Here is a 54055-nt window from a genome sequence, read left to right on the forward strand (position 1 = left end):
GAGTCTTGAAGCATCAAACATTTCTCCACATCAGCTGCTACTCTTTGCACCTACAAGAAATTATGAAAATTAGCAAGTAATTTTTTTAAATGCATTACATAAATGAGACCAAAATGAACACCCAAAAAGGCATATATTTTAAAATAAACAAACTCTTACATTTGATTAATAAATGAAATTATTATAATACATTGTAGAACTGTACCACAAATCAAATTAAATCATTTATAATGCAAAATTACAACCGTTTTATGACATTAATGTATTACAATATTTTTTGAAATTACAAATGAGAAATGTTGGAAAAATGCTATGATATTTTTAAACGTGAAACTAAACCGCCATTAGGTGTCAGCAAATAACTTAACTAGTCATTCATTGTACCAATCCGTTCAAAATGCTGAAACATTCAGTAAAAACACAGCTGAGTTTTGCTTTGATCTTTGTTTGGAACGATTTTCGTTGGTGAAATAAAACAACAGTCAATATTGTGTCTAAAAAGTAAGTAACTTAATGTTAACTAATTATGTATTGAACTATGTAACATTTGCAATCGTGATAATCAGCAAAACATGATTATGCTCCTTAACAATATCATATGTTATAAATAAACTCAACAGTTTGAACATATACTTCATGTGTGCCGTTAAGGTTATTTGTTTTGATGTTAAATGTAATAAAATCAGAATCAGTCTCGCGCTTCGATGCTTCCCTAGTTTTTGTTTGTTTGTTTTTTTTTCACCCAAGTTTTAATCAGGTTAACTTGTCCAATCGGGCATGTAAAGATATCTTTCACTAAAAAATTGTCCTGGACCAGCTTTATTGTCAGTACAACTACAGTGGCAATAGACACATGTTTACATGTAACGTTAGTTTCTAATTATAGTAAGTTGTCACATCAATATGGGACAGTTGAACACATATGAACAAATGAAATTTCACATATTTTGCTGTTCGTCAGTTATTTCAACAGATAGATAGTAGTTACTATGACAATCGTTTGCACTGGGCATTACGTTAAAAGTTGGGTAAACACTACTTTAAATGCTCTCAATAAGAAAATTAAACTGCCAAAATGAGAAAAATGCAGCATTTAGCCTAACTATGCTATAGCCTATAGCAATTTCCAGTTTACTGCACATACCAAGGCCGCTTGTCTAAATGTCGTGATAGCAGGCTATTGTAACATGATATCGCTTATACATGAACTTAAATAAATATAAAAGGATATATTTCTTAAGTAAAATTATGTGAATTTACCAGGAATTATGAATAAAGCCTCTAATCTTCAATCGTTCTTGAGCTGCTCCAGTCGGCTGGATTTCAGATTTGAATGAAGCGCACGCAATCCCATAATGCCACACTACAGTAAGTTAGTGTAAAAACCAGGAGCTACAGTGACAACACCTGCTTCTTGTAAAAGAATTACAGTTGACATGGAAATATCCTGTTAACAACTGTAAAACTTTATTTGACCCATAATGCATTGCGAATTACAGCTACATCTTGTAAAATGTTTAAACAGTAATATTCTGTAAAATTTTACTGTAGAATCTACAGCAATTTTTTACAGTGAATATCTCTTTGGATTTGAGACTTTAGTCTTTGCAACTTTACAGATCTTCTTTATGCACCAAGAGCTTGTAACACTTCAAAGAGAAAGGAAAACTTGAAATCGCATCATATGACCCCTTTAATGCATAAAGGGGTCATATTGGAATTAATGATTTTCTTAAAAAAGTTCACCCAAAAATTAAAAATCTGTCATCCTTTAACAGTTTTTGGTTCCTATTGACTTCCATAGTATGGGAAATATACTGTAGAAATGAGTGGGGACCAGAAACTGCTTGTTTATCTTATTTTTCATTAATTCATTCATTCATGTATAGGGAATTATCCCTTTGGTGTACAAATAAAAATGATTGGTGATACACAAATTTGTATACTTCTCTTAATGAATATAGGTCAATTTGACCCCCTTGGGGTAGTGATAATGCCCCAATCTGATTTTTATTGAGAATATTTTGTCCTCAGAACGCAGTTTAATCATCTAGTTTAAAACTTAGGCCTAGTTTTAAAAGTTAAGTTTTCATTTTAGTACAGTTAAGAACTAGATGTTTAAAATCACTGCTAGAAAATAGTCATTACATGTGTAATTTCCATTTCCTGTATCTGTAGTGCCGTGTTGTAAGCTTAGTATTAGTATTTTTTGCACGAATCGGCTGTTTTCACGCAGCATTTGCGCAGCTCCATTGGGGTGTGTTATATTGGATATTTCTCACGGAAACATGGCTCAATAACACAGTCCCAAACAGTGCGATTGAGCTAGAAGGGTGCTACATCTACAGAGCTGATAGAACAGCTGTGGACTCCGGTAAAAGCAAAGGTGGGGGCATTTGCATCTGTAAACAGAGCTTGGTGCACTGATGCTGTTATTACTAAATCCCACTGTTCCTGCTGATCAGTTTATGTACCCCCGGATGCTAAGACAGCACAACTAGGACAGCACTCCCCAAATTTCATCAAAATGTATTTTGCCCTACAAGAGGAGACAACACTCTTGATCATGTTTATACAAACATCCCCGATGCATACAAAGTAACTCCACTCCCCATGTTGGACAATTTGATCGCTTATCCCTGTTCTTGCTCCCCAAATATACCCCCATCATCAAATGTGTGAAACCCACTGTGAGGACTGTAAAAGTATGGCTAGAGGAAGCAGACTCTTTACTACAACATGAGTTCCAGTGCTTGTCAGGCCACACTGGTCTCACTCACAGACATTAGTATCTACACCAGCTCTGTTCTATACCACATTAACAGGTGTGGCGATAAAGTATCCACCCATAAAATAATTAAAACATTCTCCAATCAGAAACCTTGGATGAACATGGAAGTCAGACTCCTGCTAAAATCATGTGACACAGCTTTCGACCAAGAAGCCTACAGTTTATCCAGGGCCAATCTGAAGAGGGGAATTAAAGCTGCTAAACATAATTACAAACAATTGATACAAAGATTGAGGATACATTCAACAACAATGATCCTCAGCATATGTGGACAGGCATTCATGCCCTCACAGACTACAAACCATCAAATAGCACTCAACAAATCTGAGTTTAACAATTACAACTCCTCCATCCTCACCTTGAACACTGGCGTACCACAGGGCTGTGTTCTGAGCCCAATTCTCTACTCCCTTTTCACCCACAACTGCATACCTGTACATGGCTCTAACTCCATAATCAAGTTTGTGGCTTGTATGGGAGGGTTGCAAGAAAAAAGCCACTCCTCAAGAAAGGCCACGAAAATATTGCAAAGTCTAGATGTGCAAAGTTAGTAGAGACAAAGACATTTCCCAACAGACTAAAGACTAATTAAAGCAAAAGGTGGTTCAACAGAATACTGACACAAGGGGGTGATCCTTTTTCCAACTCAGTGATTCTGGTTTTTTAATTATTTTTCCCCTGACATGTTGGTGTTATATCTTTCACTTGGATGTTATAAGTTGCACTGAGTAAATACAGCTGGATAAAACAAAAACTGTGTCCATCTTCATTTTAGACTGCAAAGCAACCAAATGTGGGTTTAACCAATTTAAAGGGGTTTGATTCTTTTGTTTACCCACTGTACGTATTTACTCTTATTTATATACACTGGCTATTTGCACTTCTGGTTAGATGCTAACTGCATTTCATTGGCCCTGTACTCTGCACAATGACAATAAAGTTGAATCTAATCTAATCTAATCTAATCTATTATTACGTCCATCTAATTGGATTGGGTGCTGGTGATCGCTGGAGGATTGAAGACTGTAGAGTGAGAGGTTATTGTGCTGTTCTCTACGTTCATTCATACATACACCAGCATGAAGGATCCACAGCTACCAGGTAAAGTTTATTTCTTCATGGAATAGAGTATAGGGAGAGTTTGTAATCAAGCAGAAATTTTATAATTTATTTTTTATTTTTTGAGCAGTGGTTATGGGTCAGGTTGCATAGATTATTAATAATATATCAACCGAGAATAATGATAATGATAAAGATAATTTTCTTACAAGACAAATTAATATGATCCTCTATTAACGGCATATTAATTACACTGGATATGCATAAGATCTCATAATTTGTTCATTGATTTGGAATTTTGTTAGTTAATAAATATTTAATTTCAACTCTTAATATTTGCTCCTAAACACAGTTGGTTTTTAAGATTCAGTTTCACAGTACAAAAGATGTTTTGTAGAATTTAAGTGCTAATTATGACACTTAGATTTTTTTTGGTGTTACAGTGCAATTTTGTTTAATTAAAGGCAGCAAAAGTCATTAATGGAAAATAGTGTGATTAAATTAAGTCTTAAACCCAACCGTTTGTTTTCTTCCTGCAGCATTGGTGTTACTGATATTGAAAATAGTTCAGTGGATATCCTGTGTATTTTTAGAAGTGTGTCGAGTCTGCAACCTGTGATGCATTGTCTTAACGTGGCTCCTAATCCACCCTTCTTAAAGACTTTTCTATTCAGACTTGCAAGCCTGATCTTGCCTCCAGTGCAGACATACTGGGCATTTGAACTAAAATAGAAAGGACATTCAGGCACGGATTAGGATTATACAAGAACATCTAGAGGGATGCAACTATGCAATATTCCAAAACAGTGTTCGAAATGTTATTTCAATATGCTGGTGTCACACAAGTCTTACATTATAGGTTAACGCATCATTATGCATCAAGTTGAATTGGATTTTTACCTTTTCTCAACCATTTTTTTTTTACAGTGACTTGACTTGAAAAAAGGTACACCCTAAAAAAATGCTGGGTTAAATATAACTTTTTTTAAAAATAAATTTTTTTAGAGTGTAGCATCTAAACGAACTAGTTTTGTTCAAGTAAAAAAACATTATTTGACATCACAGAATCAACCTAAATACAATAATTTATAACAAAAACAAATTGACACGGTAAAAATAATAGCTCCTAAAAAGCGTTTAAAGTATGATATTTTCTTTAAAGGGTGATTTTTAAGTATAACAAAGAGTGAAAAATTTAAGGGGGTCTGAATACTTTCCGTACCCACTGTATATACACACACACACACATTCAAAATGTTTAAATTAAAATTGTAGTTTTGTAAAGAAATGTAGTAACTCTTTATATTTGCATACACAAATAATTTCATCAGGTATAAGCCTTTACATTTCAAGGTTTTTAACATCATGAGAAATAAAATCCAATTATGTCCTGACTTTTGTTTGGTAAATGTCTATGAATGTAAACGCAATGACCGTGTCAGTCTCCACAGACTGGGACACTTCCTTTCATTGACCTTCCATCCTGAAGGAAAGGTTTACAGGAGCTTTACCTTTCAAGGATGGGGTGAACAGGGATCGTGACAATGAAGCAGGAAATCTGCTTGTAATAGTCGGAGAATCGAACGTCGAGGCCAGTGCAACAGTATAATTTATTATCATGCAAAACCTCTTATTAGCTGCAGTAATTAATTGTTCCTGTATATTCTTTAGAAACATGTATATACTCAATTTAGTTCAACTATTATGAGATGTACAAAAGGTTAAAGGTTAAAAAGGAACTCAAATGTGCATTAAAACAGTCATCACCACTCTTATGATAGAGGATCCAAAAATTTGTTTTTATGTACAGTTTTTATTAATTTAAGTAATTTGACTTGGTTGGTATTTTCAAACCTAATTTTTTTTGTCCTATCCAAGGTACCAAAACACTAAATGTCTGGGCGAAGCGACATGGGAAAAAAGGAAAGAATGAACCGGCGGCCCAACCTGCCCAGAAAGAAGCAGAAACACGCAAGTGTCCGGCACTTACGCCTGAACAAAGAGCGAAGCAGACGGCCTTCGAGAGGGTCCTCTATGACATGTCCCACAATGAGCAGGTCATCAGTGACATGATACTGGGCCGCAGGATTGCTTTCTATGAACTCAGAGGAGAAATAGGGACTGGAAATTTTTCTCAGGTCAAACTGGGTGTTCACGCTTTGACTAAAGGTGAGACAATCAGTTGTCACTTAAGAAGGCTTTGGATGACTCTACATAAAGTGGCATAGAGTATCTGAAATACTATAAATCAAATAAAAATACCTGGAAACAAGTTATACCTGTTCTCAGGCTAGCTTTAAGTTTCTGCAGTTTGCAATTACATTTAACCAACAAGTGTCAAGGTCATTTTTAATGGATGTATGAGACTAGTTCCTCTTAAGTTCACACCTAATATCGACCACCAGAAATTGTCTATTTGAAAATTTAATTTGAAAATGTGCTAGTACTATCTTTCCTAAAATTCTGTCTGATACCAATGACCCAGTAATTCATAATGATTAAATAATTATGAATAATTAAAAAATGTACTATATATTGAACATATTATTAATAATGAATATAAATAATGAAGAAGAATGTCTATGCTACAAGTGAATTTAGGCATTACAACAAAATAATAAGATCTACATTTTGAGATTTGCTAGTTTTTAAAAAAAATTATTAATGTTTTTTAAAGATTAATTTTACATTTTCATTAGATGATATCTAAATGGTGTCTTAATTTAAAAAGTTACATACAATACAATATAATATCTATAGTCAATCTTTAATTTTGAGGACATTTAATATGTCCAAACACTTTACACACTGCATGTGTAATTCAGATATGTATTTAATATAATTGTGATTTTTATCTATTTCATATAATATTAAATAGCCTGAGTCCAAACTAGATATTTTTTTAAGTGGGAATGAAATGAAAATTCCAATCCGGTCTCATGAGAACGTGTAACTATTTTACGAGTTGGCGATTTGTTTTTGCAAACAATTCATCCATACATATGTTTTTTTTTTACCTCATAATTTTTTAAAGGAACAGCTCACCCAAAAATGAAAATTTGCCTAAAAAGTACTCTCCCTCAGCCCGTCCAAGATGCAGATGAGTTTGTTTCTTCATCAGAACAGATTTGGAGAAATGTAGCATCACATCACTTGCTCACCAATGGATCCTCTGCAGTGAATGGGTGCCATCAGAATGACAGTCCAAACAGCTGATAAAAACATCACAATAATCCTAATAATAATACACATGACTCCAGTCCATCAATTAATCTTCATGTGAAGAGAAAAGCTGCTTGTTTGTAAGAAACAAATCCATCAAGACTTTAAACCGACCAAAATACCAGTCTATAATCCATAACACTTCCTCCAGTGAAAACTCACATCAAAATCCACTGACATATTTGTTTAAAACGGTTTTCACTTGTAAACGGTGCTTGATCTGTGCATATTGCTCTCCTGATTCAGATGGGACAATTCTTTCACTGGAGAAAACGATATTATGGATAGAGGACTTGTAACGGTTTGAAGTTAAAAACATCTTAATGATGAATTTGTTTCTTACAAACATGGAGCTTTTCACTTCGCAAGACGTTAACTGATGGACTGGAGTGGTGTGGATCACTTGCGGATTATTGTGATGTTTTTATCAGCTGTTTGGACTCTCATCCCTCTTCTCTGGTGACGTACGCAGGACTTCTCCAATCAATTAATCGACTTAAACCCGCTCTGCAAGCTCCAGCCATTTTTGGGTGCAACACCCACAACTCAAAATCCAGTCAACAACCGATTGCATAGAACCAAGTCCGTGCTGTACATTTTGTCTAGCTGAGAATCCATTACACTCGGATGTACTTCACAATGAGATCTGTCGATACTTCATCACTTCATCACGGCATTACCCTCTGTGGATTGCTGTGTTCTGTCAGTTTGTAGCTCCTGACAGCAGGCGGCACAGTTGAACAGGGTCTGACCACGAGTTGATCCGCTCATGTAATCCCACCAGATTTACAGCACCCCCTCTGTGAATCCCTCTAATATTTTTGGTGGGTTGGTTGAAAGGCCTCTTGAAAACAACACAGCAGGGAGGCCTCTCAAGCATTTGACCACATATTTGTTTAAAGAACTTTAATAAGATAAAAAGGTCACTTGAATGTTTCGCTAGCATCCGCGCTAAGTTTGTATGACATGGATTTCCCCCAAATACAGTTCACTGTGATTTAACACTCCTCTCTCTCGGTCTCACAGAACGTGTTGCAGTAAAGATTCTCAATAAGGCGCGTCTCGACAAGAAGTCACAGAATCTGTTTGCCTCAGAGATCATCTGTATGGAAAATCTGTCCCATCCGAACATTGTGCGTCTGTATGAGGTGCTCGAGACCAGGAAGCATTTGTACCTCGCTATGGAGTATGGCAGCGGAGGAGACCTGTTCTCACGCATCACCAGCAAGACAGAACCATACCGCCAATCCAAACTGTATGCTAATTGTCAATCATCTTTGACGATAGTGGTCCTGACAGAACTGTTGCTTAATGAAAGCACAACAAGAATAGCCCGATTCCTGAAACAAAATCATTCTCACGAGCCAGTTCTTTTAATGAATCAAAAATGTACATAGCAACAAGTGTAACCTGATATCCGAGACTAATGACTCTCTTGGTCACTCTCTTGACTCTGGCTGGTTCTTTTTAGTGATCAAAAACATACTGCTCAACAAGTGTAGCCTGATTCCCGAAGCGAAAGTTTCTTATAAGCCAGTTCTTTTTAGCGAATCAGAAGCATATAACACAACAAATGCAGCCTGATTCCCGAAATGCATGAACTGATTCTTTTTAGTGAATCAAAAATATTCAGCTCAACAAGTGTAGCCCCATTCCAGAAATTAAATTTTTTTTTACCAGCCAGTTATTTTTAATTGGTTTAATTCGATTCCTGAAACGAATTATGAGCCGGTTCTTATGAGCTGGTTGTTTTTAACGAATCAGAAACATACAGCTCAACAAATGTAGCTTGATTCCCGAAACGAATGGTTCTTTTAATGAATAGCTCAAACATGGGATTGAATCTTTATATCGGAAATATACTCATATTAATCAGAATGAATCAGTTGTACCGCATAGTTTTGTGTTCTATTTTACAAAATCTCCAGGGTCCAATGGGGTCCAAGGTCTGAGACCACTTGTGCAAATACTTAAATTTGTAAAACTTCTTGTTTATTTGTATGTCACTTTGTTTTAATTTTTTAACAACAATAAACCCTTCTCACTGAGGGCTCAGACTTTTAGACCTCAATGAGGTATGAAAGAGCTGCTTTCCTTTTACCAACCTATTAGCCAATATATACAAATCAAAACATTTCATATATTAGCAGCAGAGATTGCGTGCACATTTGGATTCATCATACACATGTAATTCTAATGGAGGATGTTTTTATTTTGCAGTCAATCCATAAGTGGTCATTTACTGTTGCCAAGTTGAATATGGAGATATGGCCAATACTTAACGGTTAGGAAAACATTTGATACATTTTTGTATCACTGAATAGTTGAATGTTTGAGAATATTGCTTGTTTGATATTGTCTGAGCCACAGCTTTGGGTTGAGTGTCATATGAAGTAAATATTTGCAATACACTGGTTACTGGCTGTTCTGGCTTTATGTAACAAAGTTCACATGTATTTTTTATAAAAGCCTGACAGATTTGATGTTTAATTTGATGGACTCGACAGCTGAATTGCTACTTAGCAATCATTTGCTGATCTCAGGCAGGGTTTACATTGAACGTATGACGCAAAGGATTAAGTGCTAATCAGCAGTTAATCCTAATTAGCATGGCGCTTTATAAAAAGCTTGTGGTATCAGCGATTATTCCATTCTATACTATTAATCATCTTTATTTTTCCTTATAAGGAATGGAGGAGATCTGCCAAGATGCTGTTTTTACAGGCATAATAGTGTTTTGTAGTTACACACACATGCCTTTGACCATCTAAATCATATTTAGATACATGTCATGTTACTAAACCTTATACTACTCAATAACACGTAAATCTGAAATTGTTATTGTACTCCACTGCAATCATTTGCAGCATGATGTTTAATTATCAAGCATTGCATGTGATTTATTGTTACCTGATTGCATGTTAATATTATCTTTTTGTTTGAGCTCATGTACATGACAGATATATTGTACTTTGCTAATATGATACGTAACATTTCATATAACGTTGCCACACGAATTACAGATGCTACTTGAAAAATACATTGTATTATATTTTTGTATAATATTTTCATGACAGTTAAGTACAATTTCCTCTCAAGTTCTCATTACTGTGATGCAACAATAAATAAATAAATACTGTTTGAAAATTATATATTAGGAAGTATTTATGCATCAGTGCATTCATATAGAAATATAGGAATTACAATTAAAAATAGCAGGACATCAAAAAATAAATAAATGTCACAATGCATATGGTAACGAGAATATGAGAACATATAAGTCATAACATTATAGACTAATGCAAAGTCTATAATGAAAAAAGTAATCTTTAAGCAATACATTTACTTATTCGTTTTATTTTGGTGTGAACTGTGACATGGATTTTTGAAATTCCTAAGCTTTAATAAAAGAATATACATTGCCTGTGCACACCTCTATAATTCATGAAAACATGTGTGACAAAAATAAGTGTGTGCTTCAGAATCAGTGCTGTGGTAAAAAAAAAAAGAAAGAACGGAAAAACTGCTTGTTGAGCAACATCTGATCAGAAAAATATATGGAGACCTTTATTTTCTTATGTAATCCAATGCATCTTGTTCTTAAAAATTGTGAAAGCAAACAAAATGAATAGTAAATATGTACCCTAGTGATTAATTACACAAAAGACTATCCATTAATCCAAAAAAACAATTTATTTTATTTTAGGAGTTTATTTTTCTTAACTGGAGCCTCTGAATTGCTCAGTTTGGATAAGATATCCAGTGTAAACAAGTGTGGGACTGGATTAACTGTCCTTAGATTTGCTGTATGTTTTAAAAAAATCTTTTGTGGTATTGTTAAGCATCAAAGGTTTAGACTTTCTTAACATCAACATCTCTCACATAACAGGCCATCTTCTCAAATACTCAGCAACAGGACTCTTGTGTAAACAGCCTTTCAAATCTTTCAAGACGTGCAAAGCAGGGCAGAGATTTACTGTCCTTGGAACGAACTGTTTCTTTTCCTGTCTTTCTGAATTCCCTTGACCTCAATTTCACAACATTTGTGCACTTCCTGTACGCTACTAGTTTGTGCTTGCAGCGTTCATGGTTTCTTCAAAGTGATTGGCAGTTTGCAGGCTGATATGGATTTTGCAATACTCTACTTGGCCCTTCATTCCAGACCTGTTCACACATGCTTTGGCACCAAAAAGTGCAATCAATGACAAGTGAAGATCACACAAGATCACTGATGTACTCTGATATCAGATGCTACCTGCCACTATACAATATATTTCACAATATTAACAGGCAGTTCATCTTCTGTTTACCATTTAGATGCACTCTTTAAAAGGTGTTGGGTTTTTCAGTGTGCAGTGCTCTTTATGCTGTTAAACTGCCTTTCTAAACGATAGGATACCTCAAATTTAAAATAAGACCTTAAAACAAAATGTTTAGTTGCACTCAAATTCAAACACACTGCACCTCTCTGATAAAGGGTGCATTCTCTAAAATCTGAAGAGACTATGTAAATAAATAAATAAATAAAAAGAAATATTTTACATTACATTTATAAACTTGGGCTTTATACTGTTTTATTTTTTATTTACTTAATTTTTTCCCTTAATTGTATTGAATGTAGTGTTCTTTTAAATTTTAAAGATAATAATTACTTAAAAATGTACTTGCAGATAGTATAATATTCATGAAATAAAAGGCGACTTACTTGCACTTGAAGTGAGTACACTATCATGTCAAATGAAAAGTTTTACTTTAAAGTACATACACATTTTAAATCATTATGTTTTTAAAAAATCTGTTTTAAAACACTTATTTTGATGTCTTAGCTAACATAGTAAAGCACCTTTAAAGGACTTATCATTTGAACTGCAGTGTGCTTTTCAACATTGCATTTAAAGTTCATATATTCTAAATGTTCTAATTCAAAAATTCTACAAATGCGCAATTGCAAATATATGAAAGAAGTGTCAATAGGAATGACATTGAAGTATATTTTAGTTTATCATAAATGCTTGTCCGTACATTAGTAGTATTTCAAAGACAATTCAAGTAATTATGGAATTGCATATGAAGCAGTAAATGCATCTGATATAAATTTAAACTAGAATACATTTTCGTTTAATTGCAAAAAAACATGCAATTAAGTGTCCAAAAACATTACATTAGGTTCACATGTAAGTTTACTCTTTTAAAGTAGATTATTTACATAATAAGTGCTCTTTTTAAAGGATGCTGGAGTGTACTTTTGCACAAGGGCAAAGTCTTACTCTTCACTTAGATCGGTTAACAATCTAGCCAGCCTGTTGTGCAATTTGGAGCATTTATCTCAGCATATTGCTATTTGCACATCTGGATGCATGCTAACTGTGTTTCATTGTCTCTGTACTTGTATTCTGCACAATGAAAATAAAGCTGAATCTGATCGCTATCGCTGCTTTGACTCAGATTGCGGATTATTAATGGAATGCTGTGGTTTCTTAGATATCTCAGTACATTGATCTCAGTCAGTCAGATGTTTTTCTAGAAGGAATGTTCAATTTATAAATGAGAGCTTGTTTATCCTCGGTATAGTGTGTCATCTGGATGGCCTAGTCTGCAAAACGTGAAAAAATCTACCATCATTATTCATACAAATATCATCTCCCTTATGAGAGGGGGTTTCTGTCTTCTGCGAACATAGTTAATGAGCAAATCGTCGAAAGTTGATGTATTATAAATGAATTCACAGATCAGACTTTAAAAAGTGAAATGTTACTGTAAGTTTGAGGGATCACAGGTCCTGTTGTTATCGGAATCGGAGACAGGCAAATAGCATGTGAAACAGTCCATGCTACAGACCGATGCTATTAAATAGTCATTTCTGAGCACTTGTAACATTTCTCATGGCTACGGGCCAACAGAACCCGCTTTATTGTCTTAGACATGAATAATGCAAAAGACAAGTTTGGAGTTGTTGGAGGAACGAGCACACACTGATGACATTGTCCTGAAAAAGTTCATCCGCCCTAAATGTGAGTGTGAGAAAGGTAATGCTACATTGCAATGTTTTCAGTTTAGTAACAAACGCTGCTTAGTCACAGAATGACGTCATGCTATATCATAACACCCTCAGGATTTAATTGTTTATATTACAAATGCTGATATGGAAGTTGTCTTCAGTTTTATACTGACACCTATTGGCGTGGCTGGAAATGCGATTGGAAATTGAGCAATACAGACTATATTTACAATACTGTGTCTAAAATATGATATTAACTTGTTTATTGAACTGTTGCATAAAAGCAATATTGCATTTGCATTCGTGCAGATATTCGGGAAAAAATAAACAGCACTTTTACTTGTGTGCAGGGCCGCATTAAGACTGTAAGGGGCACCTGGGCTTTACCTCTTGAGGGGCCCATCATCTACCAGGACTATAGCCAACATTCACGCAAGTTGTCAGCCTTTTATTTTGCAGTAATAAATGCCATTAACATAACATCCAAACCTATAGGTCTGTCACATAAAATATAGAAAACATCATGAACTACACGTGTGCTTGTCTGGCATATTTTACACAGATAGCTACATATAAAAACACGTAGCATTAAATGTAGCATTTAATGTTGATGAAATGCATTATGAACTAACATTAAATAAGGAACAGAGTAGGCAGGTAAGTTAGTGAAGGTGAATGCACACCTTTACCAAACGTTCTGTGCACTTTGATTTGTGCCTTCACAAATATGTCTTTCTGCTTGTGGATCAGGTCGGTAAGTTCATTTACGTTTTCACAAATCTTACTCTACACATGCAATTTTTAAATCACTAATTTACCTTAATAATAGTGAAATAATTTATTAACATTAATCAAGAGAAATAAATTATGTAAAATATTGTTAATCATGGCAGTCAGGTATTCTTGACAGCTATTGCAATAAGTAGGCTAATATTAACGAGTGAAATCTTTGTAATGTGCTACAGTACTTTTTAAGTGTTTATCATCAAAGTGGTATTATTGCATTTTTTATTAAAATTAATGCCACAGGCTTGACAATAAGGACTGGCCGATGTGAAAGACGCTCGATCGAGACAGTTAGTGGATTTGTCCAATCAGACCACCATTTCATCCTTACAAAAGTTTATCATTTGCACGTGTTTTAAGCCTCTCCAATTTAAGCCTTCAATAGAGTTTAAACAATTCAAGTGCAAAAAGACACAAAAGATTTCAATTCAGTGCTCGCACACTGGTTACAATGTAACTAAACACTAACACATAACTAGTATATACACACACTCACACATGCATACAAAGGGGAGTTAAAGTGGATGAATGAAACCGTTAGAGAAACCAGAGAATGCAGCTATGAAAAATGAGTCAGTTAACCACCTGAGTGAAACCACCAGTGCCGTTTTACAAGGGGGTTTACAGCTTATACTAAACCTCTGTTTCATTTAGTTAAATGTACGATACTTGCATTGCTTTGGCCGTTGAAAATGGCCGTTCTATGGAGGTCTATCTTTTGGGTGGTCAGAGAGTCTTCGATCATGGTATTTTGCATATGTAACTAGGTGCTGATGCAAAACTGGTAAAGATTCTTAGAACACTAGGTATCAACATATAATATACACCCTCATTTAGATAATCAAAATACAAATTCGTAGATAACAAACATGGTATAGTTGGGGTTATAGGGGTCATATGATGCAATTTCAAGTTTTCCTTTCTCTTTGGAGTGTTACAAGCTGTTCGTGCATTGATAAGATCCCTAAAGTTGCAAAGACTAAAGTCTCAAACCCAAAGAGATATTCTTTATAAAAGTTAAGCCCTTCTAAAGTGCCTTGTTTAAACATGCCCCCACATGTCTACATCACTGTGTGGGAAGATTTGCATAACTCCGCCCAAATGTTCAGAAAGAAGGCATAACTTTGATTCTCACTGTAGTATTGTTGCTGCCGCCTCCATGTCGTGGAGACGCTGTGTGTTTCGCTGTGAAAACGAAACTATTTTGTTTGGTCTTCCAAAAGAGGACACGACTAGAAATCAGTGGTTAAGTTGCATTTACAACACTGTTCCAGAACATTCCAACCCAAATATTCAGATGTGTGCAGCACATTTTACGGAGGACTGTTTCCTGAACCTGGGAGAGTAGACTACATTGCCGTCTGTGCACAAAGGCTGTTTCTATAAAGTGGGGCAATTCCAACTTTGCAAGGACAGTCTGGCGCTTCTAACTCACAGCCTGTACGTAAGTACGTTTTCATGTTTAAAGAATTTGCTACTGATGATTCAAACGTGAGTTTTGAGCAGTGTAGAGTAGGGCTTGTTGTTTGTCATTTCTCCGATCACAAACGCAGACATGGTTTTATGTTTACGCAGTGCAATACACGGCGCGATATGCAACGCAACGCGTAAAAAGACAGTATAAGTCATTATAATCAGTAATTATGTCCCCAATGGATGCAACAAATGCCTCATTTATAATGGATTTTAATGTTTTTATCTCGTCGCGCCGGGACACATCATCACAATATGGTAAGGGACGTAACATTTCCGTCACACGCTTGAGGTATTCAGCCAATCACAACGCACTGGATAGCTGGCCAATCAGAGCACACCTTGCTTTTCAGAACGATGAGCTTTGTAAAAATTGAGGAGCAACAATAATGTACAGTATTTGGAAAAGAATGTGTTTTTTGAACCTTAAACCACATAAACCCATTGCATTACACCAAATACACAAAATAATGTTCTTTTTAGCAACGTCATATAACCACTTTAACTAGTGATTCTATCATAAGGCATGCATAAAACAGTATACTATACAAAACACAATATACAAGAACAGTAATAATACACACAATGACCTGGGGATATGGATTTCATTCATAGAAAGGTCTGACTATGAATTAATGAAATGTTCTTTCCTTGGAGTGAGAGTTGCTCAGCCTGCATTACTTTGAGCAATAAAACCAGTGTTATCTGATGATCTGTCTTTGCTTGCCATGGTAATCAGGCCTGTTCTGCCTTTTTTGGGATGTTAGTTGCTCTTCGGGGTTGTTCACGAACACATAGTTTGCTTCTTTTTTATTTTTGGGGGATTTGCCAGATTATTCATTAAATATAATGAATAATTGTGTGTCTAATTGGTCCAAACGCTACATAACTCTTTTCCTTAATACAAAAGCACACACTGACCACAGGCTTACAAGTATCAAAATTATGAAAATAAAAATGAAATTTTCTATACAATAAAAGCTTATGGTGACAAGGTAGTCTAAAGCTAAAAAAAAACAAAAAAACATAACAAGCAACATTAAAGTTCCATAGCAAGTCCATGCAACTCTTTTTACACTATGGATGAACACTATATATTATAAGTCCTCTTAAGCCATATGGTAGCTTTGTATGAGGAACATATCAAAATGTACAATCAGTCTGGCATACACTGCAATTATGCAATCTGAGACTAATTTGAAAGATTCTAAAATATTTCTTAGGCCAAAATCAGCAGTCTTGGATGACTGAGCGTGACATGCTCATGGGCGGCTGATTAATTGCCTTTCTGATTAATCGTAGTTATACATTTTATCGGCCATCTAATTATGGACCAAACATAACAATTAATTACATGTGTGTATGAAAGATCACAATGAAAAAAAGAGTGACAAAAGCACAGCTGAAAATGTTTTAGACTAGCTTAAAGAGATAGTTCACCCAAAAATACTAATTCTGTCATCATTTGTTCATCCTCCTGTCGTTCCAAACCTGACTTTCTTTCTTCTGTGTAAATGAAAGAAGATGCTGCTGATGAAAAAGTCTCAGTCCCAATGTTGATTGGACCCTATTATGTTTTTTAATTTTTTTTAAATATCTACTTTTGTGCTCCACAGAAGAAATAAAGTCAGGTTTGGAACAACATCAACATTATTTATCATTCTCTTCGTGTTATGACTGTACTATCAAAGTTACAGTGCATGACTTTTGCACTCACTCACTAACTCAAGACACTTTTGTTTCTTTTCCTCTTTTCATTTCCAGGCACAATCAACTTTATTGCCAACATTGGCACAGAAGGATTTGCGAAAATGTCAAAACAGATGTGGGCTAGTAGCCAAAAACTTTAGTTTAAATGTGGGTGGGGGGTATGCCTTTGCTTTTAGAAAATAAATAACTTTGTTTCCCACATCAGAAAGTCATATGGAGGTAAAACAATATGGATAAGCAAATAATGACACAAATATACTTAAGTGTGAACTGAATGTTTTCAGACACTAATAGTAATTGCACGTGACTTGCAATTAAATTAAAATGTATTATAGTTTAAATCTAGATCCAATGCAGTTTTTGACCCACTTAAGTAGGACTTATGAAGTACATTATGTCATTTCACAGTTACTTCTGTTGTCTTTAAACAATACTGCAGAATATATGGCAAGCATTAATGGTAACCTAAACTGTAATATTGAAAATTGTATGTCGTGTATTTCAATATATTTGCAATTACACATTTGTAATGATGACATTACAATTTAGCACAAAATATATTAACCTTAAATGTAATTTTGAATAACACACAGTTCAGTTACATACTTTTCAATACATTTGCCTTGATACAGTATATATATATATATAGCATATCAGTCACCATATATAATTGTGCTACTTTAAAGCAAGACAAAAGATTGTTAATGATTTAAAATTTACTACAAAGTGAAACGTTTCATTTGACATTATTACAAAGTGCACTTTTTAAAAGCGTACTTAATTGTAAGAAACAGTCATGAAAGTTTACTCTCTTTAAGTACTTAAGTGACCTTTTATTTTATTAATATATTAAGTAAAAAAAAATTAAAAATAAGATTTGAAGTACACTGCAAGTGCACATTCAATACAGTTAAGTGCACTTATTGTCCACAAGGGTTTAATTTTTGCATGAATTCTTCTTTTAAACATAACATGATTTTAGATCACTTGAACTCGTCACATGTGGAATTGGAATTTAATAGTATCCTTGAACAAAGGCGAAATTCTTAAGTGAAATGCATTATGTTTTAACAAATAAGGTTTTCACCCGCACAGCAAGATTAAACGGAGGCGATGACAGGTTTAGGACAAGAGTATTTGAATCGCAGGCATTTGGCATGAAATGGAGAAACTCGGCTCAGTAATTTATCTCACCCCAGCAAGTTTAGGCATCACCTGTCACACCTCACACTGATACTTTGGTATATGAAAGATACAGAGATAAGAATCCCCTAAATCAATCACAAAGAGCTTAAGCAAGAACAAACACATGCTCAATGGCATTGAACCAATAGGAGAAATGTATTTTCTTAGGAAGGGTGAGGCAATGAAAGACAAACTTGTTTTACTTCCAAGCTTTACTCATAGGCAATTAAAATCTAATTTAAAGGCTAAATTAAGCAGTGTCTTAATTTTTGGTCATTTGAAATAACCGATAATAAAATAATAATAATAATTTGTATTTAATTTTATTATATAAAACGACTTATTAATTGATATTAGATGCTAGATCATTGTCATAATACTTCAGATGGGTTTAACACACAAAAGAAAAAGACACGACCATTTAAATGCACAATTGCAACACTTTATTATAAAAAAATGCTTTAAATGTATATATACTGCCCTGTTATCCACTCAATCACACACACACACACACACACACACACACACATTTGCCTAGATTTTACATTCTGTTGCATTAGAAGATGTTAATAAATGTGGATCCCGTCGATTGAATTTGTTGTTTTTACAAATCGCAATTGAATTAAGAGTTCCAACATTACAAACATAAACAGGATGCCTGATGCGATATCTCTAATATGTCAAACCTCTATATTTGGTCAGCAGAGAGATGTTTCAGCATGGGAGATGTAACCACTGGGAGTCTGGAGTTTTTTTTACAGCCCCCATTTCCCGCCCCTGCTTAACATTGCACAATACAACATCTTTGCCAAATCCTTTCCCCCCATAAACATCTGCTTTAGGACTTTTTATAGCCTGTGTGTAATACAAACATATGAAATGCGATACCGGGTTTTGGTACCCATCCCTAAGCATAAGCCTGGAGATGCCTTAGCAAGCAGTACTTTGCCTCTCAAGGTCAAGTCTCTCTGCAACCATGCGTTACATCTTCTTTATTCTTGCTATAGGGATTTGGGATGCATCTCTTAAAAATAAGTTGGTGTCATATGCTAATTGACTAATAAATAGTTCTCGATCCACTACCCCGAACACCGCTTTCACAAACAAACGTTGACAGTAGCTGCACACAAAGAAGAAATAAATAGGGAGAAATGATACACACTCTGACTCCTCTAGAGAAACTAAACCTTGGTGAAGTGCCATTCTTTAATTCAATTGAAGAGCTTCCATTATTGTAGAGGGTTTTAATTACTCTGCAAAACCTATCCCCAAAACCAAATTTATGTAATGACTTAATAATAATTGGTACTCTAAAGAATCGAACGCCTTATAGAAATCTAAGAAAATAATTAAGATGTCCTCCTGTATCAAGTCTGAATAATATAATAAATCAAGAACTAACCTTATATTATTAACAATGTGTCTTTTGTTAAAAACAAAACAAAACCAAAAACAGATTGTGTCTCAACTATTACAGAACCCAGTACAGATTTGAGTCTTTTAGCAAATATAAGTGCTAAAATTTTATAATCATTGTTAAGCAGAGAACCGGGTTGCCAATTGTCAATTAAAAGTAAATATTTTTGGGGGTTTTGAAATTAAAGTAATTAAACCTTGAGTGAAAGTCGGGGGAAGAGCCTCATATGCTTTCTTCAAAAACCTTATAAATTATTTAGAAAACTGTTTATAGAACTCTGCGTTAACCCCGTCCGTTTTGATTGTCCGGAGTGATTTATTGATTTTAAGTTCTATAATTGAGTTACTAACTCAATTGTCACGAATTCAGTCCATGGACTTCCGTTTATTCACCACCAGAGGTCACCCTTTCCATTACATTGACTCTCGCACAACACAAACTGTTGCATAGCACCCTGGACTACATATCCCATCATTCTTTGCACGATTTGCACACTGCACTGATTGCACACAGCTGTTTCTAATCACCTCACTCACTATATAACACCCACTAACCACCTTTCTCTGCTGTGTATTGTTTAGCCTGTACCCCTTTCCGAGTTTTCCTTGTTTTGCCTTGCCTGTTTTTGTGGTTTCTGATCTTTGCCTGTTTTCTTGGATTTCTCCCTCTCGTCTTGCCCCTGTGATTCTGTCTGCTGATCGGTGACCTATGCTAGCCCTGGGACTATTCTTGTGTTTTGCCCACCATATACCTGTTTGCCATTGTTTTGACCTCAGTACTTTGCCTCTCAAGATCAAGTCTCTCTGCAACCATGTGTTACATCTTCTTTATTCTTGCTATAGGGATTTGGGATGCATCTCTTAAAAATAAGGTGGTGTCATATGCTAATTGACTAATAAATAGTTCTCGATCCACTACCCCGAACACCGCTTTCACAAACAAACGTTGACAGTAGCTGCACACAAAGAAGAAATAAATAGGGAGAAATGATACACACTCTGACTCCTCTAGAGAAACTAAACCTTGGTGAAGTGCCATTCTTTAATTCAATTGAAGAGCTTCCATTATTGTAGAGGGTTTTAATTACTCTGCAAAACCTATCCCCAAAACCAAATTTATGTAATGACTTAATAATAATTGGTACTCTAAAGAATCGAACGCCTTATAGAAATCTAAGAAAATAATTAAGATGTCCTCCTGTATCAAGTCTGAATAATATAATAAATCAAGAACTAACCTTATATTATTAACAATGTGTCTTTTGTTAAAAACAAAACAAAACCAAAAACAGATTGTGTCTCAACTATTACAGAACCCAGTACAGATTTTAGCAATTTAGCAAATATAAGTGCTAAAATTTTATAATCATTGTTAAGCAGAGAACCGGGTTGCCAATTGTCAATTATATTTTTGGATTTTTGGGGGTTTTGAAATTAAAGTAATTAAACCTTGAGTGAAAGTCGGGGGAAGAGCCTCATATGCTTTCTTCAAAAACCTTATAAATTATTTAGAAAACTGTTTATAGAACTCTGCGTTAACCCCGTCCGTTTTGATTGTCCGGAGTGATTTATTGATTTTAAGTTCTATAATTGAGTTACTAACTCAATTGTCACGAATTCAGTCCATGGACTTCCGTTTATTCACCACCAGAGGTCACCCTTTCCATTACATTGACTCTCGCACAACACAAACTGTTGCATAGCACCCTGGACTACATATCCCATCATTCTTTGCACGATTTGCACACTGCACTGATTGCACACAGCTGTTTCTAATCACCTCACTCACTATATAACACCCACTAACCACCTTTCTCTGCTGTGTATTGTTTAGCCTGTACCCCTTTCCGAGTTTTCCTTGTTTTGCCTTGCCTGTTTTTGTGGTTTCTGATCTTTGCCTGTTTTCTTGGATTTCTCCCTCTCGTCTTGCCCCTGTGATTCTGTCTGCTGATCGGTGACCTATGCTAGCCCTGGGACTATTCTTGTGTTTTGCCCACCATATACCTGTTTGCCATTGTTTTGACCTTGCCTGTTTACCACGTCTCTTTAATAAATCCTGCAGATGGATCCACACGTCTCACGTCTCGTCAGCCCCGTTACATCAATAGTCTTGCAATTTTTTCAGATATTCTTGCAATTTTTAACAGACTCCAGAAAAGTACAGGCTACCTCTTCAGAATATATACATATATATATATATACAGGTGCATCTCAACAAATTAGAATGTCATGGAAAAGTTCATTTATTTCAGTAATTCAACTCAAATTGTGAAACTTGTGTATTAAATAAATTCAATGCACACAGACTGAAGTAGTTTAAGTCTTTGGTTCTTTTAATTGTGATGATTTTGGCTCACATTTCACAAAAACCCACCAATTCACTATCTCAACAAATTAGAATATGGTGACATGCCAATCAGCTAATCAACTCAAAACACCTGCAAAGGTTTCCTGAGCCTTCAAAATGGTCTCTCAGTTTGGTTATCAAATCATCTCGACTAGACTAAAATAAAATCTAAAGATATAAAACAGTTCAAGCATATAACAATGTTTAAACGTTAAACCTAGATAAATGTGCGCTGTATCTAATAGTTTGCGCAGAGAGTGGAAGCTGAAGTGCGCTTTGCAGGACATAGAGACGCCGGCGCAATCACTTGCATTTTTTTTCAGTGGATACGCCGTCATTTTTGCTCATAAAAGGTAAGAGTAATACATTCGTAACTGTAAAGGGTCTACTTTTATTTGTGTGCACTCACAATATCAACAAAACGTTGTGCTTTTATAAAATAAAGAATCAAACATGATGTGCTTTCTGCCGTCTCTTCTTCAACAGGAGCGCTTCACAAAAATGAACCAAAACTCAGTGAATACATGCCTCACAGACATGATAAATATATCTATAGAAATCTTTAAATGACTACTTAACGAAATAAAACATGTTTCCACCAGCGCGGCAATCTTTTTTCATCACTAATTGATGGCTGTCTAAAATATAAAAATAAGGAGAATCCTAAAACAGGCCCGAGGCCCTGCCCACGTCTGAACTATGACGTGGAAATTGTCCCGAAGCCCAGCCCGGGCTGAAATGCAGGGCTCTAGCTCTGATCTAGCACACAGAAAACGATTTAACTGAAATTTTATCAGAAGAGATGAAAGAAAGATAGTGGTCATCTACGCAATTCGGAAAAAGAGGCGGCTTTTCTGCATTAGGTAGCCTATATTTTTTTTTACTCTTTGTACAGCAGTTATGTTCATTCTAAATTTATTTTTTAACGTAGAATATGTGTTACATAAATACATGATATGTAGAACATATAAAAAGTGTCTCAAATTCGTCTGCCAGTGGGTGCCCCCCCCACGCATAAAAGTGAAACTCCGCCTATGATTGTGCTTTTACACCTTTCGAGCCGAATTTCACAAAATTGGGTGTTATTTATGGGGAGTAGAATTATTTATTTATTTCAATGAATGTAATCGATTAAATATCATAATATTTAGGCTATAATATTATAAATCAGGTTGGTTTGTTTTGCTGAGGTAATATGTCAATGATATGCGTGCGGCCCGCGAGACTTGGACAATAGTAAGTCCGGCGGCGGAAAAAAAGGTTGAGAACCACTGCTATAAGGTAACAATAATATAATAAGATAACCTTGTTTGAAATGGGTTTGGCTAAAAGAAAATTTTGGTTTCGTCTATACTACTAACATTAGGTACTTATACTATATTTTTTTTATTGGTCTTACGAAGTATTCTAATTTGTTGAGATAGTGAATTGGTGGGTTTTTGTTAAATGTGAGCCAAAATCATCACAATTAAAAGAACCAAAGACTTAAACTACTTCAGTCTGTGTGCACTGAATTTATTTACTACACGAGTTTCACAATTTGAGTTGAATTACTGAAATAAATGAACTTTTCCACGACATTCTAATTTATTGAGATGCACCTGCACACACACACACACACATTTTTTTTGGTAAAGATTACTGTAAAATTTTGCACAGAAACGTGCAACTTCTTGAGGATTATTACTAGTGACTGTTCCCCGATATGTAGAGTTTCAGTTAATGAAGTTCTTAAGCGACTCTTTTCTAATCTGAAAAAACATATGCGGAGTTGCATTTGCCCTCCTCCATCCATTTTTGTCTAGATCAGGGGTTGGCAAACTTGGCCCTTCCAGGTCACTTTCCTTCAGAGTTTAGCTACAACTCTAATCAAACACCTGAACCAGCCAATCATTGTCTCCAAGACTATACTATAAAGCTACAGGCAGGTGAGTTTTATCAGGGTTGGATCAAATCTCTGCAGGAAAGTGGCCTGGAAGGGCCAAGTTTGTCCATCACTGGTCTAGATCTTACCCTGTGCCCTATAAGTGTACAGCTCATCTAATTTAGATTGCAGGTCAGCATACTCAAGCTTGTAAGATTCAGAAGAAAGTATTGCAAATTTAGACACCACCCTATTTTCTTCTATTCTTTTAAGTTTAGCTAAATTACTACTGACTTACTAATTGGATTTATAGAAGCAGCTCTTGGGGGAAACATATCCAAATCACTATTTAATACCACATTGAAATCCACCACCTAAAATAAGAACAGCATTGGGGCATTTATTTACCCAGTACTGTATAATTCAGTGATCACATCCAGTAAGGCGGTATTTTCTTAAGAATTATACCCATACATAGCCTGGCCAAGTGAAACCAAAAGAAAATGACCCTTGGGATCACTGGCAAGGTGTAGTAGGCTCTCACCAGCAAACTACTATTTAAAATGGTGACACCCGCTGATCGCTCAGTGCCGTGAGACATCCATACATCACTGCCCCACTGCGATCTCCAAAATGTAACATCCTGTGTGGAATGGGTTTCTTGAAAAAAAGCTACATTCTGATCCATGGTTTTTAACAAGCAAATGAAAAAGGGCTTTGCGCTTCACATTGTTTCTTAGACCCTTGGCATTTAGAGAAATGAACGATATCGCCTTTGATAAACGAATATGTTGATGCCTTTCTAAACCAATAAAATTTGGTCAGGAGCTCTGAAAACGTCGTCTTAACAAGGCACCATCTTTGGTCCTCACTCAAAATCCACTGATCTATAATAGAGATATAAATCAGTGGCAATATCAGACAGTCAAGCAAAATGCATGCAACCCATAGCAATGTGTTATGGCAGTGCCTCAGACTAACAGATAATATATATATTTTTTACTTTTGAGCAATTCGTTACTGTTTTGTACACATTGTCATGTTCATTGCGTTTTGTTTTATTGACCACAATATTATCATTGCTATTTGCCTGAGAGGGGCACTTCTGATTAATTTTGAAAAAGGGCAGGGGCTTGAGCCCCCAAATTTTGCATACACACACACACACACACGCACAGACATATATATATATATATATATATATATATATATATAATTTAGGCTGCGTAGAAGGATCCGGGTACTGAAATGGCCAGCCTGCAGTCCAGATCTTTCACCCATAGAAAACATTTGTCGCATCATAAAGAGGAAGATGTGACAAAGAAGACCTAAGACAGTTGAGCAACTAGAAGCCTGTATTAGACAACATTCCTATTCCTGAACTTGAGCGTCGTGGCCTAAGGTTGCGAGTTCGAGTCTCCGGTCCGGCAGGAATTGTAGGTGGGGGGAGTGAATGTACAGCCCTCTCTTCCACCTTCAATACCACGACTGAGGTGCCCTTGAGCAAGGCACCGAACCCCCAACTGCTCCCCGGGCGCCGCAGCATAAATGGCTGCCCACTGCTCCGAGTGTGTTCACGGTGTGTGTGTGTTCACTGCTGTGTGTGTGCACTTAGGATGGGTTAAATGCAGAGCACTAATTCCTAGTATGGGTAACCATACTTGGCCACATGTCACTTCACTTTGTCTCCTCAGTCCCCAGACGTTTGCAGACTGTTATAAAAAGAAGAGGGGATGCCACACAGTGGTAAACATGGCTTTGTCCCAACTTTTTTGAGATGTGTTGATGCCATGAAATTTAAAATCAACTCATTTTTCCCTTAAAATTATACATTTTCTCAGTTTAAACATTTGATATGTCGTCTATGTTGTATTCTGAATAAAATATTGACATTTGAAACTTCCATATCATTGCATTCTTTTGCATTCATTCGTTTTTATTCACAATTTGTACAGTGTCCCAACTTTTTTGGAATCGGGTTTGTAGTTGTAATATTAATCAAGAACATTCATTAACAAACAATAACTAAATAAATAACAGCATTTCCCACATTCTAATGAAATACAAGAGTAAAAAGTGTCCAAAAAGTGTAAACAAGATTGCATGCAAACTACTGCACTGTTTTCACACTGTTTAGCCCCCAAAAACTTTAACACAATTTTAATTATATTTGACAAACAATGCAAACTTCCATTCTGATCAGGAATCAAGTGAAATTCTGATTTCATTTCCAAATTATTTAAAGAGTGGGGTATGAATTGAATCGTGCCGTTTTGGATAGTTTTTAATTTATTAAATTTGATTTGATCAAAGTCAAAGTTCCAGTTATAGAATATTCATCATCAAAAACGACAATTAACATACAATCAATACATACATACAGCACATACATAAATAACAGCATTTCCAGGAAAAAAAATTTTTATTGTAGAAATAAAAATCACAGAAACTATTTCAGGGTCACTTCATCATCAGATCATCAACTCTGTCCTGACAGTAGACAGATTACACTAAATTCTCTACAAAATCTTTTAACTTGGATGTGTTTTCAAAATGAGTTTTCATAAACCTTAACCTCAAGAAGATGAAAATGAAGAGATTAAACGATGCGTAGGAAACTGGACACACACAAGCTTTTTGGACGCTCCTGTAGTTAATGAGGAGAGCGCAAGTCAGCCGACCCGTGTCACGTGATCTAAAATGTCTAATGCGGAACTACAGGATGATAAAAATAAGTTTCCTTCTGTGATAAGTTGACGCTTTTTTTTTTTTTACTTTAAATGTACTGAATGAGTCACTCATCGACTGACAGTTCATGGTCTGTAACGCTACTTAATCGGACTTGTCTTTCAAGCACTAAGCGAGTTAGGACGCGTTTTCGCTTTAGTTTTAACGAGAGCGCATGAATGAATATTAATAATTACACTGTGTAAGATTATAAATATAATGTCAAGATGAAGCAGACTGTCTTGCTGTTTCTCGTAACGCTGTCTGTCTGCGCGCACTCAGCGTTTGGTGGTAAATATAATGTTTTAAATATACAAAAATAATAAGGAAGAATAAGGAAAAGTTAATATCACCATATTTACAGATGCAGAAGTGACCATCAAGGCTCCAGCAACAGTGAATCTACAGGAACAATCTGCAGAAAACCTCACCATTACACTGAGGTACGATTGTAAGCAATGATACTACTATCTGTGAGTAATTATGAAATATATGTTTTGGGAAGTCATTTATTTAATGTGGCTTTTATGTGTTTACGTTCACAGTTCACCGTTGAACACATCTGTAACGGTTTATTTCAATATCACATACAAATCAAGAAATGTCTCTTCAATAATTCTACTTCCTGATGAGGTATATGCACTTATTTCAGCCTATGCAGATTTTAAATGCACCTGTCTGTCTTAGTCCTATTCAAAATTTGATGTTGAGTACAAAGATTCTGTTGTTATTACAGTTCACTCTGATAGGAACTAGTAAACTAGTAAATAACTAATAAGTTATTGTTTCATTTTGCACATGTTCAAACAGAATAGCTTCCTGTGGTTAACTACAAGTTACTTTCCTACCGTATATTATGTTTTGATGCTTGCTTTCATACAGATCATGTAAAATTGAAGTTTAAGTGTAAATCGTATTTATAAATTCTAAAACATCTATAGAGTAATAATATCAGGCATCATATATCATTCATGTCATATGTACAGGTGCATCTCAATAAATTAGAATGTCGTGGAAAAGTTCATTTATTTCAGTAATTCAACTCAGATTGTGAAACTCGTGTATTAAATAAATTCAATGCACACAGACTGAAGTAGTTTAAGTCTTTGGTTCTTTTAATTGTGATGATTTTGGCTCACATTTAACAAAAACCCACCAATTCACTATCTCAACAAATTAGAGTATGGTGTCATGCCAATCAGCTAATCAACTCAAAACACCAGCAAAGGTTTCCCGAGCCTTCAAAATGGTCTCTCAGTTTGGTTCACTAGGCTACACAATCATGGGGAAGACTGCTGATCTGACAGTTGTCCAGAAGACAATCATTGATACCCTTCACAAGGAGGGTAAGCCACAAACATTCATTGCCAAAGAAGCTGGCTGTTCACAGAGTGCTGTATCCAAGCATGTTAACAGAAAGTTGAGTGGAAGGAAAAAGTGTGGAAGAAAAAGATGCACAACCAACCGAGAGAACCGCAGCCTTATGAGGATTGTCAAGCAAAATCGATTCAAGAATTTGAGTGAACTTCACAAGGAATGGACTGAGGCTGGGGTCAAGGCATCAAGAGCCACCACACACAGACGTGTCAAGGAATTTGGCTACAGTTGTCGTATTCCTCTTGTTAAGCCACTCCTGAACCACAGACAACGTCAGAGGCGTTGTGTGCATTGAATTTATTTAATACACGAGTTTCACAATTTGAGTTGAATTACTGAAATAAATGAACTTTTCCACGACATTCTAATTTATTGAGATGCACCTGTATATTAAAATGTCAATATCTGTGCCATCCATATCCAATCTATAGCCTGCATCAGGATTATGTTTGAGCGGAGCTGTCCATGAATAGTTATATTAACTTCAGACAAATGAGTTCTATAAAACACTGCCAACTTAAGCAATGTTAACTAGTTTTGTTTTTTGTCCTCTCTCATCTTGTTCAGGTTGTCGTGCCGGCAGGAAACATATTTGTATCTTTTGAAGTGCAGGCAAAAGGGGTTGGTCAGGTGACTGCTTACCTTTCCAGCAATAACACTCACATAAAAAGGTGCATTGTAAGCTAAATGATCTTAATCTGTCACCAATTAAACAGTACTGGATAAAAATGGCATAAGTGACGTTCTCTTACAGCTTCCTATTGGCTTCTCGAGAACTCTTCTTTGGCTTAGATTCTGTTTATCACATGGGCATTCTTTATAAAGATTAATTTTTCCCATACAGTTATTTTTACTACAGTTTATTTTATTATTGAAGCAAAACGTGTGGATGCATTATGACCAGACTTGGAGACATTTGCATCAGTATCTTGCAAAACCAGTTTTATTTATTTAGTTCCTTAATTTAGGGGATTTCAAACGGTGCAAGTGGGCCGCTGAGTAATAGGTGAACTGTGCTTATCGTTAAAAGCACTATGCCAATACATTTAAAGGGATAGTTCACCCAAAAATCTGTCATCATTTACTGTTTACTCTTTCGAATCTGTATGAGTTTCTTTCTTCTGCTGAACACAAAAGAAGATATTTTGAAAAATATGAGGAACCAAACAGTTGATGGTCTCCATTGACTTCCATAGTATTATTTTCATACTATGGAAGTCAATGGGGACCAACTGTCCCTTTAACTTGAACTAAAAAAAAGATTCTATAATATTCTAATACCGAGTCGTGGCTTTACTTGTACTTGGCTTTAATAAAGTGATTTTTTACTGTCCTGTTTTATTGTAGATGTGTGTTAACAAAAACACCATGAAAATAACCGCTAGAGGGGATTGTTTTTTTCCAGCATAGAGACGCGTATCAGATTCCTGATTGTCAGAAGCAACGTTCTTTTCATCATCGACCAAATCATTGGCTGGATTTACTTCCTGGCCTGGTCTGTGTCGTTCTACCCACAGGCGTATGAGAACTGGAAACGACACAGGTACAAAATGATTTGTTGAGACTCGATGATTTAGACTGAGTAAAAAAAGCTGATGATTGATGTGTGTGTTATGTTTCATTCAGTGTGGTAGGCCTCAGTTTTGATTTCCTCGCTCTCAACCTGACTGGATTCATTGCTTACAGTGTGTTCAACGTTGGCCTGTTCTGGGTGACGTATATACAGGTGTGTGCACTTGACGGCTTTCAGGTTGTAATTATTTAGTCCAGTCTTTTGCAGCATTCTTTCTACTTATGTTTTTTTTTAATGGAGATGATAAATGGTGCATCTGCAGGAGGAGTTCTTACAGAAAGATCCGAATGGGGTCATTCCTGTCGATGCCAATGATGTCTTCTTCAGTCTTCATGCAGTACTTCTCACTCTCGTCTATGTCTGTCAGTGTGCCATCTATGAGGTAAACATTAAAGCATTACCGTATAAATTGAATTAATAATAATGATATATTATTTTACACCAGCGTCTCCCTGACATGGCTGCGTCAACACTACTGCGTTCCTGAAACCACGCCTTCTTTCTTTGCGTGCACATTTGGGTGGCATTATGCTAATATTTCCACATAGTGACGTAGATATGTGGGGGTCGTGTTAGAACGAGCCGTTTTAGGTAGGCGTGGTTGACTCTTAACTTTTAGAAAGAATATCTCTTTGGATTTGAGACTTTAGTCTTTGCAACTTTACAGATCTTCTTTATGCACCAAGAGCTTGTAACACTCCAAAGAGAAAGGAAAACTTGAAATCGCATCATATGACCCCTTTAAGTCGCTGGGGTATATTTGTAGCAATAGCCAAAAATACATTGTATGGGTCAAAATTATCGATTTTTCTTTTATGCCAAAAATCATTAGGATATGTTCCATGAAGATATTTTGTACATTTCCTACTGTAAATATATCAAAACTTAATTTTTGATTAGTAATATGCATTGCTAAGAGCTTCATTTGGACAACTTTAAAGGCCATTTTCTCAATATTTAGATTTTTTTGCACCCACAGATTCCAGATTTTCAAATAGTTGTATCTCAGCCAGATTTGTCATATCCTAACAAACCATACATCAATGGAACGCTTATTTATTCAATTTTGATATGGTGTATAAATCTCAATTAAAAAAAATTGACCCTTATGACTGGTTTTGTGGTCCAGGTTCACATATATATTAATATTTTATTAACACAAATCTGTTCAAGAGTTTGGTGTCAATAAGATTTTTTGAAATATATATATATTTTTAATTTAGTAAGGATGCAGTAATTAAAAAAAGATTTTACTTCGAAAATTCTAATAAATTTTGTTTTTCAACTTTTTATTCATCAAAAAATCCTGAAGGTCACATTTTCCACAAACTTTGTAAGCAGCACAACTGCTTTTTTAACATAGATAATAATAAGAAAAGACTGGAGTAATGATGCTGAAAATTCAGCTTTGCATCACAAAAATTACACTTTAAAATATATAAAAATAGAAAAAAGTATAATTTTTGCTATCATAAAATATAGAAAAAGATGAAATAAAATGAAAATTAAGAGAAGGAAATTGCATTGATTTTCTAACTGTTTTTTTATTATTATTATTTTATAGAGAGGAGGGCAAAAGGTTTCCAAAGTGGCCATTGGGTTATTAGCGATTGGCTGGACCTTTGCGTTTGTCTCCCTGTTTGTTGCTGTGGCACAGAAGATCTCCTGGCTGGATTATCTCTACTATTTCTCTTACATTAAACTGGGTGTCACACTTGTAAAGTACATCCCTCAGGTACAACTCTCCCATCTCACACCGCAAAAGGTTTAAGAAATGCCCCCAAAAATAAAATTCTGTCATCACTTACCCACTCACCATGATGTCATTCCAAACCTGACTTGAAAAAATCCAAACAAAATCCTTCCAACGAAATCCAAAAGGAAATTGTGATCAGATATTTTCCTTGCAAAGAAAAGTGCATGAGAACTGAGGCTGTCAAACTCCAAAAACAACTTTGCATTATATGCAAAATGTTCACCCCCCAATTTGTAGCTCTCAGATCTCTTGCTTTCAGTTGAAAACACTCAGTGTGTTTTCTTCACTCGTGAGACACATGAGATTCAAACCTGGCATGATGTGGCTTTAGCCACTATTTTTGAATATTCACATGTGTGAAAGAAATTTGAGAGCCATGGGGGTTTGTATTCAGTGGAAGAAAGAAAGTCATGATGGTTTGGAATGGTATGAGGGTAAGTGATGACCGAATCTATATTTTTTGATTGATCTGTTTAAAAATAATGGCATTTCATAGAGCAGTGCAGTAGGCTTCGATGCAGTTCACTGAAATACTAAACATAGATTTCACACTTCCTCTTTTTAACAGTCTTGTACACTTGGTTATAGTTGTGGCTTGTAACTGTAGATTGAAAAAGAGTTTCAAATGAATTGTGATAAAAGTAACCCTCCTAATGTCCTAAGAAACTGCAACCAAGCATCCCGAAGCTTAGATTTGTTTTGTGATTGAATATCGGAGTAACATAATTTGTGTAACATGTATTAGGGATAAATGTTAGAAATTGTTAATGGTGCATAGGAAAAATAATTAAACATTTTATATATGTATGTATGTGTGTGTATATATTAATGTTTGTAATATTGACTGGTGGCCAAAAGTTTGGAATAATTACGATTTTTTTTATGTTTTTGAAAGAAGTCTTTTATGCTCATCGAGGCGGCATTTGTTTGATCAAAAACCCAGTAAGCAGAAATATTGTTAAATTTAAAAAATGTCATTTAAATTAATTTAAAAGCTGAATTTTCAGCATCATTACTCCAGTCTTCAGTGTCACATGATCCTTCAGAAATCATTCTAATATGCTGACTCTCAAGAAACATTTATTATCATCAGGGTGAAGCTGAAAATGACACTTTGCCATCACAGGAATACATTATATTGGAAAATAAATTCAAATAGAAAACGGTTATTTTGAATTGTAATAATATTTCACAATATTACAGTTTTTACGGTTTTTGAATTCTACCATTTTCCCCCCAAATAAATGACTTCTTTCAAAAACATAAAAAAAATCTTGATTATTCCAAACTTATGGCCACCTGCATGTGTGTGTATATTTTTCATTTACGTTTCATTTAAAGTAATTAAGAATAATTACAACTTGATCGCCGTCTGTTGACATATTCTTGACATTTTCACTATGTCTGGTTCCACTTCCCAAAAATATGTTATTTTTTAAAATCTTTTTTTTGAAAACAGGTTTAAATATATTGTGTGGCGTATTTTACATTGCTCATTAATTCTGGATTATTTTGTAGGCTTATATGAACTACCGCAGGCAGAGCACAGCGGGATGGAGCATCGGGAATGTGCTGCTGGACTTCACAGGGGGCAGTTTCAGTTTACTTCAAATGTTCCTCCAGGCCTACAACAACGGTGAGACCGCACAAACCCTTTCGTTTCCTATACGGCAGCACTTTAAAGATGTTAGAATGCACACCAATATTTGTTTTCATTTTTGTGTTTCCTTGACAGATAAATGGAAGTTTATATTTGGAGACCCCACAAAGTTTGGACTGGGCGTATTGTCCATATTCTTTGATGTCGTGTTCATCGTGCAGCATTATTGTCTGTATAGGAACAGAGAGCCCATGTATCATGATTTAGATGATCAGAATGACCAACACACCAGTGTTAAAACATAACCGCAGCAATATAAAGATTTCATATGGACTTTTCTATCTTTTTTATCACTGGTTCCAGGAGTAAACTGTTCAATTGTACACACATTCAGTGGTCAAAAACCAAATGTGGGTCACTTTGCATTCAGCTGATCATTTTATCTTTTAAACAGGAATGTCTGAAGAACAAATAATGTTAAAACTAGAAATGTATATTGCTTCCATCTATCAAAACAATTGCATAGAACATACCTCTTGAAGTGTTCTCATCTGAGCAAGTTAATGTCCCTCGACTTGACCATTTCGGTGCATTTTTAACACTCAGACATGCATGTTCTATGCAGTTGTTTTGAAAGAGGGAAACAAGTTACAACTCTAGTTTCAGCATTATTTATTCTTCAAACATTTCTCTTTAAATACAATAAGTATCAGCTGTATACAAAGCGACCATCATTTGGTTTTCGACCACTGAAAATGGGTAATATTCAACTATTTGGACATGAAGCCGCAATGGGATCCCCATATCTCTGGGATTGAACTATATCGGGCCTTGAAAATCATGATTCCAAAAGAAAAGTTTAAGAACCAGAATGTAAAATCATATTGCGATATCTTTAATACTTCTTAAGTTACAGGCACGCAAACTTTGGAAAAATAATATATATGGCACTGAGACGGGTATGAGCTATGCAAGTGTTTTGATTGAGTGAACCAAGATCCATTTCTAGTTTCAACATTATTTGTTCTTCAGACATTCTTCTTTAAAAGATAAAAGTATCATCTGTATGCAAAGTGACCAACGTTTGGTTTTTGACCACTGAAAATGGGTACGATTTAACAGTTTACTCCTGGGACCATATTGAGAGCCCTATATCTCTGGAAACGAACCATACAGAGCCTTAAAAATTAAGACGCCAAAAGGAAAGTTTAAGATATCTGTAATATTTCTTGAGTTAAAGGCCTGCAAACTTTGGAGAAAAAAATTGAAAAGTGCTTTTTTTCCATTTTTGAATAGTCACCACTGGTGTATAATGCAACAAAGACTGCTAAAGTCAATAGATATTACTAATAGACCTACCAATCTCTGTGTAAAAATAACAATGATGCTTTAATTTTTTTTTTAAGTCATTTTTACCCTCGTTTAATTTGGCTCCGAATCTCAGGTGAAAATTGTCATTTTGACCCCCCTCTACGAAATAGTGGATTACTCCGTAAATATACATCCATGACATTTCATATTTTGGCTTTCATCACCATACATGTTTATCTTTCTTCAGAAAAAAAGATGAACAAAATCAGAAATTTGAACCGGGGAAGTTTCTGAAATTTTGATTGATTTGACATGGAATGACCCTGAAAACCGTTCCCTCCAGTGAGCTGTTCACTGCTGCGACTGGAGTATTGAATCAGTGAGTTCAACTTGAAAACTGAATCATACAAGTTTATAAACATGAGGTTGTTGAGTAAATACGAATTTTCAGTTTTGGGTGAATTTTTTTGCGTTTGTGAATCGGTAACTGTGGCTACTTCTTGTCATGTCTTTTTTATTTAACAAAATTCTCATGCTTTTGCCCCCATATTTTATTTAGTGTTTTCTCTCTGATGCTTGGAAACAGAAGAGCTTGACTTCATCCTGAGGAGGATCAGGCGGCAGCATGGCAGATGAGAACGGTGAGTTGTGTTGACAAACGGATGAAGAGATAATCTCATCTGCACTTCTTTAGTGATATTATTGGGACAGTCGTCAGCAGATTTTTCAACAGTCTGTTTTGGGCTCTCAGAATCATTCAGTCAGTGCTAATGGGCTGAGCGTTTAAATAGGTCAGTGTGAAACTGAGCCTTTAACTAGTAGACGAAAGATTGTAGACAGCCACACCTCTCTTAGCCCAGCTTTCCTCATGGTAACATAAAAAGAGATACAAGGAAATGAACCCAGGAGTGTTTCTATATTTTTAAGTCCTCTAAATGATCAACGTCATCAAAACTTCGCTGAAAAACCTGTTTTATACAATCTACTTCACACAAACTTCTAGTGCTGTCAAACGGTGAATCGCATCCAAAATAAAAGTTTTTGTTTATATAATATATGTGTACTGTGTATATTTATTATGTATATATAAATTAAAAAAATATTTACATGTATATATATATTTATTTATACTCGTATATAATTTATATATAAACAAATAAACAAAACATATTTTTCTTAAATATATGCGTGTGTGTGTGTGTGTGTGTGTGTATATATATATATATATACAGTGGGTACGGAAAGTATTCAGACCCCCTTAAATTTTCCACTCTTTGTTATATTGCAGCCATTTGCTAAAATCATTTAAGTTAATTTTTTTTCCTCATTAATGTACACAGAGCACCCCATATTGACAGAAAAACACAGAATTGTTGACATTTTTGCAGATTTATTAAAAAAGAAAAACTGAAATATCACATGGTCCTAAGTATTCAGACCCTTTGCTCAGTATTTAGGAGAAGCACCCTTTTGATCTAATACAGCCATGAAGTTTTTCACACCTGGATTTGGGGATCCTCTGCCATTCCTCCTTGCAGATCCTCTCCAGTTCTGTCAGGTTGGATGGTAAACGTTGGTGGACAGCCATTTTTAGGTCTCTCCAGAGATGCTCAATTGGGTTTAAGTCAGGGCTCTGGCTGGGCCATTCAAGAACAGTCACAGAGTTGTTGTGAAGCCACTCCTTCGTTATTATATAAAAATGTCAACAATTCTGTGTTTTTCTGTCAATATGGGGTGCTGTGTGTACATTAATGAGGAAAAAAATTAACTTAAATGATTTTAGCAAATGGCTGCAATATAACAAAGAGTGACAAATTTAAGGGGGTCTGAATACTTTCCGTACCCACTGTATGTATATACACAGTACATTTATACTATTTATAATATATGCATTTATTATGTAAACACAAACTTTTATTTTGCCCGCGAAATACGAACACAAACACTTCTGCTAGTTAGTGTGTTTACAGCACATCATGTCTAACACAGTTCCCACATGTGCACCTCAAATAAGTGAATACTAATAATGAATGCAATAAAACTGCTGTCACATCATGTAAAGTACCACATACAAAGTTTAAACTTACCACTGAGAAACGTCCTGATCAAGTTGTGCTTGCGATGGCGTTTCCGGTTGAGCGACTGCATCTGTATCATCCTCGGACTTGGGCTCGAATTGATAAGGTAATATCAATACCATTTTTGTAACCTTACAGCATTTTTGTTTGCAAGTAACCCTCCGGAACAAATATTTTATTATGGCAATGGGCTCTGTGTATACGGAAAGCTCAATCACAACAGACTTGGCCAGCTGACCAATCAGAGCAGAGCAGGTTTACCTTAATGTCTAACACAGTTCCCACATGTGCACCTCAAATAAGTGAATACTAATAATGAATGCAATAAAACTGCTGTCACATCATGTAAAGTACCACATACAAAGTTTAAACTTACCACTGAGAAACGTCCTGATCAAGTTGTGCTTGCGATGGCGTTTCCGGTTGAGCGACTGCATCTGTATCATCCTCGGACTTGGGCTCGAATTGATAAGGTAATATCAATACCATTTTTGTAACCTTACAGCATTTTTGTTTGCAAGTAACCCTCCGGAACAAATATTTTATTATGGCAATGGGCTCTGTGTATACGGAAAGATCAATCACAACAGACTTGGCCAGCTGACCAATCAGCAGAGCAGGTTTACCTTAAGCTCAGAACTGCTTTGAACGAATCGTTTCGGAAATCATTGAAAAATGATTCTAATATTAAATGTATATTCTGAGAAATTAAAATGTTCTCTGACCTTTGATGCATTTAAACCTGTTGTAGGGGACTTCAACACAATATTAGGACACTTTAAAATACCATATGACCTGCTCTTTAAAGGGGACATCGGATGTCCATTTTCCACAAGTTGGTGTAATTCTTTAGGGTCTTCATGAAATGTTTGTAACATACTTTGGTTAAATGCATGTCCCTTTAAATTATAATAAGCTACTGGTCACCCCGCCCCTCTCTTCCGTTTTTTGTGTATTCGGTGGCACGTTACAAAAAAAAAAACAAAACAGAAAATCAAAACCGTTTGATAATTGTCCCCTTTAAATTGACAGCCATAATAATTATACAAATCACACTTTTGGATACAATAGTCAGTTTTTTAATTATTATTAACTTTTTATTGATACTTTTCAGTTTGAGTGAATTCTATTTTTAAATAATAGTAATATACTGTATATAAATGAATATAATCAAATGCATTTATAATGAACATTTCTCACACTTTATCTGCTGTTTTGGATTCATTTTCTCTCTGCCAAGGGTACCTGAGGTGCTGTTATAGCATGTTGTAGAACAGAAAGCAATTAAATTATTTTCTACTTAATGACACCAAATCAATATCTTGTTTTTCATCTTGCAGAGACACCTGCTGTTGCTCCTCCAGTGTTTGTGTTTCAGAAAGATAAAGCACAAAAGGTAAGACCAGCACTTTCGTTCTTACTGGTTGACTTGGATCACACCTGTCCCATTCTGGCCTTAAAACACTTTTCTGTCCTCAGAGGTCAGCAGAGGGATACAGCACAGAGGATGGAGAGGGTGAGCTTCAGTCTTTTTGCCGTCAACAGACAATATTATTGAAAGGATTCATTTCACAAAGAAATGTTTGGAAAAGGCCATATAACTATCATTTAACTAATGTTTAAAGAGGCAGAGTGCTTAAATGTCATAATGTTATTACAGAGACTAAAAATCTTATAAACAGGCTTTGTTTTCTTTTTGTAAAAAAATTAAATAATAATAAATTTTTTTCCTATTACTTTTTTGTGAAAACTCCAGTCCAGTGTGAAGAATTCATGTATGCATGTGTCTTTAAAATTTAAATGTATTTTATATTTTATTTTATTTTTTTCTGGACTTGGTTTCCCTTCTGTTTCTGCCTAGACTCTGATAAAGAAGACGGCAGTTACAGTCCTGCTGCCAAAAGAGGAAGAAGATCACCATTTACGCAATTCCCACCATCTCATTCCGGTAATCCACCTGGAAAATAATTACAGGTCTTCATAGCACATTACGGGCTTCTTCTGTTTAGCCCGGTTTCTTGACACACTTTCTTTTCCGTTTTACAGTTTCTAAGAATAATGTTTTCATGCCATCCAGTTTCTGCCAGTCACCAACCAGAAACTCCGACTCAGAACCTGGTGAGACTCAATGTGCTTCAAATTTGTACCTAATCACATATTATGTAAATCAATATGAAATGATCTTCGTAACCTGTTTTACTTTCATAATGTGTCATTTATGAGTGAAACAGTAATCAAGTAAGAAAAAAAATCAAGACTGGATTGTATCCATTGGGAATTGGTCAGATTGCGAAAAGTGGTCTGTATTTGACAGAATTGAAAATTAAAATTGTTTCTGAGATGGAGCAAGTTATTACATTTTGAAAGTTTGCGGAGACAAACTTTTGCACAAGACCAAGATTGTGCAATAAGAAAGTACATTTTGGTTTCATGTTAACTGTTTTCTCCATTGTTTTTTCTTCGTCAGAAGAGAAGACTGTGGGGTTTCGCCTGAAGCCCCCGACTCTTATCCATGGCCAGGCGCCGAGCACTGGTGAGTCAGTGTTCAAACATCTGCTGTTTTAAACAGTCTGTTGATTAATGTCCAGTTGTGGAGCTTTCATAAGTTTCTTTATTTATATGATAGACAGTAGACAGTCACCATTTGAACTTTCTGTGCCAGAGACCCTCAGAGGGCCTGACAAAGTCCTGAGGGATGTGTTTCTGTCACCAGGCCTAGCTGGTTAAGAGCGATCATTATTTTATTGATTCGTTTCAGGTGTCCCCAGCCCGAAACCCAAAGAAGCCCAGCGCAGCATCCTGAGACCTCCAGTGCTGCAGCCCCCTCCGGCCCGATCCCCCCCTCAGAACAGTGAGTACAAGGGTACACAAAAATGACTGGTCGCTCCAAACCTTGGTTTTGAAATTACAGTTTACAATGTGTACACATTGGTCAACTTATTATTGTTTTTAATCGTGCTTTAGAAATAAATTGCCTTGCCTTGTCAGTTCGATACATTTTCGGTACAGCAGGAGGGAAAAATGTAAACACTATTTTTTTTATTTTTTACTGAACACATTGCGGCTTTGTCTTTAAATAAATATATTTATTAGGATAAAAAAATCTATCTCAGCTAATGCTGTAAACTGTATAGAGAGCCCTATTACTTGCACAGTTTTTACATTTTCTTCTAAATCTAATTATAAAATTAGGTTTCTACTCCAATTCGATGTTAAAATATAATCATTTACAAAATGGCTGTCATAACTTGTTTTCATGACAGACTTATTTAAACATACATTAAATAATTAAGACATCACTAACAGTTTAAGTAAAATGTAATAAATATATAGGCTAATATAGTGCATATTTTAGTGCAGTGCTCTAGAGTTCCCTTCTCTAGTGAACTAACCAGCTGTGGGCACTGAATGACTTATATGTAATGCTATGTTAAATGTTTACACGCTGTTTTACTGATGTCTTTCCGTGGTTAGAACACTGATTCAGCGATTACTTGAGACATGAGATGTTCATTCATGTTTATTTTGTACTAGTAGTAAAGAGGAGGGATGATTGTGTTCATTTGAGCTCTGCTGCTGTTTGCCTATACAACGGGCTGTCACGGCGCATCAAAATGGCATTTATTGTTTGCATTTCGTGATAAAATGGACAGAATTTGAAAGATGAGACTTTATTTCTTATCGAAAATAACTGAACACAGAGCTCATGGTTATTATGTCCAGTGAAGTTTTATTCACGCATCATATTGACTCATTAAAATTAAGATATATAAAACTAGTTCAGCTAGTTTCAAATTAAGTTCTGCACATACAATGGTTAAAACGAGGCTGTATTGGTTCCATACACAAGCGTACCGAACAGAAAGACCTGTACTGAAAATATTCTGTACAAATATGTGTACCATTACACCCCTAGTGAGTACTTGATGAATACCAACTCCGATAAATCAGCTGAAGCAGAACTACAACTAACAGCTGCAGCCTGTTGTTTCACCAGACACAAGCAAAAGCAGTTCAAACGGAGCAAAAAACCTCTCCGATGGAGGAGCAGAATGTGAAGGTAACTCAGAGACGCCTGCTGCTGGCACACAGGATAATGACGTGACATCGGTAAGACAGCACTGTTCTAAATCTATTAATCACTGTTCTAAGTCTATTCAAATCTATCAAGTGCACTTTGGGAGGAAATCGATTAATGCCAGTATAATGGTTTGACAACCCGTGTCCAAATACTTTTTCATTCATTTCAAACAGTATATCTTTTTATAATTTCAAACGTACCAAACTTCTTTTTTGGGGAACATTTTGCTTGGAAAGGGCATTTGTGCTATACTTTTTCATCAGATGCCGCTTTGTTTATTTTCTTATATAGCACAAATACATTAATATATCGTGAAGTGTTGCTTAAGTGTCTTCATTCTTTTCACTGTAAAGTTTGAACTCTGTGTTTATTATATTTGACAATGTAAGCGTGTTTGAATGCAGCATGGGCTTTGGTCCAAAGGCCAGACAAGTCTAACTATATTTTACATGGCTGTGGCTTCCTGAAATGACTTTGACATCTTGTTCTGAATGTCTTTGTTGTGTTTGGCTGACCCAGTATTTCTAGTTGAAGCTCTGACGCGTAAATGCAAAAAGCAAAGTGAACAGGGTAGGAGCAGTCTGGACACACTTTTAAACTTAAATGACCTTTTTGTTATTTCTTTTAAGGTAAAGAACAACAGCACTTTTGAGCACAAAACAGAAGACAAAACTGAAGGTGCCCCAATTGAGGGCAGTTTTGTGTTTGGACAGAATATGAGGGACAGAGCAAAGGTTTGATTCATATGCATTCGATGTTCTCTGTGTGCTTGTCTCATTCCTGTTAGGGCTGGGTTATACATTGAATTTTTAGTACAGTTTTTTGCTGGCAATTTAAAAATGAAGGAATGATTTGATGCAATTTTTACTTATTTAGTTGCCCAATTTCTCCTTGACGTGTGAGTATGGAAGCATTTAGACAAATGTTTTCATAGCATCTCTTATTTAAACTTTAGTAAGAACATGTTTTCAATTCATTTCATGAATCAGTTCAAACAGTTCAAATGATAAGATTCAGACTTCTTCTTCAGTGTTTTCTGTGTTGGGGTTTTGTTTTGTTGAAAATATAACTGTATTTGCTGCAGGTGGCCAACAGCTGTGTCTTATCCGAGAGTGGCGATTGTCTTCTGGCTGAAAATTCAGAGGAGACCAATTACTTTTTGCAGTGCGTCACTTCCAGGTACTGCAATTGAAATGTTTATGTTCGTTTTTAAAGTCATTTTTTTATAGATCTCCTCAGACAGAAACTTGCAACTTTTCTTGCCATCAATATTGTGTTTTGTAGTGCACAAAAACCTGATAGCAGCAATGCCAACAGCGTGAAGTTTGTCTTTGGGCAGAACATGTTGGATCGTGTCTTGGTAAGGCAACAAATTCTTTTCTAAACCTTGATATGCTTGTCATGATTTGGCATGATAAAGTTATCATAGATGACAGTTCCCGACTTGTTTATGTATTGCATGCTTCCAGGCGCTGCCGAAATTCAGCACTGAACCTCCAGGGGGCAGCAGAGAGCCTCAGCCTGAGAGGGGCCTGTTCAGCCAGATTTCCTCCTCACAAGATCAAACTGTGGAGAAGAGTACGTGTTCTAGTTCCAATCACAAATCAGAGATGACAAATATGTTTTGAACTAATGCTACATCCTTACTACGTGCAGAACTTTGCAGTGTCAAATAGTTTTTCTATTTACACTGAAAGCAAAATACTGTGTGAAATGACAGCAAGTCATTACGTTATTAATATACATTGAGACCAAGCAGATTTTGCTTTGGGCAGGGCTACTTTGCATTGCATCATATGTGCTTGTTGTGGATGGTTATGATAAAACCTTACGAGATGTTTTATCACATGGAACTCTTTATCATATCGTGAAAAAAAACCCCAGAGTGTCCCTTCCTTTTATTTGATGGTGGTCAAGCTCTCCCATCACCATATTTACAACAATAGCAAGAGTCAGAGGCACAGTCACATTTTTAAAATGTGATAACCGCATACAACGTATATTTCATGTTGCCTAAATACTTTTCATTTGTAAATAATTATTTCTTCACATGCTAGGGTTGTGCAAAACTGCATATTTTCAAAATGTACTGTGACTAGTCGTTTATAAGTGGGCTAATTGTTATGGATAGATTGGTTTCGGGTATACATTGCCAAACGTGGGTCTTGAGATGTCTTATTAAACTTTTTTTTTTTTTTTTTACCTGACAAATGTGGCATGTTATTAATAAAATAGCTCAAGTACAGCATGCTTATCCCAGCCACTATAAATATAAAAATTAAAATATAGAAAATCTAATATATATATATATATATAGAGAGAGAGAGAGACACACACACACACTAGACAATTAATAGACAATATAGACAAATTAACAGTTTGAATAGCTACAGCTATTTAACAGAGGAACTTTTTATTATTGGTCTTATTGATAATTGATACATGTTTGAATTGTATTTGTCACTAAACTTTACATTACATATACATTTATTATCCAAAGTGACTTATAATTTGCCATAAGAGTCCACAATTGTCTATATAAATAAATAAAACAATCACATCAGGTATCTAATGTCAAGAAGATTTATAATTAAAGTTCCATTCAAAACATTCTGCCATTCAAAATTTGGGGTTGGATTGTATAATGTCCCACATTCACCAAGGTTGCATTTATTTGATCAAGAACACATAAAAAAATAAATATGATTGTGAAATATTATTACAAGAGCTTTTTTCTATTTAAATATATTTTAAAATTGTATTCATTCCTGTGATGCAAAGCTGAATGTTCAGCATCATTACTCCAGTCTTCAGTGTCACATGATCCTTCAGAAATCATTCTAATATGCTTTATATTTTGGTGTTTTTTTTCAGGATTCTTTGATCAATAGAAAGTTCATAACAGCGTTTATTTTAAACAAATATTTTGTGACATTTTAAATGTCTTTACTGTTACTTTTTTTTTATTTAATGAATCCTTGCTGAATAAAAGCATTAATATCTTTCAAAAAAATGTCTTACCCTAAACTTTTGAATGGACGTGTAAATTACATTTTCTACCATTGGTGTAACAGTATTGTCTTGTGCCACTGCACTAAATCGTTGTGGTTTTAAAACAAATTCTTTAATGTGCTGTAGGTGACACCACGAAAGAGTCTCTGGAGGAGTCAGCGGCACGACACGAAGCACACAAACCCCAGAAGTGTTTATTAGAGCGGGTGGAGGTCAGGACAGGAGAGGAGTCTGAGAGCAACGTGCTGCAGGTGAGAGCAGCTCACACATCTGATCCATACAGGCGAGCTTCATCAAAACACATGAGAAGATGATGCTGCTCTGTCCCGTGTGTTTTCAGATGCAGTGTAAGTTGTTTGTGTTTGAGATGCTGTCTCAGTCGTGGGTGGAGAGAGGATGTGGAGTGCTCAGGCTCAATGACATCGCATCCGCTGATGACGGCACCTTACAGTCCAGACTGGGTAATGCACTACTGATGTTGTAAAAGGCATTGGTCATATAACCTTCACTCTTTAATATTAATATAACTTCTATATTTCAAGTCTTCCGAAGCCATATGATATACACTACCATACAATAGTTTGGGGTCATACAGATTTTTTTTATGTTACTGAGAAAAGTCTCTTATGTTCACCAAGGCAGCATTTATTTGATCATAAATAAATAAAATAAAATAAAAAAAGAATAAATAAAAACAGTAATATTGTGGAATATTAATTAAAGTTTAATATAACTGTTTTCTATTTTAATATATTTTAAAATGTAATTTATTCCTGTGATGCAAAGCTGAATTTTCAGCATCGTTACTCCAGTCTTCAGTGTCACGTGATCCTTCAGAAATCATTCTGATATGCCGATTTAACGCTCAAGAAACATTTCTGATTAATGTCACTTTTGAAAACAGTTGTTCTGATTAATATTTTTGTGGATTATTTGAAATAGAAATCATTTGTAACATTGATCAGTTCAGTAATATGAACTGAATAAAAATATAATTTTTTAAGTTTTTGTTAATGGATGAACTATTACTTCAAAACTATTTAAAGTGAGCTAATGAGATGCACAACATCTGAAGTGTACTGGATGCTTGTTTTATTCAAAATTCATGCAAAATTCATTAAAAACAGTGCATTTTCATTGCAGTCAATGCAGTCTGCAGATTTTGTAACTGACACAAGGGGGTGCTAATACTTCTGTTTAATCAGCCTTGGGTGCTGAAGTTCTCAAAATGGACAAATATTGGTCAGTTCATTAGTTTGTCCTATATACTGGACTGTATTCAACTTTTATTTAGCAAAAAATTGCATAACACACCTTTTTCAGTCACACATTTGCAAAGGAGCACAGGCTGTAATTGATTTAGTAAGAAAAATCTGTAGTGGTTTTGTTTACTGAGAGCTGATCATGGTGTGTTTGTGGCTTGCAGTCATGCGGACTCAGGGAAGCCTTCGAGTGATCCTCAACACTAAGCTTTGGCCTCAGATGCAAGTGGATAAAGCCAGTGAGAAGAGTCTCAGAATAACAGCCATGGACACAGAGGAGCAGGACGTCAAAGTCTTCCTCATATCTGTAAGAACGCACTGAATGATTATATCATCACAGCTGATTTGAGAGCTGTGAACAGTCAGTGTTGTGTTGTTGGTCTCATGAGGTCTCATCTCATCTCTCAGTCCAGCTCTAAGGACGCTGCGCAGCTCTTTGCAGCCCTGCACCATCGTATCCTGGCGCTGCGGAGCATCAGCGGGCAGGAGTCTGACGGCCGTCCGGGCAACCGCTTCAGTGATGACGACGAGTCCCGCACACCCCCCACATCGGCGACGCCTGCTCAAGGTAATCTTTCATACCAAGTATGAAAGGAAGCTACCATCAAAGATGGTTATCTACACTTGTAAGGTGCAGATCAAAAATAGTTTTTGTTGACATGTTATCAACAACTGTTTTTATAGAAGGCGTTTTTAACTGATTTGTTTCAGGTTCAGGACTCCACCCAAAAAAAAAAAACTAATTTTTTCCCCACCTAACATTAAAGTTTTTAAATATACTTTTATATTGCAATAACTTCACATTAAATCTTCAAATGAATGTAGAAACAACATAAAGACAGTATATTTTTCAAATTTGTTTAATGGCTTATTTTTTATGACTGAAGGCAAGTATCACTGATACCAATACTACTGAGGTCTCTATGAAATAGTTTTTTCCCCCTCTAATATTTAACCATTGACTATAGCCATTCAACATTACAGTATAATTGAGAGCTATCAATTTTAACATTTAGTAGACCCATTATAATAAATGTTATATTCGGCTACCTGTGCCGTCCAGAAAGTAAGAAATATACAGAAATTGAATAAAGTTATCAAACACTAAATTCTAAATGGATAAATCCTTAAAGCTACTAAAGTTATTGATTTCCCCTTTTTTCTTTTGTTCTTTGATTTAACACACATCACAGCAGCTGGGTTATTAGGTTTTTTGGCTGCTATTAATTTAAGAGCTGCCACTGCTGAACATGACACGCATCCTATTTTCTCACAACTCTTTACCTTTTCTGACCCACTTCAGCTCTTAAAGTAAGCTCTTGAATTGGGTGTGTTAGATGAGGGAGACAGTGCTGGGCTGCTCCGGGACAGTTCTGAAAATCACTGCATTTCAGAGACATGTTCTTAAATGTGACACATATATAACAAATACTTGCATGCATGCCCAGTTTTAAGGCAGCTTTAATCACCTTTTTGGTAACTTCACGACTTAACTGATGACAAAACTGCGACATTGCATGCTCATAGTTTCATTTGTGCTTTAATATGAAATTATATACAGCACTTGTTATATGCATTATATATACAGCATTTGTGCGTGCGCTATGGACACAGTGTAACGGCTGACAGGACAGGAAAATAAATTGTTCTGACATATGGCCTAACATCTCATCTGACCGCAGTTCACTGTTGCTCAACTGAAGCTCCTCGTCACCTGTACCTTTTCCCTGCTTGCTTGACTCGTGCCTGGTGCTGAGGCGAAGTTGAAGTGTATGTCTGAAAAGTCCCGTTTTATGTGCTCGTAAAGACATTATGCATCTAAATAAACACAATTTGGTCCCACTTTATATTAAGTGGCCTTAACTACTATGTACTTGCATCAAAAATTGTGTTTATATTGTATTGCAAAACACTTTTGCTGCTATTGAGGTGGGATACGGGTAAGTTTAGTGACAGGTTTGGTGGTATGGGTAGGTTTAAGGGTGGGTTAAGGTGTAAGGGATGGGTCAACAGTGTAATTATAAATGTAATTACAGAAATTAATTACAGATGTAATTACATGCATGCAATTTTTTAAATATAAGTACAATGTAAAAACATGTATGTACACAATAAGTGCATTGTACCAAATGATTAATTTAAATGTAAGTACAGTAGTTAAGTAGTAGTTAAGACCACTTAATATAAAGTGGGACCCACAATTCTTATCAAGAAAAAAGAGACAGAAGCAGCAGTTGTGATTGGGGTGGCCAACCTGTTGATGTGACTTTTTGTTTGTGACTTTTTTTTTTTTTGGAAATTCAATATTTATTGAAAAATTTATATTTATAAAATCAATTGTCCACATTTGTTAATTTTTTTCAACCATACATTAAAAATACGATTCATACCATGACTTGAAGACATCTCTTTAATAATGCATATTTTAATTTCTGAATTAAATTTTTGCTGTTTTTGGGGGCATAAAGTCAAAAACATCCAGGAAATATCGATATCTTAATGAAGGGGGAAAAAGCCTCATTAAAAGAATAAAATGTCTAGTGGTTTGACATAATCTTCTGTTATTGTCTCTCAGTATTTTATTAGGAATAAGTATTGATAAAGATTAAAAACAACAATAATAAAATTGGTAAAAAAGTTTTTCAAAACCACACGAACCATCATGAATTCAAAGAATACATTCAAGAACGAGGCACATGCATTTTTAATTTCTCCCTTTTAAAAGTTATGCATTATTATAAGTGATATTTATTTGGCTGTCCCAACTATATAGGTCTATATAGTTATTATTTGCAGTTAGTATTGTTTTTTTCCCTGCTTTCCACAACCCATTTTTGTGTTCATCTATTTTTGGGTTTGTTTTTATCTGTGCGTTGCTAATTTATCGGTTTTGTCTATTTATTCTTTTTTTTTTTTTTTTCAGGTAATCTGGAGGCAGGTGTGTGTCCATCCACAGGTGACACATAGTGGTGAGCCTGCTGCTGATTTCTGTCCCACAATGCCTCACTGCAGCCCTTTGATCCGCTCAAATACTATGCAGGTGTTTTTATTCCAAAATCCTTCAGGTGTACTTTAAGTCTTGTGTTCAGCTGGTTTTATTTATTGCATTTTAACAGCAAAAAAACTCATCTTCAGGACTGGACACGTAACTCTCTCAATGTCATCATATTGATGGAAAAGAGAGGCTCTTAGTGTTTTAGTAAACTGGTTTTCCATTCTAAATGTGAGACTTAATTACTCCATTTCCTGCTGAGTGGAAACAGGATAAAGTGCACACAGAGTTAACAGAAACCAAACAGATGCTAGTTGTCCCATCTCATCTTCCGTCACGGTTCTGCTCAGTTTCAGCTGCATTGTTCAAATTATCCCTCACGTTCTCTCTTTAGATTTCAGAATGACTTTACTTGAGTCATGTGATTTGTAAGCGGCATTTAGTTTCCTCATATAGTGCTGTAGATCAGTACAATATTAAAAGAGAGCTGATCGTTCATGTGGCCGCTCTTCTCTTGAGTCTTATAAACATTCAGAATCAGAAGTTTCACACTGCGGCTTTAAGTGGACCTCATTTATTATTCATATTAGATCAAATTTGTTTAGTTTTTTTCCCCCTCTAATATTTAACCATTGACTATAGCCATTCAGCATTACAGTATAATTGAGAGCTATCAATTTTAACATTTAGTAGACCCATTATAATAAATGTTATATTCGGCTACCTGTGCCGTCCAGAAAGTAAGAAATATACAGAAATTGAATAAAGTTATCAAACACTAAATTCTAAATAGATAAATCCTTAAAGCTACTAAAGTTATTGATTTCCCCTTTTTTCTTTTGTTCTTTGATTTAACACACATCACAGCAGCTGGGTTATTAGGTTTTTTGGCTGCTATTAATTTAAGAGCTGCCACTGCTGAACATGACACGCATCCTATTTTCTCACAACTCTTTACCTTTTCTGACCCACTTCAGCTCTTAAAGTAAGCTCTTGAATCGGGTGTGTTAGATGAGGGAGACAGTGCTGGGCTGCTCCGGGACAGTTCTGAAAATCACTGCATTTCAGAGACATGTTCTTAAATGTGACACATATATAACAAATACTTACATGCATGCCCAGTTTTAAGGCAGCTTTAATCACCTTTTTGGTAACTTCACGACTTAACTGATGACAAAACTGCGACATTGCATGCTCATAGTTTCATTTGTGCTTTAATATGAAATTATATACATTACAGTATAATTGAGAGCTATCAATTTTAACATTTAGTAGACCCATTATAATAAATGTTATATTCGGCTACCTGTGCCGTCCAGAAAGTAAGAAATATACAGAAATTGAATAAAGTTATCAAACACTAAATTCTAAATGGATAAATCCTTAAAGCTACTAAAGTTATTGATTTCCCCTTTTTTCTTTTGTTCTTTGATTTAACACACATCACAGCAGCTGGGTTATTAGGTTTTTTGGCTGCTATTAATTTAAGAGCTGCCACTGCTGAACATGACACGCATCCTATTTTCTCACAACTCTTTACCTTTTCTGACCCACTTCAGCTCTTAAAGTAAGCTCTTGAATTGGGTGTGTTAGATGAGGGAGACAGTGCTGGGCTGCTCCGGGACAGTTCTGAAAATCACTGCATTTCAGAGACATGTTCTTAAATGTGACACATATATAACAAATACTTGCATGCATGCCCAGTTTTAAGGCAGCTTTAATCACCTTTTTGGTAACTTCACGACTTAACTGATGACAAAACTGCGACATTGCATGCTCATAGTTTCATTTGTGCTTTAATATGAAATTATATACAGCACTTGTTATATGCATTATATATACAGCATTTGTGCGTGCGCTATGGACACAGTGTAACGGCTGACAGGACAGGAAAATAAATTGTTCTGACATATGGCCTAACATCTCATCTGACCGCAGTTCACTGTTGCTCAACTGAAGCTCCTCGTCACCTGTACCTTTTCCCTGCTTGCTTGACTCGTGCCTGGTGCTGAGGCGAAGTTGAAGTGTATGTCTGAAAAGTCCCGTTTTATGTGCTCGTAAAGACATTATGCATCTAAATAAACACAATTTGGTCCCACTTTATATTAAGTGGCCTTAACTACTATGTACTTGCATCAGAAATTGTGTTTATATTGTATTGCAAAACACTTTTGCTGCTATTGAGGTGGGATACGGGTAAGTTTAGTGACAGGTTTGGGGGTCTGGGTAGGTTTAAGGGTGGGTTAAGGAGGAAGGGATGGGTCAACAGTGTAATTATAAATGTAATTACAGAAATTAATTACAGATGTAATTACATGCATGCAATTTTTTAAATATAAGTACAATGTAAAAACATGTATGTACACAATAAGTGCATTGTACCAAATGATTAATTTAAATGTAAGTACAGTAGTTAAGTAGTAGTTAAGACCACTTAATATAAAGTGGGACCCACAATTCTTATCAAGAAAAAAGAGACAGAAGCAGCAGTTGTGATTGGGGTGGCCAACCTGTTGATGTGACTTTTTGTTTGTGACTTTTTTTTTTTTTGGAAATTCAATATTTATTGAAAAATTTATATTTATAAAATCAATTGTCCACATTTGTTAATTTTTTTCAACCATACATTAAAAATACGATTCATACCATGACTTGAAGACATCTCTTTAATAATGCATATTTTAATTTCTGAATTAAATTTTTGCTGTTTTTGGGGGCATAAAGTCAAAAACATCCAGGAAATATCGATATCTTAATGAAGGGGGAAAAAGCCTCATTAAAAGAATAAAATGTCTAGTGGTTTGACATAATCTTCTGTTATTGTCTCTCAGTATTTTATTAGGAATAAGTATTGATAAAGATTAAAAACAACAATAATAAAATTGGTAAAAAAGTTTTTCAAAACCACACGAACCATCATGAATTCAAAGAATACATTCAAGAACGAGGCACATGCATTTTTAATTTCTCCCTTTTAAAAGTTATGCATTATTATAAGTGATATTTATTTGGCTGTCCCAACTATATAGGTCTATATAGTTATTATTTGCAGTTAGTATTGTTTTTTTCCCTGCTTTCCACAACCCATTTTTGTGTTCATCTATTTTTGGGTTTGTTTTTATCTGTGCGTTGCTAATTTATCGGTTTTGTCTATTTATTCTTTTTTTTTTTTTTTTCCAGGTAATCTGGAGGCAGGTGTGTGTCCATCCACAGGTGACACATAGTGGTGAGCCTGCTGCTGATTTCTGTCCCACAATGCCTCACTGCAGCCCTTTGATCCGCTCAAATACTATGCAGGTGTTTTTATTCCAAAATCCTTCAGGTGTACTTTAAGTCTTGTGTTCAGCTGGTTTTATTTATTGCATTTTAACAGCAAAAAAACTCATCTTCAGGACTGGACACGTAACTCTCTCAATGTCATCATATTGATGGAAAAGAGAGGCTCTTAGTGTTTTAGTAAACTGGTTTTCCATTCTAAATGCGAGACTTAATTACTCCATTTCCTGCTGAGTGGAAACAGGATAAAGTGCACACAGAGTTAACAGAAACCAAACAGATGCTAGTTGTCCCATCTCATCTTCCGTCACGGTTCTGCTCAGTTTCAGCTGCATTGTTCAAATTATCCCTCACGTTCTCTCTTTAGATTTCAGAATGACTTTACTTGAGTCATGTGATTTGTAAGCGGCATTTAGTTTCCTCATATAGTGCTGTAGATCAGTACAATATTAAAAGAGAGCTGATCGTTCATGTGGCCGCTCTTCTCTTGAGTCTTATAAACATTCAGAATCAGAAGTTTCACACTGCGGCTTTAAGTGGACCTCATTTATTATTCATATTAGATCAAATTTGTTTAGTCTCTTTATTTAAAGGAAAAGTTCACCTATAAATTAAAATTCTGTTGTGACTCTTGTTGTTTCAAAGCTGAAAAAAGTACATATTTTTGAGGATTCTAAAAAAACAACAACAGAATATACGTTTGGATGCATAAACAATGACAGAGTTTTTATTTTTGGGTGAAATGTTTCAGCTTTTACTTATCATTGCGGCGAGGTTGACCTCAACTTGCAAACAAAAGGAACCATTGTACAAATACTTACTGTAAATTATTCTCCCGTTTCAATGCAATAGTACCTTTTCACACAGTATATTTTTATGAATATGTCCTGTAAATCAAGTTATTATTGTATAGTTTAGGATGGAAAGTTTTATAGCAAAATGTCTTATTAATGACATTAATTATTATCATAAAATGGGTTCTGTATTGTTACTACAGTAATACTATGTAGTGTTTTTCACCTAAATATTTGTTTATTGAGGACGTTTTGTCATAGATTAGTAAAAGACTTAAGGATTCTGTGCTCTGTTTCTCTTATTTAACAAGAATTTTGTTTAAAAAAAAAAAAAGAGAGAGAAAGAAAGTTGGACAACATATTTTAAATGTGATTGTGGAGCTACAGAACTGGCCTGTTGGGGAGAATCTCACAGAATCTGTCAGGGTTGTATTTCACACTAAAATAGGGTCAATAAAGAAATAGTTCAACCAAACATGAAAATTTGCTGAACATTTATCACCCTCATGTAGATGAGTTTGTTTCTTTATCTGAAGGGATACGAATTCTCTGCAGTGAATGGGTGCCGTCAGAATGAGAGTCCAGATCATTTAGAAGGGCTAGGCTGCTATTGGACTGTTGATTTCACTGGGATAAGTATGTCTTTTTGTTACCCACGATTTTGAAACGTATAATGGTGGTCAAATGTGGATATATATTTGGTCTGTTAGAGACATTTCTGTTTTCCGTTAACCTTGTGACAAGTTATAAAACCCTGGAACACGCAAAAAAAAATCTTGTCTTTTTTCCCCCCTCTTTTGTTTTTATTCATTATTCATCCAGCATCGTTTTTTTTTTTCAGTGAAAGGCTATATTGTATTCATGTTTGCATTTAATGTTATTCAAACCATTTTACTATTCCACCTATTCACATCTGCTGATTTTACATATGAATTATGATGCTGCTTCTACGTCACATTATTCTGCCACTTGGAAACCTGTACTGCCTTTGACTCCTTTTAATATTACATTCTGTTTTTCCGCTGCAGAATGAATGTTTTTCCATTCAGTTTGATGTTTCCCATCAATATGAAATTACTAGCAGGGCTAAAGATTTACAAAACAGATGTTTGCTCGCTGCGAGTTGATTGCTGTAAATGTCTGTAAATGTTTACATTTAGTGTGTTGCAGCAGATGTACTAGAGGACACACTCCTTTTTTTCTTTTTTTGGGTTGATTGTGTAGACCTCAGATAGACTGTGAACACGCCGGTGCTATTTCTGGTCCAGAACAGGTCAACTGCACTGGTCTTGTGGTTTAAATATACAATTTTGCTCTGGTGGAAGCGTTTAGAGATCATTTAGAAGGGCTAGGCTGCTATTGGACTGTTGATTTCACTGGGATAAGTATGTCTTTTTGTTACCCACGATTTTGAAACGTATAATGGTGGTCAAATGTGGATATATAATTGGTCTGTTAGAGACATTTCTGTTTTCCGTTAACCTTGTGACAAGTTATAAAACCCTGGAACACGCAAAAAAAAAGTCTTGTCTTTTTTTCCCCCCTCTTTTGTTTTTATTCATTATTCATCCAGCATCGTTTTTTTTTTTTTTCAGTGAAAGGCTATATTGTATTCATGTTTGCATTTAAAGTTATTCAAACCATTTTACTATTCCACCTATTCACATCTGCTGATTTTACATATGAATTATGATGCTGCTTCTAAGTCACATTATTCTGCCACTTGGAAACCTGTACTGCCTTTGTTGTTTTATAAAGTCTCCTCTTCCTTTGTCTGCACTTTCTACACTGTGTCTGATTATTCCTCTGTCAATAATTTGTTCTAAACTGTATTTGTTTTTACTTTTTGAGTAGCTGTTTTCCATAAAGTGGCCATGCCAACATCTTGACACCAGCCTTTATTTTATATATATATATATATAAATATACATACAGTATCTCACAAAAGTGAGTACACCCCTCACATTTCAGCAACCATTTTATTATATGTTGTCAAGAGACAATACTATAGAAATGAAAATTGGATATACTTTAGACTAGTCAATGTGCAGCTTGTATAGCAGTACAGATTTACTGTCTTCTAAAAATAACTCGGCATACAGCCATTGTTGTCTAAATAACTGGCAACAAAAGTGAGTACACCCTAAGTGAATGTCAAAACTGTGTCCAAAGTGTCAATATTTTGTGTGCGCACCATTGTTATCTAGCACTGCCTTAATCCTTTTGGACATGGAATTCACCAGAGCTGCACAGGTTGTTGCTGGGATCATCTTCCACTCCTCCATAATGACAACACGGAGCTGCTGGATGTTAGACACATGGTGCTTCTCCACCTTCCACTTGAGGATGCCCCACAGGTGCTCAA

At 35.4% G+C, this 54055-nt stretch overlaps 3 protein-coding genes across 5 annotated transcripts; all 3 read left to right on the forward strand.

Moving 5' to 3' along the window:
- The first annotated feature begins 3795 nt into the window (after positions 1-3795).
- Positions 3796-11459, forward strand: LOC107553521 (serine/threonine-protein kinase NIM1-like). The gene is made up of 4 exons (XM_016235783.1): positions 3796-3892; positions 5729-6019; positions 8099-8296; positions 11422-11459. Exons 1-4 carry the CDS (start codon positions 3871-3873, stop codon positions 11457-11459), a joined length of 549 nt encoding a protein of 182 aa, XP_016091269.1. The 5' UTR covers positions 3796-3870.
- A 15097-nt stretch (positions 11460-26556) lies between these two features.
- LOC107553535 (cystinosin-like) lies at positions 26557-33233 on the forward strand. Of its 2 annotated transcripts, XM_016235798.1 has the most exons (10): positions 26557-26869; positions 26943-27021; positions 27124-27211; positions 28523-28626; positions 29361-29498; positions 29582-29681; positions 29791-29910; positions 31093-31263; positions 32803-32920; positions 33020-33233. In XM_016235798.1, exons 1-10 carry the CDS (start codon positions 26806-26808, stop codon positions 33187-33189), a joined length of 1152 nt encoding a protein of 383 aa, XP_016091284.1. In that variant the 5' UTR covers positions 26557-26805; the 3' UTR covers positions 33190-33233. The 2 variants fall into 2 exon arrangements, with proteins under 2 accessions (XP_016091284.1, XP_016091285.1); XM_016235799.1 differs by lacking the exon at positions 31093-31263.
- Positions 33234-34535: 1302 nt separating this feature from the next.
- On the forward strand, positions 34536-48217 carry LOC107553552 (ran-binding protein 3). Of its 2 annotated transcripts, none has more exons than XM_016235822.1 (18): positions 34536-34574; positions 34755-34836; positions 37614-37669; positions 37753-37789; positions 38135-38221; positions 38320-38391; positions 38744-38806; positions 39032-39124; positions 40271-40383; positions 40984-41088; positions 41439-41533; positions 41639-41714; positions 41824-41932; positions 43493-43617; positions 43707-43827; positions 44793-44935; positions 45037-45196; positions 47552-48217. In XM_016235822.1, the coding sequence occupies exons 2-18, from the start codon at positions 34821-34823 to the stop codon at positions 47593-47595; spliced, it is 1515 nt and encodes a 504-aa protein (XP_016091308.1). In that variant the 5' UTR covers positions 34536-34574; positions 34755-34820; the 3' UTR covers positions 47596-48217. The 2 variants fall into 2 exon arrangements, with proteins under 2 accessions (XP_016091308.1, XP_016091307.1); XM_016235821.1 differs by having other exon boundaries at positions 34537-34574; positions 38741-38806.
- Positions 48218-54055: the final 5838 nt, after the last annotated feature.

This window comes from Sinocyclocheilus grahami, unplaced genomic scaffold (genome assembly GCF_001515645.1).
Source record: "Sinocyclocheilus grahami isolate Dianchi unplaced genomic scaffold, SAMN03320097.WGS_v1.1 scaffold474.1, whole genome shotgun sequence".
NCBI classification, from domain to species: Eukaryota; Metazoa; Chordata; class Actinopteri; order Cypriniformes; family Cyprinidae; genus Sinocyclocheilus; species Sinocyclocheilus grahami.

Coding starts and splice junctions, on each gene's coding strand:
- LOC107553521 (XM_016235783.1), top strand. CDS start 3,871: ATGAAGGATCCACAGCTACCAG. Junction 6,020..8,098: donor TGTTCACGCTTTGACTAAAG/GTGAGACAATCA, acceptor TCGGTCTCACAG/AACGTGTTGCAGTAAAGATT. Junction 8,297..11,421: donor CCTGTTCTCACGCATCACCA/GCAAGACAGAAC, acceptor TGGGTTTTTCAG/TGTGCAGTGCTCTTTATGCT.
- LOC107553535 (XM_016235798.1), top strand. CDS start 26,806: ATGAAGCAGACTGTCTTGCTGTTTCTCGTAACGCTGTCTGTCTGCGCG. Junction 28,627..29,360: donor AATAACACTCACATAAAAAG/GTGCATTGTAAG, acceptor GTTTTTTTCCAG/CATAGAGACGCGTATCAGAT. Junction 29,911..31,092: donor GTCAGTGTGCCATCTATGAG/GTAAACATTAAA, acceptor ATTATTTTATAG/AGAGGAGGGCAAAAGGTTTC.
- LOC107553552 (XM_016235821.1), top strand. Junction 38,392..38,740: donor AAACTCCGACTCAGAACCTG/GTGAGACTCAAT, acceptor TTTCTTCGTCAG/AAGAGAAGACTGTGGGGTTT. Junction 43,828..44,792: donor CACCTTACAGTCCAGACTGG/GTAATGCACTAC, acceptor TGTGGCTTGCAG/TCATGCGGACTCAGGGAAGC.